Source organism: Protomyctophum parallelum, assembly GCF_964188405.1.
Source record: "Protomyctophum parallelum genome assembly, chromosome: 9".
Classification (NCBI taxonomy): domain Eukaryota; kingdom Metazoa; phylum Chordata; class Actinopteri; order Myctophiformes; family Myctophidae; genus Protomyctophum; species Protomyctophum parallelum.
Genome location: NC_139706.1, coordinates 13,177,277 through 13,232,890, shown reverse-complemented (window position 1 = coordinate 13,232,890; position 55,614 = coordinate 13,177,277). Strand labels below are relative to the sequence as shown.

At 41.3% G+C, this 55,614-nt stretch overlaps 3 protein-coding genes across 6 annotated transcripts in view; 2 read left to right on the top strand and 1 right to left on the bottom strand.

Annotated features, from left to right (window-relative positions):
* Nucleotides 1-8,222: 8,222 nt before the first annotated feature.
* wdr62 (WD repeat domain 62) lies at nucleotides 8,223-37,099 on the bottom strand. 3 transcript variants are annotated; one of them, XM_083772914.1, is made up of 32 exons: nucleotides 36,950-37,099; nucleotides 34,233-34,324; nucleotides 32,974-33,036; nucleotides 32,722-32,779; nucleotides 31,844-32,014; nucleotides 31,264-31,398; nucleotides 30,949-31,134; nucleotides 29,197-29,357; nucleotides 28,516-28,708; nucleotides 27,422-27,559; nucleotides 27,131-27,300; nucleotides 26,485-26,576; nucleotides 25,791-25,916; nucleotides 25,198-25,268; nucleotides 24,997-25,115; nucleotides 24,466-24,541; nucleotides 23,812-23,923; nucleotides 23,431-23,494; nucleotides 22,920-23,015; nucleotides 21,763-21,881; nucleotides 19,329-19,384; nucleotides 16,908-17,065; nucleotides 16,086-16,137; nucleotides 14,932-15,032; nucleotides 14,555-14,667; nucleotides 11,690-11,815; nucleotides 11,479-11,593; nucleotides 11,144-11,302; nucleotides 9,575-9,897; nucleotides 9,060-9,160; nucleotides 8,729-8,913; nucleotides 8,223-8,415 (listed from the first exon to the last, which is right to left on the bottom strand). In XM_083772914.1, the coding sequence occupies exons 1-31, from the start codon at nucleotides 37,016-37,018 to the stop codon at nucleotides 8,731-8,733; spliced, it is 3,798 nt and encodes a 1,265-aa protein (XP_083629040.1). In that variant the 5' UTR covers nucleotides 37,019-37,099; the 3' UTR covers nucleotides 8,223-8,415; nucleotides 8,729-8,730. The 3 variants fall into 3 exon arrangements, with proteins under 3 accessions (XP_083629040.1, XP_083629041.1, XP_083629042.1); XM_083772915.1 differs by having other exon boundaries at nucleotides 16,908-17,062; XM_083772916.1 differs by having other exon boundaries at nucleotides 28,516-28,705.
* A 6,627-nt stretch (nucleotides 37,100-43,726) lies between these two features.
* On the top strand, nucleotides 43,727-44,554 carry LOC310865008 (eukaryotic translation initiation factor 3 subunit F-like; the record flags this gene model as incomplete). Its single annotated transcript, XM_083773939.1, has 1 exon — nucleotides 43,727-44,554. One exon carries the CDS (start codon nucleotides 43,727-43,729, stop codon nucleotides 44,552-44,554), a length of 828 nt encoding a protein of 275 aa, XP_083630065.1.
* An 8,028-nt stretch (nucleotides 44,555-52,582) lies between these two features.
* The window catches only part of LOC310864245 (endothelin-converting enzyme 2-like), a 49,119-nt gene continuing 46,087 nt past the window's right edge, over nucleotides 52,583-55,614 (top strand). For both annotated transcript variants that reach the window (XM_083772862.1, XM_083772861.1), the window contains exon 1: nucleotides 52,583-53,055. In XM_083772862.1, coding sequence (XP_083628988.1) covers nucleotides 53,023-53,055 — 33 coding nt within the window. In that variant the 5' untranslated portion in view covers nucleotides 52,583-53,022. The remainder of the gene's footprint in view (nucleotides 53,056-55,614) is intronic.

Below are 55,614 nucleotides of genomic sequence, written 5' to 3'. Positions count from 1 at the left end.
TGAGGATTTGAAAAAAAAATCAAAAATGCACTATATTCACACTATATTTCTAAAACTATGAAACATTTCAAAGATTCCTTTTCAGGCAAACATGTCCACCGTGATGAACCTAAGTAGGCTAGAATGGGGTTGGTAGGTTTACATACTTACACCTAGAAACCCCATTCCAACCTATATACATGTTTGCCTGATAAGGAATCTTTGAAATGTTTCATAGTTTTAGAAATATAAGGCTTATATTTATAAATGTCTCAAATTTGAAAGACTTATATTTCTGAAACTATGAAACATTTCAAAGATTCCTTTTCAGGCAAACGTCATTGTTTATCTAGGCTACAGTACCAAGTCCGCCATACCACCCATGACCGAAATGATCATTTTTAAACAAAATGACACTAGGGGGGTTTAATAACAAAATTATAGATAATAGGCCTATGGTAGAATATGACATCAAAGCATTGAAGTAATATGTTGCTAACACCGTCCCATCCCACTTGTCCCACACAAGTGATACTTCTGTCCCTCAAATGGACAGTTTTTGATCTGGTCACCCTACACAAATACCTCTGTAAGATATAGTGGTTGCATCACTCAAAAAGGATAATAGAAATGACAACCATGAAAAACGACATACAAACAACATAGTATGTTATCGAAAACCATTTATCTCGTAGTTTATCGTCTACTCTAAAACTATGAAAAACAATGTTGTTTTTCATCATTTATTTTTATGGCCGAAAGCCATGAAAAACAACATACTATATGGCAGTGTTTCCCAACTTTTTTGTCCCAGGGCACACTTTTTTAAACCATGAAAGACAACATACCATATAGTATATGGTATGTATGTATGGTATTTTTTGCTTTTATCGCCTTTCTAAATGCAATGGGATATACACATTTTTATATTTGAATTTTGACTTGTGGTTTTGAAGGCCAACACAGAAAATATGCTATACACTGAATCTGACATTTGTCAATACAATAAAACAAAGACACAAAGTAACATACTTTATTTTCCATATCAGCTTCCAGGTTTCCAGATACAAAATACAAAAAAGATTGATGCACTCTCAAAAGAGATACATACATCAGGTATAAAGTGTACAGCATGAACTCCTTTCTCAGTTTGTAACATTTCTTCTAGCAGATTCAGCTAGGCTGGTAACAGATTCATTTTACATTGATTAGTGCCGTTGTGAAAGTGCAGCCATCACAAACATTCTACCAAAGTAAATGTACAATCAGATTCAGTAGTTATTAATAACAGACAGAATTATTGATCAGCTAGCAGGGTTACTGCTAGTGGGAGGACTTTCAAGGGGCTACAAACCAGATGGGGCCTTCAGAGACAAGTTCATTCTTGGCTATGATGAGAGCTGTTCTCTTTATAGGAAAAGATCATTATGTCAAAATTCATACTAAAATCTGTCAGTTTAACCGTATGAAATCTGGTATAATATTCTGGGATAAACATTGTGCTATTTTCGGTGAAGAGATTTGGGGTAGATTTCTTGCATATTGTACCGTAGTGGGGCTTTCTGTAGTTGCGTTTGCAGTCTCTAGTTATGGTACGGTGGGGGGGAGTGGGGAAGAGGAGACAGTCTCTAGTTATGGTACGGTGGGGGGGAGTGGGGAAGAGGAGACAGTCTCTAGTTATGGTACGGTGGGGGGGAGTGGGGAAGAGGAGACAGTCTCTAGTTATGGTACGGTGGGGGGGAGTGGGGAAGAGGAGACAGTCTCTAGTTATGGTACGGTGGGGGGGGGAGTGGGGAAGAGGAGACAGTCTCTAGTTATGGTACGGTGGGGGGGAGTGGGGAAGAGGAGACAGTCTCTAGTTATGGTACGGTGGGGGGGAGTGGGGAAGAGGAGACAGTCTCTAGTTATGGTACGGTGGGGGGGAGTGGGGAAGAGGAGACAGTCTCTAGTTATGGTACGGTGGGGGGGAGTGGGGAAGAGGAGACAGTCTCTAGTTATGGTACGGTGGGGGGGGGAGTGGGGAAGAGGAGACAGTCTCTAGTTATGGTACGATGGGGGGGGAGTGGGGAAGAGGAGAGCCTAGCAGAAGGGTGAAATTAGCCATCTATCCCATTGGTCGTATAGGGCTAGTCTCCCATTGGTTTATAGGCTAGCCAATCATGAAAATCTCGCTACTACATGGCTACTAGAGATTTTTATCAGCTCTGCAAGCTGATTAAAAAAAAGGAGAATTAGAGCCCTTGAGACCCCAAGTCAACCTATTTTTATGTATTTTTAAAAATTTAAAAATACATTGAAAGAATCATTTTGGTCTACTTTTAAATTCAGATTACATTATGGGTCACGGCCACCAATTTTTCTCCTGTCCTCATCAAAAGACTGTGGTGGTAACCACTAACCACGATTAAAAATATATATTTATTTAAAATAAAATCTTATCAGTTGATCAAATTAACAACAACCTTTCTATAAATGGCTACAGTGGCGGTTACAGTCAAAATGTTCATATGCATATACAGCTTTTCTTCTTTTTTTAACCCAGAAGTATTTGGTCACATCGGTCCTGTTTTAAAGTGAAATTAATTGTTCACTCAGTCACACAACACTTTGAAGTATCAAGATAGCTTATAAAATGATTGCATTGTTACATACTGTATAATAAAACCGCACAGTATAATATATTTAACTAAATGTACCATTATTGTACCATATTCCATTTGTTTTGACAGCTCAAGATTGACATGGTAAATTCTGAATAAGTAAAAGGTGTTATTGTCCTGAAAACAATACACTCATAATTTAAATACAGCAGTAAACATTTCTAGTAATTATTATACCTTTATACTTTGTTGTCTCATTCCAAATTATTGTTATCTCTCAGAGGATATTGCAGGACGTAAAACGTGTTTAACATTAGCTAGTAAAGAATGAGCTACAAATGGAATGTGCAAAATTGTGGAAAATATATTTCGACATTCTTAAAATTAGCATGAAAAGTACACATATACAGTATACACTTTAAGATCAATATTCCTGCTGTAACACTGTATAGAATTATTCCAAGTGTATTCAGTGTTTCAATGTACATAACAATAGAGTAATACGGTATATGTCAACTGTTACCTGAGAAAGGTAAGTCTACCTCAAAATATATCTTTGCTGTTGAGAGTGAATACAGTTAGAAAAGTTGCTTTCACAATTATGATCTACTTGCATCAAGTAATAATTAATGTGTTGGATTACATTAACAAACTATCCTCAGCACGGTACTTAAAGTGTGTTTTGAATTACGGTTTTGTATAAAATATGAAGTGAAATGAATGATATAGTCTGATTTGATCACTATTAGGCTACTGTATCTAATATCTAGTCAGTATTTTAACTCAGGCCCGCCATTAGCGTGAATTTGCGTCATTGGCGTTAGTCTGGCCCAACGCCATTGGCGTAGATTCACGGCGCAATGGTCTTTTTTAGTGCTTTTGATCGAGATGCTACTCACATTAGCATTGGGTTGCTAGCTGATGATGTCAACAACAATGGAGTGCACCATCTTGAATTTCGGATCCGTTTCTTTCAAACGCCTTTATCTCCAATTAGCGTCACGTCACGGCTTAAATAGTCAATACAGACATGAGTCCCTTTCCTGGCAGCGTCCTCAGTGGTCTAGCGGTCTAGACGCCCGACTTCTTAATACAACTTTATAGAACTTCACGGGTTCAAACCCCTTTGATGTTTTTCTCAATCATTGATTCACAATATACCAGAATGCACGTTTAATCATAATACATAAAGCAGACAGCCCTGTGATTAAACCTTCAGCATTACATTACACTGCAACCCCACTGTGGCTAATACCTTTTTATTCACAATGCCAAGTTATTGTACTCCTAATAATATATCATGGTGTAGTCTAGCTCTGGTTTGATTGATTGATTTAAATATTTTATTAATAGTTTGTAGAATTACAGTACATTTCAAGCACAAACTCAATACAAAGACTGTTAACTGTGAGTGGACGACCCAATTAAGCATTACACTTGTTTTAGAGGGTCCACATTGTTCAATTCATCAAAAGTCCACATTGTTCAATTCATCAAAAAACAACATTATTACAAACCTACATTATGTGGGATCCTTTAGCTTACAAACGGAGTGACTGGCCACAACGTGGGTGTCGCTGGGCTGTGGCGCTGCCAACTGACTTTTGTGTTTCCCTCTGCTTCATGATCACCTTTTAGTTCCTTTATTACAGCGAATCAAAGGTGTGTGAAATACTTCTGTAATTAATGACTTGCTGACTATCTCGCGATTTTAGCCTGGATTTAGTGTTCACGCCACATAGGCTATACATTGAAGACCACATAGGCTATAGCCTACATGAAGACCCGACTCCAGCAGCAGAACTGACAGGTAGGCTACAGTACCAAAAAAAAGCCCTATCTTGACCACAGAAACGCCCCTAAAAGACACGGTATCCTACCGTCGGTATACGTGTAACATAGTGTGTATAAATTGGCAGATTTTATTTTTTTATTTTGCACGTCACTTTCTGACTTTCCAAAGGAAACGTTTTAATGCCTTATTGCTGTGTTGTTGGTGATTTGTGGATTCGTTTTAGATCAATCAGGGATCTGTTAATAACTTAATACTGTAGGCCTACTGCAGTCTGCAGTTGTTCCCAAATCCACATTTGTTGAGCCCCCATTAGACCCCCATTAGACACTACTTGATATGTATCAAACAAATTTGGCTAATAATAAATTAATTAACATAATTTCAAACATTAAACCATTTAAACTTCTTCACCTGAACTGACCAGCTCGGTGAAATAACTCAGTACTCAAAACATGTTAATTTATATCAATTTTATTTATAACTGCCAATGTCATGTAAATGTACAACGCACAAAATGTCTGTCACCATAACCAAACATGTATTTCTACTTGATAAACCTTATTTATTGGAAGACGGAGCACTTGCAGCATGTATAGATTTTGAGTCTATAATTTTGTTCTAAATACCTGCAAATTGACAAATTGTACATAACTCCTGTACTGGACGCTTTATCGTATAAAGTAAAGAAAATAAAGAACCAGACCACGTGATTAGACAAAAAGTCTCTGCAAAAAAAAAAACAGTTTCTTACCCAAACTTAGGCCTACAAGTGAAACTTCAGTAGTATTTAACCCATTCTGACCTGAGATCAGATTCATACGAGGTTTCCACATGGACACACACTGGTCTGATTAACCCATTCTGACCTGAGATCAGATTCATACGAGGTTTCCACATGGACACACACTGGTCTGATTAACACGGTTCTGAATGTGAAAATCTGACATAACATTTCTATGTTCCGCATCTAGAGCCATACTGTAAAATAGATTCCAGCCTCACAAGAACTATGCATACATTTCACCTGGGCTGGTGGTGATTCACATTAAATGCCGGCAAAGCCATCCATCCTTTAATCACTTGAAACATGTGAAATTATCCTTTACAAATGTTCAAAAACAGCCTCACAATGCTGTGTTGTGAGTTTGTAGATCAGCCATTTTTACAATTGAACATTGTTGTGCGACTAAGTGTATATATTATGTAGGACTTAAGAGGTTAATTACAAAATGATGTAACAATAACTGAACGACTTCTACAAACATCTGTCAAAGGCATCACAAATTTTAAAAAATTGCAGAGTGTGGTTGCCGCAGTGGCTTACATATGCCCCTCCCAATTCAATTCAATTCAATTCAATTCAATTCAAAGGGCTTTATTGGCATGAGAAAACATACGTTTACATTGCCAAAGCAGAACGAACAATACAACAATACAACAATACAGCAATACAATCAAAACAAGTAACTAGTAACTAGTATTGCCAGCCAATTACAATTTCAAGTCACGCCTTAGATCATGCGTAAGTAATTCGGAGGGGATTTAACCCCCGAAATTCATGTTTTTGCGACAAACGGTTACATTTCTCGCATTTGCAGCGCCCCCTATGGATGAAAATGGTTGATTGAACCACCCCGGACATGTGATTGAAATGTGGGATGGATTGGACATTCCGTTCGTGATTTATGGCATTTTTTGTGATATAGGCCCCTCCTACTAACTTCGGAAGACGATTACGGCCGAACGATACGCACTTTCAAAATTCTGCAGTTCAGTTTTAATTGGATGGGTCCAGAGATCACGTGTGCCGATTTCTGTGAGATTTGGACAAAATCTGTAGGAGGAAAAGCAAAAAGTGTGTTTTGGACAAAATTCAAAATGGCGGAAAATCTATCATGGCGGAAATGGGCGTGGCCTATATGGGGAGATGCGTCATGACCCAAGGAATCCAGGGAAAAAATATTTTTTATTTTACGACCTATGGTTCAAGAGTTATAAGCCAAAAGGTAAAGTGGGCTGTTATAGCGCCACCATGAGGCCGACCGATAAAATTTTAAGGTTAAATAATTTTAGGGATAATGTTGAATTATCCCTAAAAGTTTTGTAACTATAGTGATTACAGTCTCCGAGGAACAAATACTTGAATGTGAATTTTTGCCTTTTCCCATTCATGTCAATGGGGAAATTTAATTCACTAATAAATTCATATCAATTAAACTATACAACATTTCTCTTAACAAAATACAAGCACACGATTCCCGATTTTTCCGGTCAATTTGACATATGGCTCAAGTGCGTACAGCGTACAGTGTGGGAGGTATAAAGCGTCAAAATAAAGACTACTCCAGTGAAATAATAAAGTGTCACAGTTACAAGAGTCTGGTTGCCCATTCGGGCATGTTCAATGCCATGGCATGTTCAATGCCATTGCTTATGCTGCCACCTACTGTTACAGTAGCTCTGTGCAATCAACCCGTTCAAATTGTTGACTCAATAATGCTCATAAAATGGCACCTTTTCTGTCCATCATCATAGTCATACAGTACCATCATTGCAGCATTTTGGTATGTATCACTTCTTAAGCTTTGGATGTGGGAAAGGAAAGGAAACGTACTGTTTACCCAGGGTAACTGGAGTAAGCTCAAGAACTTGTTTACAGCCAGGCCCTGCTCATAGAACATTTCATGGTAGAGGTTCAATGCCTTGTCCAAGGGCACTTCAGCGGTGGTCATTTAAACGTGCCGGTCCGGGGATACGAACTAGCGACCTTCCGATATCAAGACCACTCCGCAAACCGTTCGGCCACCACTGCCCCAAGCAGCGTGACACTAGGTCAGACAGCTATAGCTCATAGCTCTTTATAGAGCTATTATATGACCAGAGTGTTGTTGTCCGTTGCCTGTGCGCACTGGGAATACATTGGGGAAATTAACTTCTAGCCAATCGGGCATATTTAAATTAAATCATGTATTAAGAGGACAGTTAAAAAGAAAAACCTGCATACCATGTGACATAAACTTAATGCTGGTAACAGAAGAAAGGCCATGGAGTCACAAAAATCAATAGCCTAAAGCCTATAGCTATTATGCCCAGAGGATGCTAGATGAAAATATTGTTGAAAACTGATCTACAAGCTTGCAATTAATGCATTGTGAACACAGATCGACTATTTTAATATACCGGTGGCATTTATAAGCCTGAAGTGATGTTTTCTAAATCTACAAAGTAACTAGTAACTCAAGACTTAAAAAAAATAATGTAGCAGAGTACATCTGTAGTGGAGAAAATTGGAAATAATTAAAAAAATGTGCTTACACCACTGTTATTTAGTCACAAGCTCCCGTTTATACTTTCCATCTGTTAATTATAACCCAGACACTTTCAACCTAGCATTCCTATTTAGAGCATGTAATCTTTACTTTTTTAAGTCGTTTTTAAACAGTCAATCTACGCATCATGATGCGCATTGAATTGTGAGCAGATTGTCCATGGTTGCATGACACCGTCATGTAGTATGCATATTAAAGGCATTATAGTTACACTTGATGACAGAATTTAAGAATACAGAAATGACATAAGTATGCTCATTTATGCACTGCTCCAGGTATGGATATATTTTGATAGTCAATATTTGCGAGTCAGTTACAGACTCTTTGTAGCATTCAGAGATTGTGGAGATCTGGTTGAGAAACTAGCACCCAAGTGTGTTTGTATCATGTTTGTTTGCCAAGTAAGAGTAAAACTATGAGTTAAAAGAAAATGGTTGTACTGGGTGTGTGTAACTCTACATGTGGAGTATTCATTCAGTAAGGGCAGCTAGGAAAAATGATCACAGAAACATTACAAAACGACTTTATTGACAATGAAGTGTGATAAAAGTGTAACAAACAACAACAACAAAACAAGCTTCGTCTGACAAAACCATCCCGTTTGATCAGCATGTGCGAGGAATCCTGGAATCAACATGTATCGTAGTGGGTGTCCAGGGTAAGGGTCAACTCTCAGGCAGTGTTGAAAAGAGCTCGGATTGAAGGACGTAACCTGAACAAGAATCACAAGCGAGTGGATGTAAGCAAATGTAGATTTAGTCTTTGGAATAGTCAGTCTACACATCAATATAAAGTAACAAATAGTACTCATAATTTTAAAATAGCACAGTCCCATCCAGTTTGGTATGCTGGGGGTCTCTGGAGCCCACTTTGAGAATCACTAGCCTATACTGTATGTGGGACTATCGATTTAGTAAGAAAATAACGACAGATATCACCACTGGCAGGCCAATTTTGGCCCACCTGTTGCCCCAACACTGAGAATTCACCTGCTGGTACCCTTACATCAAAGTCCACCTGCTTACCTTCAACCGTCAAGTTTTCTGTGGAAGTGTTGGACCAACATGTTGGAGTATTTCTCCAGCAGAGCCCGAGTCGTCTCGTCTATTGGCAACTCCGCCGGAGACACAGAGGCCAGCAGTGACTGGGCGCCAGAGACCGCTCCCTTCAGGTCGGAGGCAATCTGGCTGTGCTGCTCCGAGTTTCTTACCTACACGACAAACCCAGTCGTCCATTAAGACCTGAGGCAGATTCTAACAAGGTATATGCTGCAAATACATAGTGTACAATGTACATGCTTAGTGTACAGTATGTTTTGTGTATTTTTGTGTTGAGGTTGTGTAGTGAGAGGCTTACCTGCTCGTACAGGTCGACAACTTGTTTAGTTAACGAAGTAAATTCGTTAATGATGCGCCGACATAGCTGGACACCGATTGGGTCCTCCACAGGACACAAACCTATACAAATCAGACGATACACAACACACAAAAGTGTTACATATAATTTGCACATTAGAAAACAAATGCACAATGCACAAGTCTACATCAAACAGAGCAACATAGAAATACACAATATATACTGTAAATAATATAAATACAACGATTTCACTCAAAATTACACACTGGGATAATAGTTTTATATATTGTCAGGATTATATATTGTCAGGATGCACTTTCCTTGCATTTGATTATGCGCCAAAATTGGGAAACCCGCATAAGGTTGATCTAAAATATTTAGACTTATATTACAACCCGGTTAGCTGTACCCAGTGTTCTAACAAAGTTCAGAGTTAGTATAGAAACATTTAATATATCATCAACATGATATCAGCCTGATCTACCTGCCAAAACTTTTTTTCCAACGTCCATTACCTGTGGCGTTCTCATCGAAGACAAGCGTCTGTTCTTCCTGACTCATCGTGGAGGAGGTGCTAAAGGTACGATTAGCGAGGTGAGCAGGGGTAGAAGCCATGGGCTCAGGCCCAGAAGCCACGGGGCCAGGGCTAGAAGCCAGGGGTCCGGGGCCAGATTGAGACGCCACAGGGCCAGAAGCCAGGGGCTCAGGGCCGAGTAGGCTGCTGCCCTGCCTGCCCTCATAGTCTGCCGAGTTCCTCACCTCGGGGGACGTTGGCAGCATTGGTTGGCGTGGTGACTGCGTAATTTGACACAGCTCAGACTTCTGGGACGATGAACCACTATGAACGAGAACACAAAATCAAATCAATGGCCAACAGATTGGCCAAGGAACCCTTCAAAAAGAAATCATGGAAAAGCTGGTTTATTTCCATAATCCCATTCAAAGAATTTAACTTTCTAAACTAAATTATAGATTCAGTGCACACAACGTAAATTTCAAATATTTATTTGTTTATCTTTACACAATTTTGGCTTACAGCTCATAAAACCCACTAAACCCATTAAAAAATTACAAAACTGTGAAAAAAATCACTAATTACTCCTCAGTTTTTTCAGAGCATGAATGTTTTAATCTGAATTGACACAGTAACCCATTTTGGGCGGGAACCCCTTTTGGCGTTTTAAACATTACGTTATAATTTAGCTATTGGAAAATAGCAGATCTACAAGCTCATAGCACACCACGAGCTTGTAGGTCTGCTATTATTTTTTTTTTAATCGTGAAAATATTTATTTAATAAAACTGGGGGATTTAGATTTCTTTTAAAATTTCGACGTCAGGCCTAAATGGGTTAAGCAATTAGGATCACATAAAAATCAAAATATGGTACTTTCAAAACAGAAATGTCAATCTTCAATACTTTGTTAGGAATCCCTTTGCCGTGGCATTGAGGCAATCAGAGGCAGTTATGTTTCCGTGATGCTTGCCATCAGCTCTTCTTTGTTTTTTGGGTCTGGTGCCCCTCATTTTCCTCTCGACAACACCCCATAGATTCTAAATGGGGTTCGACCTAACGTAACCGGTCTTCATGTGGGCAAGAATGACAAGGCCATTCTTGCCCTGATGAAGCCCGGTTAGGTCCAAACATGGTGGCAGTTGCCTTTTTAATTTAATAAAAGGCTTTACTCCTCTTTTTAACTAGAGTGCCCGGATCCTCTCTTTTTTTTCTTTATAAACAAATAACCCATGGATTTATTGGTGTCGATAAGTTTAACCCATTTTGACCTGACGTAAAAAATAAATAAAAAAAGTCTCCTGAAAAGATATATATTCAAAGATTTGTTGCCCCATTTTTACGATAAAAAAAAATAGCAGACCTACAAGCTCGTAGCACGCCACTCGGTGGCACGCTATGAGCTTGTAGATCTGCTATTTTTCAATCGCTAAATTATAACATAATGTATGTAACCACCAAAAGGGGTTCCCGCTCAAAATGGGTTAATATATGAATATTTTCATTGAATGAATCCATTAATTAATTCATTACATTTTTAACTGAAAATGCTCCGACTCAGTTTGGTTACCTTGAAGACGGAGGGTGGAGGGCAGATAGAGAGCTGTGGTTGCCCGGTAAAGGAGACGGCTGAGGAGACGACGAGAGACGAGAGACCTCCGTGTCGCTGGGCTCCTCTAAGATAACGGAGGGGCGGTGCTGAGAAGATGGCGCTTGGCTTGTGCCTACCCTATTCATATGATAGGAAGAGGAGAAGACATTAAAGTCATTTCTTTAGGGGTTAAACATCAGGTATAATATAACTAGAAGCGACAGCGGCCTTTTGGGGCAAGGTCGCGTGCACGCATCCACCTGGGTGACCGTAGACTACTAAACAGCAAAAAACAAGGTGTGTGTGCTGCTGACCTCAGCCGGCTGTGGAAGCGTGACAGGAATCGCGCCGAGAGACTCAGACGAGGATTCAGGAAGTTCCTGTCCTCCTCGTCGTCATTCTCCAAACTCCTCAGGTCTGTGTCAAAAACTGTGTCCGGAAAAAGACAGGGGAGGTTAACAAAGTCTACTAATGTGCAGGGTGCAGAAAGGCTACCGATATGGGGAATCCCGATACCTTCAGTACCTTCAGTGCCGCCCTCAGCGTCACATAGATGATCTGATAGATCCTCAAAATGTTTCCTCAGCACAACATCTCGTTCGTCCTCCAGACATCCTGAGCTCTCCGTGGAGCTCCCTTGACTCAGACAATCTGAGGAGCGAAGATGCATAAAAAATAAAAATAAAACATTTATAAATATCAAACCATTAAGACCTGAGGTCGATTCTACAAATGCCTTCGATGTACAAGCTTGCAATGAGGCAATAGGCAATAGCCAACCAAAATGACACTCATGCTTTCCCGGTTTTACTGCATCGAGTGATCTCGGTACATAGAAATACATTTGATAGTCCGACTATCCGACTATTGACTACCGGTAATGTACAATTGTACATATATTTTGATTGTATTGTTCCACTTTTGTTTTGGTAATGTAAACATATGGTTTCTCATGCTAATAAAGCCCTTTGAATTGAATTGATAAGAGCCCCTCTCGAGCAAAGTTAGTAAGATAACATCTAGATATTTTGCTCAGACAGATAAATGAGATAAAGTACCAACAGAATGCATTTCTACCGGCAACGCACCACAGCCAAAACCAAGCCCCTTTTGAGGCATGCTTCCCATTGTAATCTAATGCCATCGGTGATATTGAAGTTGAAGTATTTGTTGAGAATGAGAGATATCGTTTAACTCCAGCGCATCTTTTCCAGCCTGCTGACGACACGTTAAGATTACGCATTCTGTATGTTGACACCTGTTCTTCCTGATTGATTGATGAACAAGCACACATGGATAGATATTAGATAGGGTACATGGATTAAATTAAATAAATAAAACTGTCGGAAAAGATATGCTGGAGTTAAACAAATGTCTCGTAAATGTATACAAATTTTACTTTATCAACATATTTGGTGGTCAACATATTCCTGGGTCGTCATTAATCTAATCGAAGAAAATATGTGCCCAAAAATGGGAGAGGCTTTGCCAGTCTGGTGTACTACCTCTGGGTCTGGGCACACCTAAGATTCCATGTGCGGACATAAGAAGTTGTCTTTTGCGTCATTTCCGGGTTTTTAGCAAGAAAGCTAGAGAAGGAAAAGACGCCAACGTCATTTTCTCTACCATCCAATTCAAGCCGGCAGATTCGTCACAGTGTGTGCCAAATTTGCTGCTGAAACTGCTGGGAATGCATTGGAGTGAATGGAGCCGAGTGGACAAGCACATAAACAAACTCTATTTCTGAACGATTGAGACCCTTGTAAAATAATCACTTCTGGAAACTAAAAGAAGACATATAACACATTGTTGTCTGCTGTGTTGCTTTTCAATGTGTAATTTTATAGAGCTATCCAAAGAGCACAAATACGTTTCTGAATGTGAAGAGAGACTGTCTGCAATTCCAGCTGGCAGATTCGTCACAATGGATGGCAGAGTACCAAACTGAAGCAGACACTGACTGCGGTGGAATATTGAAGTAAATGGAGCAAAGTATAGACAAGCATATAAATAAACACTTTCTGGATGATTGAGACCATTGTAAAATAAACGCTTCTGTAGCATAACAGAAGACATCACACATTACTTTCTACTGTCTTGAAGTCACCACCAAGTCCAGTGGTCTAGGTTTACTGGCGCCCACCTCCCCCTATTTTCACACCGTGTCAAGTACCGTGCCGAATTCAAATGGCCACTACTTTGCATAACAGCTTTAACTGTTTATACCTGAGCGGTGACTGAGAGCACGTAGCCGGTAAGCATGCCATGCACACTTGACTTACAGCAGTGTGGACTGCTATGGCTCCAGTAGGCTACTGCTGCTGTGTGGTGTTCTCCATCAAAGAGAAAAACTTATTCTCTCAAGATGAAGTGCACAGTGCACTATATAGTCATTTCATTTGGCCAGTCATTCATTCATATTTAACTTGAAACTGAATAAGTCAATGTCTGGAGTTGATAGAGAAAGCATTAACTTATTTAAGCTATGCCTACTATATTTTGAGGGACACATGACACTTAAATCGTTTAATATTACCTCTACATTTCACATGCAAATATTATACTTTGACTACAATTATTAGTTATTACTAGACTACTATTACGTTGTGCTACTTAAAACTACTGTATTATACTAGGCGGGTTGGTCCTAAGGCTAGTGTTAATTTGCGTATTTATTCTGAAACTTATAACCACTTGTAAAGCATATTACATTGTGATACTGCTAGGCAACTTTTACTTGAGTGAAAAAATGTATTTCATCAAACTCCATTGACTTGTAATATTGCAAAATCCTTTATTCTCAATTTTTAAAGCGTTATTTAGTTTGTAATGTTGATGAATTAAAAACAATATAGGCCTATGGGCTTTTGAAGGCAGGATTGTGAACCCAATACTGCCACCAGCTGGCGGAGTCAGGTTAAGCCCATGCAGCCCAGAGCCGTACTCTGTGCTCTTTAGATTCCTGAATAAAATGAAACAGTTCGCAAGTCGAAAAACACCCAGTCGGAAAACAATCTGTGATATGTCTTCTATTATATTCCTGGACCGATTATATGACAAAGGTCGCCATCGTTCATAAACAATGTTTGTTTACAAGATGTCCAGCGGGCTCCCATCCACTGCCATGTATTAATCGAACTTCCGGTGCGAGTTTTGGCACATGGGGGGGAGGACACTTCCTTCTCTAGCTTTCTTTGTTTTTAGACAGCTGGTGGATGGAAAAGAAGCTCCACCCACGCGGCAGATTACCACGTCGGCCAGATTCCCGGAAAAGTCTAAAAACCCAGTAATGACGCAAAAGACAGCTTCCTTTGGCCGCGCATGGAAGTTCAAGTGTGCCCAGGCTGTCTCTCAGACCGTTCAGGTGCATTATGGGAGATGTAGACTTACCGTCATTGGCGGTGGAGCTAATGCAGCAGGCGGAGTCTGGACTTAACTCCTCCCCTAAGGGCTGAGGTCGCACCCTCTCAGGCATCTGAGGAGTACCCTGGACACCAAACTCACTACACACACACACACACACACACACACACACACACACACACACACTAATTATTGTCCCTGCCATAGACAAGGGGTTCTCAACCCGTGGGTCGCGACCCCTCAGGGGGCAATTATTTTTTTTGCAACTGAATGGCTGGAAAATGGAAATGAAGAGTTTACATAGTACACAGTGTACTATTTCAGCATTCATGGAAATGGCATAGTGCTGCAGCTGGTGTCAATGTGTCATTAGAGAGGTAGATGATCATCATCAACAGCCTCACCCATCAGCAGCTGAGTGGGGAGAGCAACGGGAAGGAAACAGGATGTAGTCTATCCTGTGACAGCCAGGACGTCCTTCCTCATTGGTTGGCAATGATGATGCCTGTGAACAACAGAGCAACAGATCAGACAGGATCAATGGCTCATCTGTGGGCGCATTCACACCAGGATGTTTCACTTGCGATTAAAACAAAGCCTGCTGCGTTTTGTCCCGAAAGTGCGCTTAGTTTTAGGGCAGGTGTGAAAGGCTCATTCGAATTCTGGTGTGGATCAAACAATTGCATTTTAATTCCCCCCCAAAAACCAGGGCTCTTGCTTCGCTTCAAAGCGCACCAGAGGACGGATTACCGCAGGTGTGAATGCAATCGCATTAAATATACGGGATGAACCAAAGAATGTGCCATTGAGGGATGAAGATTTGGCACACGATGAGGAAGGAGGCTTTCTTATGAAGCGTAAAGAGGTCCCGTAGACAGACGTGGTCCAATGAAGAGATTAAATCCAATATGGCCAGACGATCATTATATCAAATGCTGAAGGGAAGTTGAGAATTGTGAATTCATTACTAAATCTATTGTTTAAAATGTATAATTAATAACTCAATACATTGCAGAGTTGTGTATGTGAAAACTGAAAATAAACCTACCGGTAGTTTAAAAAAAAAATAGTCACTATACTGATTAGTGATCATCATTTCTGGAGATCACCGCAGCGTTTTTAGAGATCCATCACCATCGTTTTAGAAATGATAAAAAATACTACTACTGCTAAGGTCATTAGTAAACTATAACCCATTTTGGGGCGGGAACCCCTTGGTGTTTTAGGCATTAAGTGATACTTTAGCTATTCAAAAATAACAGATCTGCTATTTTTTTTAAATCATGAAAATGTAGTGCAATCTTCAGAGCCAACGTTTTTAACTCAAATCTTTGCTTCTGGGGGGGGGGGGGGGGGGGCTGGAACAACATTTTCAGATGGGGGGTCGGCGGCCTAATACAGATAATTCTGGGGGTCCTTGACATGAAAATGATATGAGCACCACTCATATAGAAACATAGGTTTTTTCAGAAAACAGTCGTGATTTAGAAGACTTTTTACATTTCGACGTCAGGCCTAAAATGTGATAACTAGTCTACAGTGGTACCACCATGGCTACCTTGTCTTCGTCGTGTTCACCGGCGTCGTCCTCTCTCAGCAGGGCGTCCAGACTGAATGAATGAATGAATGAATGACATTTTTATTTTCGTGTCATGCCACTTTGGCCCATCCCATATGGGATTATATGACACATTTCACAGAATACAACTGATACTACAGTCCTTCCTGTTCATACATATTTGTACATTATTCAAACAAAAAAACAAAACAAAACGAAAATAATCATAACGGGGCCATTTTACATGTAAATGGCCCTCCTCCTCATTGACCAGGACTTTTCAAGGAATGAGGCAAATGAAAAAAAGTGTACTTTTGAAACAGGCGCTTCCAGTCTCTCGAAGTCCTCCAACCATACAAATTCATGGTTTGGGTCTATCTTATTAAAAAGTCTTTCCCTAATGGAGTTGTAGAATGGACAGTAAAAAACAAAATGCATTTCATTTTCGATTTGCTTTAGATCACACAGACTACATAGTATATCCTCCTCCACCGTGCCTACATATCTACCTGTGAGGGTTAGATCACACAGACTACATAGTCTATCCTCCTCCACCGTGCCTACATATCTACCTGTGAGGGTGAACCTATCCTCCTCCACCGTGCCTACATATCTACCTGTGAGGGTGAACCTATCCTCCTCCACCGTGCCTACATATCTACCTGTGAGGGTGAACCTATCCTCCTCCACCGTGCCTACATATCTACCTGTGAGGGTGAACCTTTAGATCACACAGACTACATAGTCTATCCTCCTCCACCGTGCCTACATATCTACCTGTGAGGGTGAACCTATCCTCCTCCACCGTGCCTACATATCTACCTGTGAGGGTGAACCTTCACCTCGTCCGGCGGCGTGGCCAAGGCGTCGTCCGTCATGTGGAGCACCGAGACGCTCTGCCCCTCCCACCTGCTCCTCGTGGAGCAGGGCTCCGCCTCCGGGACTTCCAACGCAGCAGCAGCGTTCTCCCCAGAGGCCTCCTACACACACACACACACACACACAGTGGCTCTGAGCACACTAGACGTGTCAGGAGCGTCAGAAGTAGCTGAAGTTTTCTTCTTCGTGGGGTTTTTAGACAGCTGGTGGATGGAAAAGAAGCTCCACCTCCGTGCCCGACGGACGCGACGGACAGCTTCCCGGAACAGCTTGCCCCAGACTCAAATGGAAGACGCGCACAAGCGTGAAAATGAAGCGCGTCACCCGGCAGTGATAGGCACTAGCCAATGGAACAGATGCAGCCTGCAGCCCATCCACTGGGCGGGGTTTCACTTGTAGTTGTCTTCTTTCACGGAGTCAAACGTCCCCTGGGAGGGAATTGTAAAGCCATGTCGAGGGATACAGGGAGACATCTGGGCACCTCGAAGTAACATTCTGTCCAAATTGTTAACAAAACATTGAAAAATCGTCTGAAGAAATAAAGTAAAGCAGTGGTTCTCATGTTTGCTTCAGATCACCCCTGTAATCTTTTCATCCATGGCACCCCTGGCTGAATTACATTGTCATTTACTGTAACCCTGATCCATGACATTGAAAATAACTTTATAAAATAGCCCGTTCTCTTCAGCCTCCACAGCCCTCCTCATCATCATCCTCCTTCTCCGTGGTGGTCTAGTGGTTAGGATTCGGCGCTCTCACCGCCACGGCCCGGGTTCGATTCCCGGTCAGGGAACACTGTTTTATGATGAATTCCTGTTCTGTTCTTTAACTATATAGAAGTGTCCATTTGTACGTCTCTAAATGTTTTGATGAATTGAACAATGTGGACCCTGTTGTAAACAAGTGTAATGCTTAATTGAGTTTGACGAACCCGGGTCCCCCATTCCAAAGGCACGTACGTTAACCAGTCGACTAATGAGTCATGACTCGATAGCTAAGTAGCAATGCAGCACCATATAGCCTACAATAGAATGCGCCTTTCCCTGTGTGTCAACATCTTGTCACTCACTTGTCACTCTCACGCCCACTTCGCCAACCAAGAAATAGAGGACTACAGGCCTTTAAATAGGCTTCCGTGTGCGTCTGCTCAAAAGCCCCGTGTGCCGCCCAAAGCCCCGGAAGACAATAAAGTGAGACCTGCCGCGACGCCCAACTGACGCCTTCACGCCTGACAGTGTGCCCAGAGCCAGTATGAGAAGATGCCAGTTCCAGTGTTGATTTCGTCGACTAAAACTAAGACGTAGTTCGTCGACTACCTTTTTCCACAGACGGAAACTAAATGGAAACTAAATAAAAACTAAGCTATGATGACTAAAACAAAGACTAAATATACTGACAATTTAGTCAACAAATAAAAACTAGACTAAAATGTTAGTAAGGGACTAGTGGACAAGAGATCCAGTTTTATGCTGGGTTGCATGCTGAAAATAGCAGATATACAATCTCACAACGCGTCGCTGCGACGCGTTGTGAGATTGTATATCTGCTATTTTCAGCATGCAACCAAAGTGTAAAATATGTCATTACAACGACATCAAGGCCTGTCAAAACACATTTTAGTCGACTAAATCAACTGTAGATTTAGTCGACTAAAATCGTATGACATTTAGTTGACTAAAACTAGACTAAACACTAGAACATTCCAGGTGAATAAAATGTGACTAAAACTAAGTGAAAACTATTCAAGAGACTATATGACTAAAACTAAAATGGAAATTTGCTGCCAAAAACAACACTGGCCAGTTCTCACACTTTCATTACAAGAACCCGCCACAACTCTGAGAGCGCACAAATGGAACCGAATGGACTTACAAAATTATCTAGTCATACTACACTAATAATAATAATGAATTGCATTTTTATAGCGCTTTTCCAAGTTCTCAAAGCGCTTTACAATGGTTCATTCGTTCATACATTGGGAGGTGAAGCGGCGAACAGTCGACGCCAGCGTCCTCACTTCCCACATTCACACACCAACGGTGGCGAGCTCACACCGACCGACTCATTGGAGGCAGTGCAGGGTTCAGTGTCTTGCCCAAGGACACTTCGACATGTGGACAGGAGGAGGAGCCGGGATTCGAACCGCCAACCCAGGGATCATTGGACGACCTGCTCTACCTACTGAGCCACAGCCGCCCGTCTAATACACTAATACACAGACAGCTATTAAACAGACTACTATACTCACACAAACACATCAGTTGATCTAAGCCAAGTTTGTACCTTGCTGACCATGCATGTATGACATGTTATACAAGTATATGGTACATGGTTGGTTATACAGGAAGGCCAGTTTGGACTCACCAGTATACGGAACCACATGGGCATCTTCTTGTTGGTCCCCAAAGGTGGGGGAATATCTATAACAAAAACAAAAACCTTTTGTTAAGTGTGGTCCTGAAACCTATCCAACATATAATTGAGGGGAAGCAATGTTGCTGTGTCCATGTTTGTTTGTCTGAGGCAATGTCGCTGTTGTGCATGCGAGCCGTTGACTATACACATCTGGGTACGTCGCGTTACACCACAGTTGGTTGCCCACGCGTCGCCTCTTACGAAGCTCTCTCTCTCTCTCTCTGTATGTTGCACACATACAAAACGTGGAAACGAAATGGCAAGTAATTTATTACAGCTTACAGCAGTAACAATCAGGCTATAGTATATCTCAGGTCCCCTTGCATTTACATTGGTTAGGGGAGGAACTAACATTACATGCCAATGTTAGGACATTAGCGTGGGTGCAGTACTTAATTTAGACAGTACTTAGTTTAGACTACGGTAGTCATTTGGTTAGACCATTAGTCCTACAACTACAACCCATCTCAAACCCTCACCTCCCACGGGGCAGCACATCTAAACCTAACCTTAACCCATGTCTAACCTATGGCTAGTCTAAACTAAGTATGCACGCCATTAGCATGCGACAGCCAGCTCTGCAGTGTTAAGAAGCAGACGCTGTTATGAAGATACTGCGCTGCTGTTTTGGTTCCAATTGAATGAAGGAATCAAACTTCTCCTCTGTCGTTTGGTTAACTTGGCCAGCTATTGAACCACATTGTTCATATCACAGCTGCGCTGTAGCTGCTGTTCTGATTCAATTCCTCCATTCATTACACTGGTTTCAGCTGTACTGGCACCATCTAGTGGTCCGGATGTGTAATGACATTTTAGACCATTTATTGAAAAAAAACGTCTTATTTTCATACAATACAATACGGTACATCAATACTATCTATTAAATTGCATTACCCACACTGTACATAATAATGAACACCAAAGGGCTAGTTAGTCCTATTAATTCTATAACATTCTCAGTTGGTCCAGCAATTGCTCTGAGCTTACACGTGGCCATATGATCATTACCATATGAAAACACTCAAATGCCATTTATTATATAATTGCAAAAGTCTGGTCAACTTGCACCATGATTGGCTGAAGCCCGTTTTGTGCACTGTGGTGAAAGGGGTGTCATGCCGCCATGTGATTAGCTGAAGGATGTGTGGTTGGCCAATCATGTGTCTTTAAAAATCAGTGGCTGGAAGGTGTATCAGTCCGCGCAGTGATTGGCTCAATTCCGGACTATAACTTTGCATAACGTTTGCGCCACAGGAGCCAATATAAGTGGCAGTGAGGAGGACGGGGAGCAGAGGAAGAGGGGAGAAGAGCGCTCTGTGTGTGTCTGTGTGTTTGTGCGTCCGCATGTCTGCATGTGCTCCATGTCCGTGTGTGTGTGTGAGGGAGTGAGTGAGTGAGAACGTGAGAGTAAGAGATTTATGCCATATCAGCCTATATACTGTAAGTGGGAACATATATTCCATTCGATAGCAGGGTGTCCTCTGAGAGGGGGTGTGCACTGTGCAGGTCTATGTTGCTAGATGTGAGGGCTACATTTCCCAAATGTAAGCTTTTTGGGGGGGAACTCTACGGCTGCCGTTTTCGCCACAGAGCATGGGATTACTATTTTGTGACAGTTAAAGTCCCAAACAGTGGGTACACTTAGCTACTGGCTGCAGCTTTTGGTGAAAGAGCTTAAAAGGTATATTTACTGTATATTGCATTACAGACATGGCATGCATACTGCATAGCATATGCAAGTGTTACCGCTCCATCCATGCTCCTCAATATGATATTCAAATTTGGGTTTGAAAATTATAGCAGGAATAATAATAATAAGTGTGTTCTGAAGAAAATTACAATATATCTAAATAGTGCAGGGCCTATATAATATATAGGCCCTGCACCATTTAGATATATTGTACAATACAATACAGAACGGGCTGTGTATATATTATATACACAGCATCATCCATCATCCACAGAGGTGTTTCTGTCAATAGAGGGTGTGTGCATGCATAAAGTGAATGGGAAATCGAGTGGCAAAGTGACTGGGCAAAGTGAGTTTAATGTTGTTTAAAGTAGTTTAATGCAATAGGACTTTTCTGTTTGGATGTATGGACTGTCAAGGCCAGAAAGTGTTTTTTTTGCCACTCTGTATAGGCATTCCCGTGCAAATTCCGGGTATGGTGATGTCACGCGCATACCCTCTATAGCTCTGTTTGATAGAACCACAAAAGTACTGCTCCAACACAAACGCTGCAGCACCGACCAAGGATATTATTTTTTAACGGCCACGTATTCTGAAATGGCTATGGCACGCATCAACTTTAAAATACAAAACAGGTTTCCGGTGCCGGTGTCATTTTAATGTACACATGCTACAATGAACGCAGAGGCTGACCTGAGGGCAGATCCAGTCCAGTAGGAGTCACACTCCTGAAATGTTCATCTTGAGTCGCAGACGACGTTTCCTCCTCCTCCTCTGTCTGGGACAGCTGGTTGACAATAAAGGTCTCTCTCCTACGAACACAAAGCGTTATGGTCACATTTACATTATCAATGTACTGTAGTACACAAGGTAGTGTGCTGGATAGTGGATACCGTTAACCTGGCCATGCAAACCACTACGTAATGGCAAGTCATCTCGTTTTCCATGGCAGGATACTGTAGTTGGGGCTGGGCAATGTAACGCAACGTATCAATAAAAATCACGATTATTAACTTGAAGTAGGATTAATGAACGGTTATTAAAAGAATAAAAAAAATTGTGAAAATGGCAGATCTACAAGCTGAGCTCACCTTGTAGACCGGCTATTTAAAAAAACTGTACAATGAAGTATAATACAGCGTTAAAGAATAACTATATGTAGTTTGGAGTATCGGTGGCCCACTATGGACACAAATGACACGGCAGCCAACTGCTTTGACTTCATTACCCAAGAGTCTTGCAGCAAGTATAACGGGCATTAATAAAACCTAAAATGACCACTTGTGAAGCAAGTTTTTTTCTGTTGCAAAGGTTGTATTTTCATTCAAGCCATGCCCACAGTAACTACATTTTAGAGGATACCTATATGGGTGCAATATTCATTTGAAATGAGTCAACTAGTCCCCCCAGGGCCCTGTGAAGAAAACGTTTTTCAATAATAATAATACATTTTATTTATAAGGCGCCTTTCAGGGCACTCAAGGTCGCCGTACAACAAGGTGTCCTCAGACTCACCATGTACAAATCCTTATTATAGTAGGTAGTAATAATATAATTTGCCAGGTAGCTTGGCAGCTCCGTGAAAATACATTTGCCGCAACTGTATTCCGGACATTTGAGAAATTCACGGGTGGCCGAGAAATCCGGACGGCTTTGAAATCAGCGGGAATTTCCACGATGGCGGACTTGCGGATTCCTGTGGAGACTAAGTAATACATACAGTCAAGCCGATAGCAGGGACCCCTCTGAGTAAATAAATTCATGGAAGGAAGATTATTGTTGCGTTTGTTTGTACCGTTTAAATTGTTAGACAATTTGGTGACATGCATGGAAAAACAGTTCTAGTGTACCTCTCCTTTCTGCAGGGTGATGGCTTGATTAATGCAGACAGTCTGTTCGTCATGGCGCTGATCATCTGATGGTCCAGTTGCCAAATGAACACGCAACTGAACAACACATAACAAAAGAAAATGAAGACTTCTAGTTCTATTAAAAATCATAAGATAAAAAAGTGATGTTTTATTGCAACTGATATGAATGAATGCAAGTATGATGGTGCGTTCACACTAGAAGCTACAAAACGAATGTATGGTGGTGCGTTTACACTGGAAGCTACAAAACAAATGTGTGTACGATGGTGCATTTGCCATTAATATAGTCTTTGCAAAAGGTATTAATTGATTGCCTGAGTTACATGTTGGAGCAGACCAGACTCACCAGAGTCTGGTTTTGGTGAATATTAAGTAGTTCCGGTCATTTGGTGGGGGTCACTCTGGGGGCAATGACTCACATTTCGTATTGTTCACCCATTTCTACCATATTGAGCACTTTCGTTCAACTGCCGTGTTGTGACAGACTCACCCATCTGCAGACACACTGATCAGATGTCTACAGTCCTCCGTGAACTTCATGGACGTGATGATCTCTATGGAAACCACAATGGCAAGAACTGAGTCAAGCAACAGTCCTTTATCTACATATGTAAAACCCAAGGACTTTTTTTTTTGTTGGTGCTATCCCTTTTGGAATAAGTGTTTGACTGTTTTTACATTTATGTCTAATAAAATATTCAATCAATCCTTATTTTTGACATGCAAGTACAGGCACATTGTCCCACAAAAAAATATCCTTTTGTTCCCCTTAATTTTCTTAGCTGATCTTACACGGTCAGAAGGCATCACTATGGGGGTGTGAATCAGTATGCCTACATCCAAGTATCAGGGAAATTATGCTGAAGTTTACCAGAGTGTCCATACAACGTGGCCACACAGTCTCCCGTTTGATAATCCAATATACAGATATTCTTATCCGAGTCACTGGTCGCCAAGTATGTCCCAGACCGATCTATCTGGACCTGAAACGTACAGCAAAACATTATGGAGAACAAGAACTACAACACAATATGGAGTATATAGAGAAAAAAAAAAAGACAGTTCACTACTACTAATATTGCTAATAAACATACTAATAATTATACCTCAGGAACAATACAACTAATAACAGTGTTAATAGAGCACCGAAGTCCTGACGTCACTGTCAGTAGAGGGCGCCAGTCCACAGGTTCATGTACTTTTTATTTGCATTGAAATCCCCATTTTAGATTTCATATAAGAGCAGTGTTTGAAAAATAAACCGATCATCCCGGTTGCATCAAACTGGCTGTATCAAATATGAATGGACATCATTAACGATGCACAGCCACCCCCCCTGACAGAAAGGCCAGTTTTTTTTTTTCAAACAGTGCTTATATGAAGCGACCTAAAATTTCAACGGAAAATACATGAACCTGTGTACTGGTGCCCTCTACTGAAAGTGACGTCAGACTTCGGTGCTCTATGACGGTACCAGCAACAACTTGGATATTATTATTAGTATTAAAGAGGAAGTCGTTCGTACCTTCAGCAGGGTTCCCTCATCAGCTGACGAGCCTTTAAAACATCTCGTCATCTTCCCACACTGAACATCATAAACCCTGTAAATATATTATACATATAAGCACATGATGAGACCATCATATACACATACCAGCACCATTAAGATCATTTGACCCTATGGGATGCCCATTACTTGATTATATTATTACTTATATTAGCTTATTTTACCTGCATGTCTTTACTTGATAATGGATTGCATTTTTATAGTGCTTTTCTATGCTCAAAGCACTTACAATGGTCTATTCATTCATACATTACTTATTTGACTTTGTCTTATTCGTTTTGTTCTTTGTAAGTGTATTTGTCTTTACTTGCAGTAAGTGGAATACGACATTTGACTGCCTGCAATGACTGTCAAATGCTCAACAATACAGCCAAGTAGCAAATGAAACCAAAACTTGAAATCTAGTTTTGAATATTGTTTGTCAATGTACTGTATGGCGACCCAATTGCAAAAAGCTATAATAACACTCACGCATGCCTAGTTACCTACCGTATGTTCCTGTCCTGACATGCAATGGCTATGTGTGTGTTGGAGGCATCCAAGTCCATGTCATACAGTGTGGTCTTCTCTACCACATGGTGTCGCCGAGAGAAACTAAATTCCTCCGTCTGAATGAACAACAAAATATAAATTACAAGTCATAGCACCACACACACAAACACACACACTCTAACTATTAAAGTATCTGACCTGTTCAGCTGTACGAAAGTAGATACTCTTATCGGCTCCACAGCTCACCATATGAATATCTGGACATATACCTAGGGGTGGTGGGGTGATGCAGAACATGCATTATGGAAATCATGTACATGCAAACATTATAAATACAAGTCGCAAGTGACTGGCAGAGATCACCAGATGGAAAGTATTTTCATTGTATTATAATAAACATGACGATACATTTGAACTATAACAACTATCTAATTATCATACATCTTCCCATCCGTCTTCAAATCATGGAGTGGTGGAAATGACAGTGTTTCAAAGCAAACTTGCAGGTGGTTGCAACTTGCAAGTGTGTACTGGGGAAGAAGTACAGGTGTGTTCACACTACTGTATGTATGATTATCCACCTTTTAAAGAAAATTGGTACAATATTTTTACAATAAACCCCATGAGAAATTACCAAAAGGAGACCAGAAAATATGTACCATTTCGCCTCTAGTGGCTACAATTCGGATGGAGCCAGATCTTCATAAATTAACCATCTTTGGTAGAACTCTTGACTATAATGGGCACCCATGTCAACAAGTACAAGTATAATCATCATGTATATTATTTACCAGTGAAGCAGACAGCGGTGATGGATCCTGAGTGCTCATAAACTGTTTGCAGTAAATTGTAGTTGTCCTCCATGTCAAAGATGTGAATCAGTCTGTCTCTGCTAGCGGAGGCTAGCAGCTTCACACCTGCAACACACACAACAAGATACAGTAATATACAATACAGACATACACGTTGATTAAAGCAAAAATAAAATCTCACAAACATGTTTGAATGACCAAGTCCTAATGTACGATTTGTGAAACGGTATGAAAAGGAGCCGCCCACAAACACTTTCAGATTCTGATGTTTTAGTAGTATTGTTCCTGCTGTTCTACATACTGCCAACCACATGAAGAAATCACAGACTGAGGCTTTAACCTTTGCCTTTATACAAACGTTTGGAAAATGCTTCTGAACATATTGATGGTTTGACCACTCCAAATGCTTAAAATAACTGAAACGGGATTATGTAAAAGCTCTCAATGTGTCTCTGCGCAAAACATGCAACAAGACATTCTGGCAACAGTAATACACCAGACAAACTGATGAAACAGTGCCAGTGTTTGGGTTGAGATAGTCTGTTAACTTCCACCCCCCCCCCCCCCCCCCCCACCCCCCTTAATCTTTTAGGAATCCTTTCTAAACCAAAAGAAAAACATCACTCGAACACTCCCTGGAAACAAGTATTCTATCAATCAGGTGTGGCATTACCTGTAGACAGAGGAGAGAACTCCAGACACAGAACCTCAGAGTCATGAGCTTCTATCTTCATCAACTCCTCTACAAACTGCAGGTCCAAGATTCTACACACAAAACACACACACACACACACAATATCTTAAGTGGCATTTCTCGCACGCTGTGTTCATGATTTGAGATTTTCTTTTCTAAACGGGCCAGTCGTGCAAACTTTAGATGTCAATTGTAGTCAATCAGGATGTTCTGCCCTTCATAGAGAAGACACTCTTTCCTAGGATGCTGTCCTATTAAGTAGGTTATTGCCACTCTTGTGATACAGTAGATACATGTGCTGACGTCCATGTTGGATACATGGGCTGACGTCCATGTTGGACTAACAGTCTCCTACACAGCATTATGACTGTTTGGATCCATTCCACGTATATGTGGAGGGGGTTATTTCTTTCAAAATGGAGGGATCTCCCTAGTATGAATAAGCGGCTATCAAGAGGGATACCTAGACCGAAATAAAGAATCGGGAGAAGACATAATGTCTATATTAAAATATTTTGATATATTATTATGGCAGCATTGTGCAATATCATTGCACAATGCTGCCATAATATATTCATATTTTAATCCATGACAAAATGGCAGAAATGCGTGCAGTAAAACGAACCTGATGTTCCCACTGCGGTCTCCAGCAGCCAGATACTTCCCATCAGGACTCACCGCCATCACCCTCACCCCCACCTTCTCTTCGGCCCCCGCTGCCGCCATTGCTCCATCCTCCGGCTCCGTCTTGAGGTGCTGGAGGTCTTCTCCAACATAAAGCACTCTCAGAAGATCCTACAACAACAAAAATACACATTTAATTTCACCCGTTTCTATGAAATTATGTATATATATATATATATATATATATATATATATTATATATATATATATTGGCACACAAGTGTAGTCGTACCCTGCTGTAGAGGTTGGAGAGGATGGAGTCGGGTGGCAGGTCTGGGTGCCACACCCTGATGGTGTTGTCAGAGGAAGAGGTCAGGAAAGAACCTGCTGGAAGATACGCTTCTGACCCTTCCGATTGGTCAGGATAAGTCTATGGGGGGAGGGGGAGTTTAACAATTTAATCGATATATATATTTTTAATAATGTGTTATTTATTTATTTTTCCATTTAAAAAAATACAAGACATACAAGGAACATGGTACACAAAAAAAACCCAACAACATCTATGACAAAACAAAACAGACAATAACGCATACGCACCCACCCACCCGCTAGCCCTGAGGGGAGAATAGACTTGTACGATAATGTACGATAATAAACAATACTTTCAAAAAGTAATTGGGAAAGAAACTTGTAGGCAAGAGATGACCAAAAAGAAGCTAAGGAAGAGAGGGAAATTAATCAATTGCAGTTAAAGAATAAATATATAAAAGAAAAGGAAAACTTAAAATCGATATTTAATGGCTGTGTCTAGAACAGTGGTTTGAGGGGGCTCCAGGTGGTCCCCATGCAGCTAAATGAGAGTTAGTAACCAAGGTGGACCCTTATAGATCTTTAACTCTTGAGCGTAAAAAATTTAACCAAATCCACCAGTTTCATTTTACGCGCTCAAGAGTTAAATTATTGTTAAACATCTGCATTGCTTAATTAATTAATTGTAGAATAATTCTTATTTTGAGCAACGTTTTCCATCTCACCTAATGGTACCACTACAAACGTCAATACAGCATGGAATTGTGGATAAACTTTTATCTGACGACAACAAAATATTCTTTAGTTTGGGGTCTGAAAGGCTAAATGTCATCAAATGGTGGTCCGTGGCTCAAATGCAGAATAAATAATGGACCTTGACATTGAAAACCACTGGTCTAGAATCACAATGTATGTGCACTATATAGTGATAAGTGATTACAGCATTTTGTAGTGGTGGTCCAAATGTATAGTGATCATAATTATACCCTACTGTATATTCAATAAAGGATACATGTTATAATACATCCTGGATAGATTTTTCATCTTTTCATTATGATGTTGATGGAGACGAACCTGAATGTTCCAGACATCGGCGCTGTGGTACAGAGCAGAGTGGACTTTCAGAACTCTGTTGAGCTCCGAGACATTCCACACGTATACGCTGTGGTCATTATACACGCAGGACAGCTGACAGGACACCGCGTCGAACGATAGCGCCAGGACATCTGGATAACCAACCACACCACCCTCGCCGGGCAGCGGACTGCTGAGACACAAGAAATGAAATGAGAAAAAGGCATTATGGATATTGAATAAGAGACATTATTATCATTATACATGAAGAAAATGTTTAATTGGACTATCTCACCGCCCTCTATACCGATATTGACGTCAGACTTCTGTGCTCTATAGAAACCCACCGAAGAGACCATAGGACGTAAAATCGTAAATCACCATCTTTGGCAGTGAAGCGTTGGATTTCAAAGGACATAATGGCCACTCTTGGCAGTCGATGTGTTTAACACAAATCTACTCTTTTGGGAGTGCCTGGCACAAAACAGGTGGGGGGGTCCACAACCAAATGCATATTAAGTTGGGGGTCAGTCCGTTGTGGCCACGAAAAGGTTTGAGAACTACTGCTCTAATGCTGCTGGTTGTATGCCCTGAACCAGGACCTCTAGTACTGCTGGTTTTACATCTTACCAACTCCCAGGCGGTGTGTGGTCGAGGCAAGGTGGCCATGTATGTACTGACCTGCTTTTCAGAGCCTGGGTTAGGTCAACTCCCAGGCGGTGTGGTTTAGGCACACCGCCTAGGTGCTGCAGGGTATCGGCTTGAAACACCCTTATGGTCCCATCAGAACAGCCGCAGAACAGACGACCGACACTCACACACACAGCGCTGGCCCAAGTCACCTACACCACAAAAAACAATTAGTACAGTAGGGCTGGCTATTGCCTACCTAGAACCTCACAATATGATACATATCACAATACAGAGGCCACGAAACGATACATATTGTGATATGTTGATTTTGCAATAATGACGACGTGGTACAGAATTTACTGCAAGAGCTCCTTATTATTCTGTACAACAGAAAAACCTCAAGTCTGGCACAAAAATGAAGAGATCTTTAACGTAAAATAAAACTGTTCCTCTCATTTACTGCCAAGGACAATGTTTACAACTCCCCCAATTTTTAAATCCATTTCTCTTGGATTCTTTTCACAGATTGTGTTTTTGATCAAAACAAGCTTTATTCACAGCTCATAACGAAAGCATTGCTGGTCGTGGTTACAAAATGTACATTTTGGGTGAATTAACATAAGATCGCGGTTTTTTATTTCTTCCAGTTCACCCCTTTAAAATAACAGTATGCCCAAAAAAAAGACGTGGCAAGGACTAAACGTTAATGAGAAATAAATCTGGCATTAAGTGCTAATGAAAAAATAAAATAATAAACACATTAATGCGTTGCCATTTGCTGTATGAGATATCAGATCTTTTCTAAGTATATCCCATACATTTACTTTAATCTTAAATGTTATTCATAGTCTGGATTTTCGGTGGTTAAGGTGACCACCGAACTACATCATGACGTCACGTGCCACGGTGAAGAGCAAACCACCGCCACCGCCCCAGCCCTTCTCTGTTTTTACTCACCACCGCTCAACGTTATTTCAGCTCCGGTGGTCAGCTCACCACCGGAGCGGTGGTCACCTCACCACCGGAAATCCAGACTATGAATGAGCCTTGACTGGTAGTGGGTAGAGTTCTTCCTCCTCTATGCTGCTCGGGTATTTGATGTAAATCAGATTGACCTAACATGCACCGTTGGTGTCATGTGGATTGGCCATAGCTGCCATCTATTGGCTTCATGCACTGCACCATAGGTGAATATTTGTATAAAATGCAGCACACACAGCATCTCCTGCCGTATAGATACGGTAGCCTTTTATAAACTCTGTCACATTACAGGTGTAAAGGAGCAGGTGAAATTCATTTTCATTCAAAGCTCCATCGTAAATTATTATTTTTTTAAAGCCTAAAAGACTGCCAAACAGAATTTAAATATGAATTGCAATTATGTGTATGTCGAGAAGAAAAGGGTCTTTAACTTATAGAGTAGTAGTTTTATTAGATGACAACGTTTCAGTCTAAACGACCTCCCTCTCCATGGTAACAGATTGGCGTGTGCCTTTTGATTGGACCTCGCCACTCTGACTTCCTCTATATAGCCATTACCGGTTGCTTGTTGTAAACCAGATACCTGATGAAGGTCGTCTAGACCGAAACGTTGTCATCTAATAAAACTACTACTCTATAAGTAAAGGGGACCCTTTTCTTCTCATGATTCGCATTTGGTTGCCGGCTCCGACGCACCTGTCCTTGTAGGAGTGCACAAGGCCTTTTCTCTACAAAATTATGTGTATGTCAACTTGAATCAGAATGTCATGGTCATCATGACAGCCCTGTGTGGTGCTTGAGGCAGACAGACCAGCACACCTTGAGGTCTATCCAGTTTGTCAGCTTTCTCTGTTTGTTGAACAGACACAGCAGTCCAGTCCTGGTGATGCAGTAGATGCTGTCTCTGGTTGCGCCATGGCCACACGCCACGCCACAAAACACATTGGCCTTGTGGTCGCCTAGCAACGCCGAGCGGCCGATCAGAGGCACAGGGCTGTTGCCGACCTGTAATTTAAAAAAAAAAAGGGTTTATTTTAGTACAGAGGAGTTGTACTGAGATTATGCCGGTAGTACAGAAACAATGTCTTGTAAAGGTATAGAAGTACTAGTATAGGTTAATATGCATTTTTGTACCCTTCGCTTGGAGAAATCGAGATACCAGAACTTGACGTGTCTGTTGCCTGCGGTGACAAAGTATTGGTTCTCCTCAGAAAACGAGAGGGACAGAACTCTGCTGGACACCTTGTTTGTTGCGGATATTGTCCCCTTCTGTAAACACACACACACACACACACACACACACACGTCAAAGGTTTGTTAAATCAGTGGATCGCAAACATTTTCTTGTCAAGGACCCCCACAAGAGACGCAATCCCACCAACATCAGCATACTTAATTACTCTCAGAGAGAGAGTGTGAGTTAGGGCATTCACTTCTAGTCATTTTTACTAGTTGACTAGTTTACTACCCACTATGTAAAAACTAAAAAAATAATATTTGTACATTTAAAAACTGTGTACATTGGTGACTAACTATAATCTATCTGATCTTGAGGCCTACAAAATCGGGGAGAAAAATTAATAAAACATTTGATATTTTCTTAACTAGTACCAACAAGGTCGACTAGTGGATTTACTAGTCGACTAGTAAACGAGTCGACTAGTTGCTTAATGCCCTAGTGTGTGTGTGTGTGTGTGTGTGTGTGTGTACCCACTCTCCAGTCCCACACAGACACCGTAGAGTCATGCTGGTATCCCACGGAGACAATGTAAGCGTCATCAGGTGAGAAACGCACGCAGGAAACTCCATACTTATGACTCTGGACCTCTGCTATCTGCCGTCTGTCTTTCACACACCACACACGCACACATGGCATGTGCCCACTCTGCACGCACGCACACACACACATTCTACATTCAGTACAAGTTTTACAACATTTCGAGGCCGATGCAATTGATTCGTTTTTCTAATGAGATCAAGTCTGAGTTTTATGAATATTTAAACAATTAAGAGTTTGGCTGCCAAAATTATGTTTTGTTTTATTTCTTATTTTCTACTTTTCTATTTTGTAAAAAAGAAAAAAAAAGGTATTATTTATTTTGGAATTTAACTACGTCATTTCCAGTCTCATCATGACCATATATGGTTTCATGTCAGCATATGGCTGACAAGCATTGTATGCTTCCGCCTGTGCAGTATGCAGACGGGAGGGTTGTGAAGGCAGCGTGTCACCAGTTAAGGTTCGTTTTGTTTGTTTCCGTGTCAATATTTTCTGTGCTTTGTTAAGATTTAAGTTGTACGTTTAATTTGGTTATAAGTCTAATTCATCGATTGGGTTTCTTTTCAGTCTTGGTGTTCATATGGGTTCCTTCCTTCATTCCCTTTTGATCCCTATGTGCAGCCAGTGAGGTGAATATTTTTTGTGTATTTCTTATGTACTTTATGCTTCATTTATTGTTGTTCTGAATCTGATCACAGTTTGTTGTTTCCATTTGTCCGTCGGCTTTGGAGGGAGATTTTGCACAAAATAAAGCCACCACCAGTATAAAGAAACAGCTGACTCATTCTTGACATCAATGGAATGACTCTTACCTCACCAGTCACCAAATACCGTCCACGATGACAGAATGCCAACGCTGTGAATGTTTTCCTAGAACACGCACACAAACAAAGTAGGGTAAGGCCCAGTGTTAAAGGTTCAACACACACACACACACACACACACACACAGTATTGACATCCCAGCAGCACTATGACACACTTTACGTACAACAACACTGGCTAGATTGGAGTGTCAGAAGATTTATTTTAAACACCATGATTGTCCAATAACGGGATACATACTTTGAAGAATTGATGATGTGCTTCTGTTCAAGTGTCTGTGTGTGGAGCAGGACGACGACATAACTGAAACAGAAACGACGGGTAAAAATAATAAGCCATTTATAAAAAACACAGTTTACAAGTTGCTTAACCCCAGGCCGATTTGAACCCCAGTATCGCAATTCTGGAGCGAACTCAACATTCAGCAGAAAATAGCCACGCTATGCTCAAAGCCCATGGCGATGCGTTGTGAGCATGCAGCTTCATAATGTGCAATAGTTTCTAATGTTAAGGGGTTTTTGTGGTTTGTATTCCAAAATTACAGCAGTGTAAAAACATGACAGGCTTACATCACTGTCCACCAATAGTACAGTGACGTAAACCACAGTTGCAGCTAATCAAATTAAATATCAATCAAATGCGTTCAATACGGTCCATCATGGTTGCACAATGGCACACCCATGGCTCTGGACAAACCTAGGAAAATCTGGCACACTGGTGCAGCTGTGTTCCAGCTGTGTTGCTTACTCGTCTGCCATGACTGTGGGCTACGCTTGTGGAAAACAAAATAGCCTAGGGCATTGGTTCTCAATGTGCGGTTTGGGGACCTTGGGGAGCTCCAGGGGGAGCTCCAGGGGGTCCATCCCCCCCCAGCAAAATGTGTTAATACAGTATCACAATCATTTTAACCACTTTATCCGTTTATACAAAAACAGCATATATACACACAAGCTCACATGGTGTCACTTGGTGTTTGAAAAGTGTGGAATTAATGTACCGGTACATTATTTATAGCCTGGGTTCCAGCCTGATTCTCTGCGTTCTGCGGATATTAAAATGTTAGCACAGTGACATTTTCAGATCCACGGATGGCAGCGAATCAGGCTGGAACCCAGGCTAAACTATTTAACACAAATCTTAATCTTCTGGGGGTGTCTCTGGCACAAAACACTTCAGATGGGAAGGGGGGGTTCACAGCGAAATGTATATATAGTTTTAGAACTACTTTTGAGGGAAACTTAAGAAAAAATATTTTTCTAAGTCTCAGTCCAAGGAGTTTTTTTACTTCTTTTTCTATACGGTGAGCGAGTCTTTTCCTGTCAAAGTTTCCCTTATATGTTTTTGAGACCACCGCTACCGTAGTAAAGTTTGGGGAAAAAAGGACGAAGAAAGGCGCAACAGTTTTCTCAGTGCTTCAGAACTACTTTTGAGAAAGGGTTGGGGTGTTGCGCCCTAGTTAGTTGAAATATTAATAACGTCGTTATGTTTTGTAACCTCACCCTGCAGGATAGGCTATGAGGGAGGAATTAGGGTCACTGGTGAGGCCGCTGCTTGTAACCGTGGAGAGCCCCAAGACCTTCTCCAGAACCACCTGCAGATGGAGAACAAGTCAGGTCAGAAGAGATGGCCTTCATATCATTTTCCTAATTTAATACTTCACAGAGTAGACGACCATCCACACATGTGGCTGATCCACAAGATCAAAACATTGCACAAAAGCGACTGCGTTTTGACTTTTGAGAGTCTCAACTTGTACTTTTGCCATTACGAATCCTGATAACAGTTGAGGACTTACCACCCGACAGAGGACGATGTTATGTTATCGCACAACAACTGGTTCCAGTGGGATTTAAAATATTTTCTTTCAGAACAGAGCTACTTAAATCCCTCCACTGATTTGAAGGGGACAGTATTTGTGTTTGAATTAACCAATTTTAGCATTCGGTCAATTCAAAACCAATAAAACATTAGTGTCTTATAATAATGTATGCATTTGATTATCATTAGTGTGTTTAATTTGTAGAGGGGACCGACTGCAGATGAGACTTCAGTTCAGTAGTTGAACTTCCAGCAGAATATTTTCTATTGACTGCCATAATTAACACCAACAAACAGAGAAATATTTTAAGATTGACAAATCAAACAATGATCTGCCTATAATCCACTGTGGCAAGAACAAACAGATCTTTATTGAGCCCACAAGGGACATTTAGTAGCTATGGCACTTGGCAGTTACTTAGACAGCAATGATGCAAAAGACAAAAAGAACACAATGTGAACACTGCAGGAATCATAGATAGACAGTCACAAGATTCACATTTGTCGTTATCAGCACCATAGCAGCACCATAGCAGGTGCTGTAATTTATAACGGTAACAGAAGAGCGGGCACTAAGGAAGTGTAAAATTGACTATTTGGTCCAAAATGTAAATAAAAATATATACTGTACTGTACATTACAGTCTCAGAGGCACTTGCCCATCAGGCAAGGTGTCATGTTCAGGTGCTTGTTTATAGATGGTTGAGTCTCCTCCAAGCACATCTGAAAGCAAACTTCACCTGCCCAAAAGCTTAATTTACCCTTTACCGGCCAAGGGCAGATGGGCAATGCTTAGTGTCAACGCCAACTAAGTGTAAACTAATTGTAAAGTTGTACAAGTACACATGATTAGAACATTTGACATTTAAGGTCTAATATTTCTACAAAATGTAAATTGAAAAAAAAAAACATTGAACTAAAGACAAACATTAAACCTGTGTATTGGAGGGCCTCAAAACGAAAAAAGAATACACTGGAATACAGTGGAGCGCTCTATTTCTCTTTCAATATTTAAGAAAAAGTCTTGCTACTTTTTCAGCTAAGCATCAGCAGACTCATGCCCAAACAGTTGACAGGGTTCCAAACAGTTCATTTCATTGTTTGCATCATGACCATGACTGAACAGGTTACAGAGTGTTCGTCACACACTTATTGTGAATGGCTGCCGTTTACAAGGAGAGGACCTTTCATAGCCAAGCATGATACATTGTTTGACAAAATGCTGCATGTAAACTGTGTTTTAATTACAGTACACATGCTTCATTTTGAGGGAATGTAGTTTGTGAGATAGATAGATAGATAGATAGATAGATAGATAGATAGATAGATAATCATAAAACGGCTACCAATGTCATAACAAAGTCAACCAAAGAACAATATCCCTGTACAGGATCTCCTCACTGGCCAGCAAAAATACTTTGAAGACCCTTAACAGGAGCCCTCAGCCCTCATACAAGGTTTATTCAATACATGCAACTCTTGGTATCACAGCACCTCAAAGACCCTAAAAACAACTCCAGACATGCCAAAACAAACTGGTCAGGTTTGGCCTTTAGTCCACACAGTTCCACAAACCATGTACATTCATCCCAGATTCGGCTCAAACAAGGGGTTGAATTCATTTCGTTCCTATGCCACTAAAATAGTACAAAAATAGATCACATCATGCAAGGTACCTTGCATGATACAAGGCACAGGGACATCCATATTTTGTTATGGTTTTTAAAGTAATGCATTGCAAAGTATACATTTGAACATGCAGCATTATCAGACTTCATTGTCACCTTCAACGTCTTGTCTTCAATAATCAATCAATATCGATTGATTCAGTCATTTTGGGGCATATATATATGCCCCAAAATGACTGAATATAGCCGGTAGCTCTGGTCCATAGCCCTAATGCTTAATTATTCCTTAAGCATTAGGGATAGGGACCAGGGCCTACATGTAGAAATATTAGACCTTTTTTCAGATGTTTAAGCATGTTCTAAATTAATTTGTAAATATTTATTTTTTATTTTTATTGTAATTTAACATTTTGGAGAAAATAGCCAATTTAACATCGAGGTCCCCAGTCTTCATTGGTGCCCATGCAGTGCCCACTGCCCAGCTATCAGTTGAATCGTTAAAACACTTGGTTGGAATGGTTGTTTGGGGAAATATAAATTATGAAAAATGCATCATGCCAGGGTTCAAGTGGTTAACGTGAAGCAAACCGAGGTCACTGTGTAATGTGCTTTTTAACTAAACAAACCTGAACGTGACTTGAGACGTTCTAAATATGGAAAGTAACGTTATATCTCCCTGCTCAGTGTGACTTAGCGAGTAACGGTTCAGGAGCTAACAAACAAACGAAACGACGATTTAAAATGAAAACAATAAACTACTTTTGTTTTACCCTGTTATTGGCTGCAGGCCGCCGTTGGTTTATAGTCCGTCGGCTTTTTCGCTTTACGTTTGAGGCCATGATGGTGGGGGTGTTGTGACTGTTGTCAAGAAGAAGAAATCACAATAATGCAGCGAGATGATGCAGCCTCAAACTTTTTTCTTTCTCTGCTACTCTGGCGGACGCTTTGCTTCCGGGTTTAAATAAGGCGGCGGGGCCTAAGGGCGGGGCGTATTTTCAAAGAACGTCGTTCGACGCGTGGACCTCACGTCCTGTGTGGTCCCACCGCGAGTCTCCTCTAGATAGCCGCTAGATGGCGCAGTGGTAGCACTGCTGGATCTCAAACGTTTCAGTCAAAACAAAAGCTTCCGGGCACAGGTCTCCACCAGGGCAGGTCAGGTTGTGGCCTCCTGTTGGCGCTATAATATGCCAATGGGAAAAGGGTGGCATTTCTTCTTATGCCTTGGATGAAAATTGGATGATTTGAGGCATTTTGTTCCAAAAATGTGTTTTGCAAAAATCCACCTGTTTGTGGCACTATAACAGGCCAATCTGAATGGGATATATTCCTCAGCCTAGTAGGAAAGTCTGTGAAAGATTTCACGTAAATTGCACGCGTTCTATCAAACAAAATTCGCATTGCTGCTGGTCTGAGGAGGCGCTTTCTGCTGTGCTAAACTTGTGTGGGTAAGATAGCAATTGCCCACAAACACAGATCCATGCACCCGCAAATATAAGAGATAAGATAACGTTTACGGATAGTGGAAGGTTCTAAACCCGCTATAAGGCATTGGCATACGTTTGGGCCCAAACAAAAACAAATATTGCATCTGCTTTAATTTCTACTACATAAATTGTAGAGCTGGTCCTTGATACTCAACTCAAATATGCCTTTGAATGCATATATTGTGCATTGCATTTTGTTTGGCAATATTCTTTCCGTATTTGTTGTTTTGTCGCTGACACTCGTTTAAAAACAATGTGTGAAAGCATTCATGCCAACAATGCTCCGTTTGAGAGAGAAAGAGGCAGGCAGGCAGGCAGGCATGAGGCAGGCAGGCAGGCAGGCAGGCAGACAGACAGACAGACAGACAGACAGACAGACAGACAGACAGACAGGGTTTTCCGGCTGGGCCATGTACAACAGTGGAGTCTCTGCTCTATGCTGACTGAGCACTGAGTGATTAAGTTACACCATTGGTCGACCGGTTGGCCTAACAACGAAGGCTATGGGATGTAGTCAAATCAAATCAATCTTTATTTCTAGAGCACATTTACAAAGACCAGAAGGTCAACCAAAGTGCTGTATACACGATCATGAGGCAAACATACAATAACACAAGTAGCATAGTAAAACAAAATCCAAGCAACACAAATAGTACACAGGTTAATTAGGTCAAACATTTGAAAGCCAGGGAGAAGAGATGGGTTTTAAGTAAAGACTTAAAGGCCTCAAAGGCTGCAGTCACACTGTTGAGACAGCCGTCTTATCAAAGTCTGATGAAACACGGAGCGGTAAGAAGGCTCCAATTAATTTCCAATGGGAGTCACGTGGTTTGATGAGACAGACTTGTTTTATGCCTTGCCCCCCCCCCCCCTCCCCATGAAACAAGTTTGTGTCACTGAGTGATGAAGTAACACCAGAGCAATACAAGTTCAAAAGGCTTGATCGTCATGCTCCAGTTTCATTTAAAAACATTATTCATGATTATCCATAATCTGTCAGATCTCATTGTTTGACCGTCTCAATGTTTTCTAAAACTTACTTTGGATAAAAATGGGAGCTGGGAAATAGGTCGGAAATTAGCGAGGATGGAGGGGTCTAAATTGTTCTTTTTAAGAAGAGGTTTGATAGTGGCGTGTTTAAAATTAGCCGGGACTGTACCCAATTTCAAGCAGGAGTTTATAATTAAGGTAATGCTGGGACCAACAGAACTGAAGACATCTTTCAACAAAGATGACGGGATGCTGCCTGAGGGGCTATTAGTTGGTCGCAGAGCGTTGACAATATCAGTGAGTGCAGTTAGGGAGACAGGCTTGAAATAACTGAGGGTAGGGGATAGGGCCGGCACCGGGGCAGGTGAGTGGGCAGATTTGAGTGTAGTAATTTTATCTAGAAAGAAATGAAGGAAGTTGTCACAGAGAGTAAGTGAGGTCACAACCGGGGATGTATCACGGGGATTTATGATGGAACTAGAAAAAGTGCCCACCAGGATAGGAATGTAGGACATTGCAGCTTGCCTTCATCTGGTGGTTGGATAAAAGGGCAACAAAAGCAAATTATCCACAGATCCGTGCAGTTAGAGGTAAAAACACTTTTCGGCCAGTTATAGCGCCACCTTGAGGCTGAGTTGAAATTGTTCATGTGGCATTTCGTCCTCGGCCTAGTGGGAATGTGCGTGCACAATTTCACAGAAATCACGCGATGTGTTCATGATTTGCAGCATTTTGTTTGAAACTGAGCACTCCTGTGAACTTTGGAAGCCAATCTTAACCAATCAGGATGGAGTCTGAGAAATCTGAAAGACCGGTTTCGTTGAATGGCTCTAGAGAGACTGTGTACCAATTTGCACGATGTTTGGACAAAATCTGTAGGTGTACTGTGCAAAAACTTGTTTTGCACAAAGCGGCCTCCTGGTGGCGCTATAACAGGCCGTTCTGGAAAGTTTGGGGCAGAGGTTCATCGTTGGCATCCAGGGAGTGTGTGTGCAAAATTTGGCATCGACCGGGTTAACGGTGGCCGAGATTAGCTGCTCACGGACACACGGACGGACACACGGACGGACGGACGGAGTGCAAAACATACTCTCCCCCCATGCCTTCGGCCTGGTGGAGACAATAACTAAGTGGATCCTATTCTTATTCTTGAGATGGTACTATAAATCAACCTGTAGGCTACTGGCACCTACTGTATGTCTTCTTTCAGTAATTGTTCACTTTCAATCAAAATAACTTTTGGTTATTTTATCCCTTTAATGTTTAATTGTTTAGAGCACTTTAAACAAACAGAGTAGGCCTACAGCCAAGTCTATGGACTTTTAATGTTTGTTCAGAGCACTTTAAACAAACATTTCCAGTACGCAATCCTTCACTCTGCCCAGGTTATTGCGTGTAAGTCAAGTCTGTGCACTAGGAGGCCTTATGATGTAATTAATATTCAGTCAGGACAACTCAAGAATGGATGTTATATATATTTAGTCTCCACCAGGCCGAAGGCCTTGGGGAGAGAGTATGTTTTGCCCTCCGTCCATGTGTCCGTCCTTCCGTTAACAGCTAATCTCTGGCACCGTTAATAAATCCCGGTCGATGCCAAACTTTGCACACACTCCCTGGATGCCAACGACAAACCTCCGCCCCAAATTTTGGTTTGGCGATGAATTGGATCTGCATTTTAGGTACTGAGAATCTGAGATCAAGCGCATCAGTCCCAACCATAGGGAATCACTGTAAAATGTTGTAAAAAGAATTACACCTGTGTGAAGTGAGGGGCGCTCTTATCATTATACATCCTCTCATGAACATCTGAATTTATTAGCGGATATGCTCGTCTACATATGACACGTTTTCCCTTCATTGTCGTCAGTGGCATTTAATGTCATATTTGGCGGACATTTGACCAAATGAATGAAGAATGGTGGTCCGTTATTGGCCAAGGGTTTCCTTGGACATGCAGACCCAGCCGACTTATGACGTAAATTCTCCATTCATTGTCATTGTTCATTTTCCTCAGACTTTTCAAAAAGTATTTATTTAAAGAGATTTACACTGCGGACAAATCCAACTCGATTTGTGACAAATCATGACAATAAACACAATGTTTTGGGCCAATCAAATAATTTGTAAGAAGAAAAACAAAACAAAAGGTGTAACCTGTCTTTTTTTTCTTCCTTCTAATTATTTGATCGGCCCAAAACATTGTGTTTACTGTCATATGATTTGTCACAACTCGAGTTGGCTTTGTCCACGGCGTAAACGTCTTTTACTTTTTGAAAAGTCTATGAGGACTTCTCGTTGTCATGAAAAGGGGCGGGGCTGTGGCGCTCTATAGCTGTTGATAGAAAAATACATATTTACCCACTTGTTAAAATGCCCCCCCCCCCCCCCCCCCCCCACTGTCAAAATAGCTAAAATCTCTAAAACGAAAGCAGCAAATTAAAACATAAATCAACTAGAACTGCACTCTGTCGAGTGCCTACTTGCTTGTTGCAAACAAGTAGGCCGTAAATGGCCTACTAGTGCGCAAGCAGAGCGTGCAAGTACTGTCGACAAATCTCAGCTTCTCTGTGAAAGAACGTTTGAAATATTGAACTATTAGGTTTAGCTATTTGGTACGTAGGCTACCTAGTTTTTGGAGGTAAAAAAGTACTATTGCTTTAAATGTACTTAATTTTGGACTGTAGTGATATCAATACTAAATCATGATCAGAGTAATACAGATGAATGACGGCTTTCGATGGTGACTGTAGCCATGCCGCAGTCAATACTTTCCCCAAAAATGTATCCTGTATCTTTTGCAAAAAAACAATCTACAAGGAACCACATGGGGAGGGTTGTAAATCTAACCAAATTCCTTCCTGTGAGCTAACACTTCAGTGGGTCCTCTCCTTTACCCTAGCTGACCTAGGGCTGAACGGACAATGACCCTTTGCCCAAGCAAAGCACCCATCAGCGTAAAATAAACAAGTCTTGATAAAGCACCGTCACTGGAAACATGGGTGTCCCCCTCTCATTATGTGGAATGCGCATCACGTCACAGAACTGGCTCTGACCATTGAATAACAATAAATGTGGATTAAAACTGTATGCTATGATATTCTATGATGGTGTATATTATGATGTATACTGTACTACAATCTACAAACAATATTTTAACTGTGACGTTTTTAAAGGTGATGGATCTCCTGTAAAGTACATTTCTGACTTTCTATTTGACCCCAACCTGTCATGTTTGGTAACACACTACTCTGCACACAAGTGTATGCAGAGTCTGAATCCACGGTCAGATGTTTTAATATTCTGCATGATAGTGTAATTAACAAAGAGGTTAAATTGATCAGGCCCATGGAGACAGCAGTTCAAAGTGGGTGGAACATTATGACTGGAAAAGACAACCCAGCCCCTTTTCCTAAGGGGGGGGGGGGGGGGGGTCTGCTGTGAGCCCCCAAAGCAGGACAAAGACTGTGGCAATCTTCTTCTCTTCTCTCTTGTCTTGGTGACCGTTTGTCTGAACACTACGTGCCTAGAGGAAACCCCCACTAGGCCCTGCCTGGAGTTGCAATCCTGCCCATGTTGGCCTGCAGCCGAGTCAGGCCTGCCGATGCTCTGACCCGCTATGGCTGTCGTCCTCATTCAACTGCAATCACCACGCAACCTTCTACAACCCTGTGAGATGCCACTCACAGGAGACGGTGGACTGACCGGGAAAGCCATGCTCCAGCCTGACAACTCCCTGCTCTGCTACTCTCTCTGCGGCCATGTCACCAGCCTGCCAACGACCTACTCCGAATCTCCTGCTCCTCTGATACCCGGCGAAAAGGTTGTATGAAACTTGTTGTATGAAGTTATGGCACACAACGAATGGGGATATGAATGTGTTGGTTCGTGCCTCTGGGCGGACATTCTGTCTCTCCTCAGTTCATCACTACAGCTTATCCATAAGCCACGGTTAGCCTACCCGGCCAAGATCTGTTTATTCTCTTTCTCCACATGATATCCTAAACTAAAGTTTACCTTATTTTACTAACACTTTAGCCTACTTCCGGTGGGCGTACTAAAATAGTTTTATTTTAATTTTATTTCCAAAATGATGTTTCTCACTTAATTCTAACTCAAAAGAGGATTTCGATGGGATCATCAGAGATATGATCATGCCTTTGATGACAGGCCTTGCCTGTCCGTAAACGCATTAATTGACACTTACTATGACCAAAAGTACCACTTAAACCTGGTTCATTCTATCCATGTTTTACATTTGTTTATTTTTAATAAATTGATGATTTTAATTAAGAAGTGGTTGTGTCCTATGTATCCTATGTTTATGGTCGATACAGTATTGGAATATTTATTGCAAGTCTGTCCCAAGAACTCATGTTACATTACAGTGACGTGAGCAATATAATTATTATATTGTAATATTTGAATAATCCAAAATTCATAAATTATGAATATGGATATTTGAAATATTACGTCCTGTTTAGCCCTTGCCCAATCCTAGGGTATGGTTGCGAAATACTACAGTGACGTATATGTCGATCAGTGTCGGGTGGATTAAAGGAAATGCCTCTATGTATATGTATATGTAATGTGTAAGTTGATTAGCGGTATACTGTGGTTACTTTGCGTATGCCCCGTTTGATGCGTATGTATCGTAGCAGCATAATGACATCAGGGTATAACTGGTATAACTAGCTCTCAATGATAACGTATAAAGATGTGGATTAAAGGACCCAATGCCAGGGTGTAATTGGTTTTCGATGGTGACGTAATGACGACATGTTTTAGTGTCGGGAGGATTAAAGGTATAAATGCCCCTATGTATACATGTGTGTAATCTGACACCACTGCCATATTTAATACAGTACCATTACAACGACTGTGATGTCATCAAGATAGTCCAATCAGTGTGCAGGCTGTGACACACGAAGAGTTCAATATATAAATGAACGTCAAACATGTCAACACTAAAAGTTTCTTCTCGCAGTAACACGGGAAGCGTAACATCAAGTACCATTTCAACCATCACCAATACTTTGAAGAGCAATCACAAAGACAACGTAGTCCTATTTCACGATGTCGGTGTTTGGACCAGTGGTGAAAATCCACCCCGTGGTTCTCGCCTCCATCGCCGATTCTTACGAACGGAGGAACGAGGGCGCGAGCCGCGTGATCGGGACCCTGCTGGGAACCGTCGACAAGCACGCCGTCAAGGTGACCGACTGCTTCGCCGTGCCTCACACCGAGACGGAGGAGGAGGTCGCCGTGGACATGGAGTTCGCCAAGAACATGTACGACCGCCACAAGAAGGTGTCGGCCGGCGAGGTCGTCGTCGGATGGTACGCGACGGGCTGCTGCTTCAACATCACGGACCACTCTTTGATGATCCACAAGTACTACTGCCGCGAGGCCGCCAATCCCGTTCACCTGATCGTGGACGCGGCGCTGCAGAGCGGCAGGATGAACAGCCGTGCCTACGTCAGTGCGCAGATGGGCGTGCCGGGCAAGACGGTCGGCATGATGTTCACGCCTCTGAGCGTCGAGTACATTTACTATAACAACGAGAGGATAGGCATGGACCTCCTGCAGAGGACGCGTATGACTCCCACCCGAACCACGGGTCTGACCGGTGACCCGTCCCAGGTGGCCTGCTCTGCGGCGAAGATACAGGACATGTTGGCCACCGTGCTGTCGTACATCGAGGACGTGCTGTCCGGGAAGGTCACGGCGGACTCCAGCGTGGGCCGTTTCCTGATGGACATGGTCGACAAGGTGCCCCTCGTCTCGGCGGAGGACTTTGGGACCATGCACAACTCCAACGTCAACGACCTGTCCATGGTGATGTACCTGTGCAACCTCGCACAGGCTCAAATCGCCCTGAACGAGAAGCTGGTGCTGCTCTGAGCGTCGGATTACGCACATTTTCTTTGCAGTGGTTAATATTTATTCATTATTGTACACTATTGTTGCTCTGAGACTAATAAAGGTGTTAAACGTCTAGTATAACTCGACACTAACGATGACAATTGCTGACAAATAGTCCTTCAAAGGAGAGAACGGCACTGACGCTGCTCCTGAATCCAGCAAGGCGAAGATAGGATGTTGGCACTAGTAAAATATTACTTTGGTAAAGTAAGGTACCGCTAGAGATGTGCATGCACTTGGTGGAGAGCATATCTCCACCAGCAACGACATGCGGCCAATATGGCCAAGTCATCTATGGTGCCAGACCAGTACAATGATGTCAGTCAGTCATCTCCAAATTTGGGCAAAGTTTCAGTCAAATCCGACTTCCTGACTTGCAGTATAAATTAAACAAGAAAATGGGGTATTAAACGGCATGGCTTCCATTGTTGATCTCAGACTTCTCGGTGGCCAGTCTACGTCGGTTGCCTATGTTTTAGTCATATCTCTTTATATTTGGGAAAGGATGCAGCCCGATCCAACCGCCATTCACTTCCATTAACACGTAATCAAAGAAATCAAGACAGAAAAGACCCACTTGTAGACAGATGGCTAGCCTATATAGTAAGTATAAAAATCACACCCATGTGAAGTGAGGGGTGCTCTTATCATCATACATCATCTCATTCTGGCCAATCACAATTTGCATCCTCACCTTTCCGTCTTCAAGTTTCTGCCCTCACTTTTATCTTCAATATACCTGTATATGTACTTTACTCATCCAATCAAATCATCGCTATGGGGTGATCAGCCAATCACACGCCAATGTTAGTGTTGGGGCTGGCGTCCCTCAGAAATCACACTTGTGTTAAGTGAGGGGCGCACTTACCATCATACATTATTTTTTTATTCAGCACAGTATAAAAATCACACCTGTGTGAAGTGAGGGGTGCTAATATATTAAAGTCTAACTCATGTTGATTAGGTAATGTAATGGTGATGTAAAACAAACGGTGCCAACACAAACATTAAACGCCATCAACAATAAAGAGACAATATGACATAATGAGTTACATTATGACGTAAATGTCCCCTTCATTGTCAATGTCCTACAGAACAAACATTGAACTAAAGACAAACATTAAACCTGTGTATAGGAGGGTCTAACGCCCCTCAACAACAATACAGTGAACAAAACATACAAATATTAGAAGGGTAAAGTGCTAAAAGTGCCCCTTTGGCAAAAAGCCCAAGGGGCTTTTACGAGGCCTCTACCATGTAAAACACAATGAAACATTGTACAAGAAATATAGAATATCCAGAATACAAATGAATGAATGACTTCATTTACAGTAAGTGTCATGCCACCTCATGGCCCATCCCTCATGGGATTATATGACACCTTTTCAAACAGTTACAATACTGTGTCTTTTTACACAGTAATGCTGACCATCTACTCATCATGAGTACAACTAAACAAAACAAAAATAAACAAAACAAAACAGCCCTTACTGGCTGTACATTGCTTTTTTCCTTATGTCCCAGGAGTTTTCTAGATAGTTTGCCAATTTAAAAATATATTTTTCAAATAATACATGATTGCACTATAAAAAACAAGAACAAAACAAAAAACGACAACAACATGATTAGAGAAAAGAAGAGATGATACAAATAATTACTGGTCAACAACTGGAATTACTTGGTACTGGTCCTAAACTTATGTTTGAAATAATTGAATGAAGTAGAATTAGATGAGATTGCTGTATAGGTGTTCCGTAGCTGGGCCCCCCAGTATCTGATTGTACTGTACTATTGTACTGTATTATCATACAGTACAATAGTACATCATCACATTCCATGCTCAGCCAATGAAAGCATCACATTCCGTGCTACAGAGTACAGACACACACCACAAAGCTGTGCATAGGAGGGGCGCTCCTCAAAAATACTTCAACCTTAACGCTAACTGTGACAATGACTGACAAGAGTCCTTCAAAGTGGAAAACAGCACAGATATGCTGCCTTTAGCCACATTTTGGCCTGCTGTCATTAGGAATTAGGCCTGATCTCCATAATACACAGTATGGGCATACTGTAAATGCTACAAGGACTGACGGATACAGAGATCTTATATGGGCATATCAGTCGGATCGGCGGTGCGACGTAGATGCGACGTAGGTCCTAGATTGTTAGTAACTAGGGTTAGTTATAAAAATCAGACCCGTCTGAAGTGAGTGGTACTGTACTGTACTGTACTGTACTGTACTGTACTGTACTGTACTGTACTGTACTGTACTGTACTGTACTGTACTGTACTGTACTGTACAAGCCCTCCTCCCTGGCCTGTGTGTTTTCTGTGTGTTAGGCTGTGCAGCAGTGACACTTGGTGGCGAACCAACGCAATACCGCTATTTTCGTGCTCGGACACAGGGACACAGGGACAGACCCTGCCACAAACATAGCTGTCTATAGGAGTGGTTGCACCACTCAAAAACACTGACTGGGTGAATGCTGGACGATATAACATGCCATGGTGATTGATTGATTGATTGATTGATTGATTGATTGATTGATTGAAGTATTTATTAACAGTTTGCAGAATTACAGTACATTTCAAACTCAATACAAAGACTGTTAACTGTGAGTGGACGACCCAATTAAGCATTACACTTGTTTACAAGAGGGTCCACCATGTTCAATTCATCACAAATTAAGGGAAGGGAACCTCCTGAAGGCCTTGGAGTATATAAAGAGATCTTCATCAAGGAGAAGAATGAATGGTAAGAGAGCCTTCAGGAAGGGGAGAATTGTTGTTAAACAAATGGAAGGACAGACTCCAAATGGAGAAAAGGATCTTCTGCTGTGCAGAGCAAAACGTCCCTGCCAAATGTGTGAACTCACTGGACCCAAACACTGCACCCACAAACATCGCTTTGAGAACAATAACAGAAAGCTGAAACGTGAGAGAGAATCAGTCATGCTCATCATTCAGATAAATTTGACTCCCGGATAGAAAATGGAAACGTGAGAGAGAATCGGTCATGCTCATCATTCAGATAAATTTGATTCCCGGCAACGGGTTCTGTGTGGAGAGTGTCTAACTGGACGTTGTTACTGGAGGTATAGAGTGGAGTGGACTGGTTTCTTTAGCTGTCACATGTCACAAAACAAAACTATTAACAGTCTTGGCATTACATAAAATCCATCCATCCATCCAGGATCCATCTGTGGGTCTGTCTGCCTTCTCACAAAACGCTGAACCCGATCAGTGACAAAATAATGTCTTGTGCACACTACTAGAAGGCCAAAGAAGTATGATTGTCAATGCATGTCAAAGATCAAGAATCATCACTCAAACGTCACTCACTCTTAGATGTCACCTCTGTCACTCACTCATGTGAAATGTTTTGCCCAAATTTGAAGTCATTATCATACAGTAAGTCATAATTGCAGTCAACTGGGACTGACATTGTAGACTGTACACATGAACAAACCGCTGACCTATTATAACAAATACTCAGTATCAATACAGAAACCTTGCTTTGTCTGAGAACAACAGAAAGGTGAAACATGTAAGAGACGTAACTGTCCGTTTATTTTGTGGCTATCTGATTTTTACATTAGATTGAACAAAATCGTAATGGGTCATATGCTCATATGTACAGTATATGTTACAGGTGGGGTAGAGTAGATGCAGAACTTTGTCAATGTAGCATCAAAATCCGTTTAACCAATATACATCAGCTATTTGGAAATAACCGATCTACAAGCCCACAACACATGCAACTAAATGTGAGCTTGTAGATCTGCTATTTTCAAAAAAATCTTGAACTATTGTGCAAAAAAGTGGACAATTTAACAACACAAATATCTCATGGGGGTCCCTGGCAAAGAATACTTTCAGATTGCCGTCCGTGGCCAAATACATACACATGAATATGAGGGTCCTTGACATGAACAGGTTTGAGAACAACTTGCCTAATGGACTATATGGTAGTTTCAATTGCATACGATACGGTTCTGTAGCTACATGAATTTTAAACTAGTCTATACTGTAGTGTAGATGATGGAGGTACTACTGTACAAGTATGGTGAATATTTAGCTCCTTAGTACAGTGGAGATGCATTGACAAAACAAAACAAAAACACTCCTCCCACTTTTACAACTGGAATGACGGTCTGCCAGCTAATGGACAGGGGAACAATAATTGTGCAATAATTGGAACCGAAGGGCTGTGGAGCAACTCCCTGTGTGGAGTTGCTCCTCCGTTTGTTTGCTTCACTCGTGAGTATCTGGACCACTGTGTACACAACACTCAACTGACATAATACAAATCTCATATTTCTCAACTAGAAAGTGCAAACAAAACAAAAACATACCATCTTGTGAGAGTTGAAAAGAGCTATACCACGAAGCCAGGCAGTTCTGCGAAAAATATCACACACAAGTTCGGCTTCAATTCACACTGTAATGAAGCTCATGGAAAGATCAAGCATCATGGATTGGCTTGAGCCGGAAATAATTGGTCTGACCTTGGCCTACCACATTCAAACCCTTCCGTGGGCAAAAGGACACCAAATAAATGTGGTGTGTGGCAATGGATCTCTTGACTAAACATAAACAATGGCATAACATGCACTGTGGCCTGCAATGCAGGTGAGAACAATGTATATCTTTCAAAAGTGTGTAAACACAAACATTGAAGACAAAAATGAGGAAGCAAATTGTGATTGGCCAGAATGAGATGAAGAGCACCCCTCACTTCACACGGGTGGGATTTTTTAAGAGAAGGAAATTAATATATGGGCTAGGGTTAAGATTCAGTCTACATCTGTGTGCACGCGTGTGTGCATGTGGCTGTGTGTGCGCACACGCACGAGTGTGACTGTGTGTGTACGCGCGCGTGTGTGCGTGTGTGTGCGTGTACACGTATACGTGTTTGTGTGTGAAAACTGCAAAACTGTGCATGCAATGCATATTGTAAGACCCACAATGGATTGCGTTGAGGCTACAGACTGAGGCTGACTGATCCAACTGTACAAACCTCACTTTTTCAGCAGGTATATGGATGACATTGATGTACGTATGATGATGATTAATTTTGTATAAAGCAGGTCTTTTCAGGACCTGAAAATTAAGAAGTGTTCAAATGGATCCAATGTAGTTAATATATTTACTCTTGTTAATACCTTCCATTGGTGCAATTTTTATAAAACCCACGGACAGACGTAAACATTTTCACTTTCACTTATTTCGCAAGAATAGCTGATCTACAAGCACACAACACAACACCAGAGCAAAGAACTAACTTCTCTCACATTCAATCAATAATTGATTGCTGCACACAGCACTGCACACTGATCACACCCACAATATATTAGTAAATTAGTACTATTTACACTACAAAAATAAAAGCGCAACATAACGTTGCAAATTGCAATATAGCCTATAACAAAGTAAAAGGCCTGGTTTGGCAACATGTCTACTACTACTAGTAGGCAACTACTACTACTACTAACTGTAGCCTATCTGTTCTTTTTTTTTTTTACTTTGTTTTTATTGAGGGTTTTACAGACACATAATCAAACAAACAGAAACAACAACAACAACATGGTACAAAGACAAATTTCACAACGATCACATAGACATAGAAATCAAAAACAAATAAAATAAAGACATGAAGTATAAATAAAACAAACGGATCATATAAATGCAGTTACATAATAAAGAAAATATAATTAGAACCTTGCTTTGGGAATGCTTTTTAACTTTTCCTTTCCATCATTCTACTATGTTTCACCTCTTGTCCATTTATATAACGACCACTTTTCCCATCTTTTTTCATAGAGGTCTACTCTTATTCTTATCTTGAATGTCAACTTTTCCATGTCTTCAATATTGTCCATGATGGCTCGCCATTGTTTATAGCCTGGTATGTCAGTCTTGAGCCAATTTTTTGTGATTGCTTTCTTTCCAGCAGCTAGAAGGATTTTGACCAGATATTGGTCTCTCGGATTCACAGATTCCTCAATAAGACCCAAGTACATTACAAGGCAAGAACAGGGAATGTCATATCCTATTACCTCACATATAGCTGTGTGGATTACCAACCAGAAAGGTTGTATTTTTGCACAATTCCAGAAAACATGTGTATGGTCAGGATTCATGTGGTTACACTCTCTCCAACATGGTTGTTGGCTCTTAAGCTGTTTGCTCTTAATTTGGGGAGTTATGAAATACCGTATTTGGTTTTTCCATGCAAATTCCCTCCACTCCTTTAATTGGGTTGTTGTCTGGTGTTTTTCCCACATATCTTCCCACATCTGTTCTGGAATGTCCTCACCCAACTCCTTTTCCCATTTATTTTTTACATATACTGTGGAAAACTTTTTGGAATCCATCAAACATGAGTACAAAACAGATATGGCTTTGGGTGTGACTCTACCATATGCCCGTTCCATGATTCGTATTATGGGGTGTATTTCTTCCGTCGGTCTTTTAATGTTTTTGTTATAATAGTCTCTCATCTGTAAATATCGGAAGAAGTCCTGATTAGTCAGGTCGTATGTACTTTTTATTTCTTCGAAGCTTTTCATTTCTCCTTTTTGAGTCAATAGGCATATGGCTGTCACACCCAAATCCCTCCATTGCTTAAACCTCGAATCAGACCTTCCTGGTTCAAACTTCTTATCATATGAAATCCATTTCAACATACCCAGTTCCTTTCCAACCTTCAATTGTTTCACTATAGAGTACCATGTAGTTAAAGTAAAAGATGTTACTGGGTCCAAGTCTAATTCACTCTTCACATTCGTTTGGATCCCTCGTTCTCCTACACTTGTATGAATCGGGATTGTAAACCCTTTTACCTCGATGTCCTTCCACTTAGCTATATACGGTAGACTGCACCAGTTAAGGAGTGGTCCCAGTTGTGCTGCATGGAAGTACTCCTTTAAGTTCGGAAGTGCCATTCCCCCTTTATTCTTTGGTATTTGTAACATACTATATCTTATTCTAGGTCGTTTTCCATCCCATATAAACCTTGATATAAGTTTATCCCATTTTGTGAATTGAGTCGGTGGTATAGGGATAGGTCTATCTGTTTTTACTTATTTTATTTTATGCATCCTAATGGTGTTGTACAATTGCTCTGCTTGAGGTTCTGTGTAAATCACATTGAATTGCCTTGTTTTTGGAATGTGCCATACAAATTAAAACTCCCTTGCCTATTATTACTACTACAACTATTGCTATGCTATAAATGCTAGTACTACTGCTACTAGACTTAGTATGCTACTACTAACATTGAACGCTAGGACAGAATACAATTCGTAACACCAGTTGTTCTCAGGACTCAAGGCTTTTTGGTTTCCATGGAAACATTAAGGCAAAGCTGATGTTAGCTCTGAATCTGATCAGATAGGCTACGGTTGCCATAGCAGTGCTATGACAACACTTTGCAACATCACCATGGTGATTTGATGGCCACATTACTGCAGTAGATGACCGAGCTGGAGAGATAGGACTAAATTATCAAATATCTTAAAATAATGTAAAAAAAAACCCCTCCATTTCGAGTGTGTGTGTGTGTGTGTGTGTGTGTGTGTGCGACTGTGCATGCGCGTGCATGCATGCGTGCACAGTTGGTAGGGAGCCAGTCAGTACATTTTACTTTGGTCTCAAGCCAAAACTCCTCAATTAGGGGGACACACACGCACGCACACACACACACACACACACACACACACCCACACACACACACACACACACACACACACACACACACACACACACACACACAGAGGGGGGAGGCGGAGAGCCACTCATCTTTTTTGCCCCCCCCTCCCCTCTCTCTGTCTGTCTGTCTGTCTCTCTATCTGTCTGTCTGTCTCCCTGAGGAGGAGGAGGAGGAGAGGAGAGGATTGGAGGGTGTGTTTGTGTTTGTGTCGGTGAGGAAGGGAAAGGGTTGATGTTGGGCGGGGTTGTAGCCAAGACTGATTACTATCTTCCTCTCCGTTCATCGCCCGGTCTGTAGAGAATCAGAGATAGAGGGTCAGAGAGAGAGACACAGAGAGAAAAGGACAGAAAGACACACACACAGAGAGAGAGAGAATAGGACAGAGAGACAGAGAAAGAAGTCTCCTCCGCCACAGCCATAGATAGACGATGGGAAAATCCTCTCCTCCTTCTCCTTCCCTCGGTTGAACAAAGACAAGCTGAAGCGACTCGTCTCGCGGTTTGTTGTTCGCTCGTTGCTCCGCCCGCCCGGCGGATCCCTTCCTCTGTTCGGGGTTGTTTGTTTGTTTGTTTGTTTGTTTCTCGTCTTTCCGACGCACGGATAACAACAGACACAGACAGACACATTATATAGGGAGATAGAGGTAGAAGACACGCGCACAGAGAGAGAGAGAGAGAGAGAGAGAGAGAGAGAGAGAGAAGGAGGGATGGCTCGGTAGAGGTTTGCAGGATGAGCGTCGCCCTGCAAGATCTGCGGAACAGCGTAAGTGAACACACACATGCACACGCACGCACGCTTGCGCGACACGCACGCGCGCGCGCGCACACACACACACACACACACACACACACACACACACACACACACACACACACACACACACACACAAATCCACAGTATGTATGCTATTTGTATCTGTCTGCCTGGGACAAGGTGTGATGCATCATGTAGGCTATGTCAATCATCACCATGAGATTAGCCATAATAATATGTCATATAGGCTATGTCAAATGTATTCTATTTATTTTATTTCATAATGATAGGTGATGTATTTCTGCCTGGCTGCCTACATTAGCAGCAGTGGCACAGCTGTGGTTCATCATCTGATTGTTAGGTTGGTTTGTTTTGTTTTATGCATACCAATGCTGTATGCACCATCTTATTTTTTTCTTGTATTAAGTAGCATAATTATACATGTTTAATATAGCGGCTAGCCTACTAAATAAATATATCTATGCTATGTAGGCCTACCATGGTTTTATAAACATGTTTATGTATACAATATATATGTTATTAACATCCACATTCTTGTATACCATCTATGCACCATATTATAAAAATAGATGTTCTTATAATTATACAAAGAATAATAAATTCACAATCTTAGTCATTATAAATATGTGTGTTCTAATCTAAGTATAAACCATCTCAGCCATTAAAACATATAGCCTATGTCCTTATCTAAGTAAATACACAATTTTAGTCATTATACACATATATTCTATACTACATATACACGTATAGCTAACCGTCTAAGTAATTAAAACCTATATGTTGTAGGCTAAGTATACTGTATAAACAATCCTCATTATAACCCTCAGTCACACAATGAATATATAAAGCGTCTAAAGACAGGGGCGAGGGACAGTGGACACGACAGCCAGTGCACAGCGGGTGTGACAGTCTGCAGATGCACACTAATACTTGTTCAATAGATAGATGACACACAACCTTATGACCTTCGCTTTGAGCCCCGAGCGTTTAGTTTAGTGGATTGTAAACTTCTGGAACTTTATTTTCACGCTAGAAGTAACTATGCCACTTTAGTCTTTACAAATCTATATGTTCTTGTATACGAAGTATTATAAACCAGTTATCTGTTTGGATAAAATACAAAGCTTTTCTCTCAATTGTTTACACACTAACGCTGCGACTTCAGATTCAATGACCACAATCTGTAACTCATCTACCAAATCCGGAAACAATTCTGCTTGAATACAAGCACGTTTCCTGCTTTATACTTTCCCCTTTCCTTTTTTTGAAGACACTATACACACAATTCTCTACAATCTTCATGGATAAAAGTCTCTTATTTTTGCATGGAACATACCGCACTGTCATTCAGAATTTCCTGCTAACCACAGTGACTCCTCATATGGACAAACACATGTTGCACAATAATTGTTCAATTAGCAATCAGAGCTTTTGTTGATGAGGTGCTGTGGCCAGACCAGACAGGATGCTGCTTAATCTTTACGGTGTGGACAGCCAGCCATCTTGAACAGGGTTGGTCGAAGCTAGGTGATCTGGCCTGAGTTAAACTAATCAGACTGAGATGGGCATCCGTCCACCTAATTGATACACATAGGATAAAGCTACAGACACACACACGTGTCGTGGACTATAAAACGGTCGCATCCAGTCATTCTACACATGAGAGAAGGGGTGGCACTTCCCATTGCAGTGCGTTGGCATGTCTTGTGAGTTCAAGTTAGCTGAACTTTGACATGGTTGGTATGTGTTGCAGGCCACTCCCCAACAGTCCCTGCCATTGTGCATGTGTGACTGTACCCAAATCTACACGCATGCACGCACACGCGCACGCACATACGCGCACGCGCGTGCGCACACACACACACACACACACACACACACACACACACACACAGTGACACACAGTGACACACACGCACGCGCGCACATACACACACACACACACACACACACACACACAGTGACACACACGCACGCGCACACACACACACACACACGCTCACACACGCTCTTTTTCGGATCTTGTTTCTGTTTTGTGACTACTATTGACTATATACTACCTGAGGCATGGCAAGCAGGTGCTGGTACAAAAAAAATATGAAACTTGCCTGTCCCCTATACTTTTGAGCTTGTTACAGTAGCGCTAAATATCCGGAGAGAGCAATGAAAAAACCACACCTTGCTCACCCCACCGCATAGTGCACTCCTTCCAGGTTTGAGCCTATTGGTTTGATGATCAGGGGCCCTTAAGAATGAAGCCGTATCTGTTTCTTTCTTTCTTTCTTTCTTTCTTTCTTTCTTTCTTTCTTTCTTTCTTTCTTTCTTTCTTTCTTTTTTACTGTATACACATTTTGTTTGATTATACTGTATTTGATACTTGAAGTTGACACATACATTCAGTTTGGTGGACTGCAATATGTCGAGGCAACAATACAAATATATTTTTGTATTTTAATATATATTATTTTAAACGCACCCGTGCGAACTGAGCGGTGGAACTATACTTGTATTGTTATAGTTACTGGGTGTTATAGTTACATAGTGACT

Excerpts from the sequence above, each read along its gene's own strand:
- wdr62 (XM_083772914.1), bottom strand. The coding sequence starts at position 37,018 with ATGGCCTCAAACGTAAAGCGAAAAAGCCGACGGACTATAAACCAACGG. Across the intron at positions 23,924-24,465 it reads ATGAGGGAACCCTGCTGAAG|GTCCAGATAGATCGGTCTGG; the intron begins GTACGAACGACT and ends TGTACGTTTCAG. Across the intron at positions 11,594-11,689 it reads CGCTGAGGGCGGCACTGAAG|TTTTTGACACAGACCTGAGG; the intron begins GTACTGAAGGTA and ends TTCCGGACACAG.